This window comes from Equus asinus, chromosome 25 (assembly GCF_041296235.1).
Source record: "Equus asinus isolate D_3611 breed Donkey chromosome 25, EquAss-T2T_v2, whole genome shotgun sequence".
NCBI lineage: Eukaryota > Metazoa > Chordata > Mammalia > Perissodactyla > Equidae > Equus > Equus asinus.
Genome location: NC_091814.1, coordinates 30,099,939 through 30,170,524, shown reverse-complemented (window position 1 = coordinate 30,170,524; position 70,586 = coordinate 30,099,939). Strand labels below are relative to the sequence as shown.

Below are 70,586 nucleotides of genomic sequence, written 5' to 3'. Positions count from 1 at the left end.
TGCCCACCAAATCTGTGGCCTTTTGGCTTCTAAGATGCCCTTAGCAACAGCTTTCACCACATGTGCATATTCCCAGATAACAGGCTTATAGATGCCTGCCTCTTGCCCTATGGTTTTTCCTTTTTTATCAAAAATGACTCAAACGACAGAACAAGGGAAAATAGTGACCATCCCTGGGAGGAAAAGGATCAATAAACCAGTGAGTACTCAAAATTTCCTAGAGTTGCTGAGTCCAAGAAGCTAGCTTCCCCAATATTTTCTCCTGCTAATCTAAACTTATAAAAAGAAACTAAACTCACCACTCTAGCTTCCTTGGACCCTGCAGGCAGAGATCCAGGAGATTGATGAAGTAATAACTGTTACCTACTGCTGGCTCCTGTCAGGGGTCAAGGATCTCTCAGTTGCAGTAGTCCAGGAGTGAGCAGCATCCAGCCAGTGAAGTTTTATCCTGTCCAAGCCACCAAACTGTAGGGAAGGAAACAATTCCTCTATCCTTTAGATCCTTCTGACTGGCCTATGAATTAAGTTGATATGAGACAGAATAACAGGAGAAAATCAAATAAAGCATTATAACATGTATACATGGGAGAAACCCAGGAAAACTGAGCAACTCGCTGGAATGGCCGAGGTGGCCACCTTAAAAACCATTGTCAGCTAAATAGAAAGGAGGAGGATGTGAACAGTTGTGTGGGGCTTGAAAGGGAAGGAAAGCAATTTACATGGAGATAGAAATGCAAATGTTTGTTAAACAAATATTTGCTGCGCCATCTGTAGACAATGTTATCTTCTGGTATTAGCTCCTTCCTGGAACAGGCCTTCTATCTAAACTTCTTTTAGGCGATTAGGGGGTGAGATGAAAGTTTCTTTCCAAGTCTGTTATTCTTAAAAATAATCAAGCCATAGAGACACATTTTAAGGTGGCCAATTCTGATCCCCCACAGAGGTTACTCCTCAATGGTGGAACTAAAAAATAAATGAATAAATAAGTTTTGGTGTACTTTTATGTCATCTAGTTTCCTCCCACATATTCTGTACGAAATTCAACACTGGCTTTAAACTAGTGACTTACAGACTAGTAACGTAAACACATGATATATTAAACCTACAAGGCCCCTTTGAAATTCTTCCAACAAAGAAGTATTTTATCAGTAATTTAGTTAAATAAGGATCCAGACAACAAGTGGCTCCACGAGGCAGAACACAGTGGAAAAAAATAAGGGGAACATGCAGTCTGCATAGTTGTTGTTCTGCTCATGCTCACACAGCGGAACACTGCTGCTCCAAAGGCTTTTCATTCCAACCAAGACACAATGACTACTAGAGCTGCCTTTTAATTGGAACCTAAAGAATAAGGAAACTGGCAGAGAGTTAGCCATTGATGATGTCAAATAAAAATGGCAAGTAATAGGATATTGGAATATATGAGGAAGCCATTTTGGTGTAAACCTAATTCGGCCTGACCTTGTCTTTCCAAAAGGGCCTGACCGAGGCCGTTGAGCATGCATTGTATATCTGCTTTAGAGATTCCCTATGGCAAGAACAAAAGGCCCTTGAGATAAAGGTGCAACTTCCCTCCCCCTCCCAACGTTGGCGTCTCCTTAGGGATTAAGCATCTTTCCTTGGGCTGGAAACTGATTGCTGTGCTCACCTGTGACCGCCCAGCTCAAGACAATAGACTTGCCTCCTGCTACGCCCACGAAGATAGCAGACCCACTACCTGCTGTGTCCATCAAGCGCTGTGCGGACAGGGCAATCTTGTGTCTATTGTGGGAGGGACATTTCAATCATATGTAAAGCGCCCTCTTTGGGGGTATATAACCATTCTGTACACCTCATTTCTTTGGTGCCCTTTCTTCCTTCGGGAAGAAAGGCCCCGGGCCATGGTCCTCAGATTTCAGCTCAGAATAAACTCTCCCAAATTTTCATTTCCAGATTGGTTATAGATTATTTTCGTCGACAATGATTAAGTAGCTAGGAACTAAAGGTTTTTTTCCTTTTTGCAATTACTGATTATAGCTTTTAGCTGTTTAACCCACCCATTGGTAACTGTGCTGTTTAGGCAATATGCTACCTGACTCCCACTAGGTTCCTATAGGTAACATCTCCCTGGAGCCTGGGTCACCATGGTAATGGGTGTTTGAGCTGTTTTTCGGGAATTAGAACCCCTCTGTGCACTCCAGGCCTGTTGAGACCACCAACGCATCAACTGGGCCCATGCAGATGTGGATAGGCAACCTTTTGACGTCAAGAGGCTAAAAACTCCACCCTCAGATCATGCTAATGCTTCCATTTTGTGGACACGGGTCCTATGAAGAGGGATGAAGTCTGACTATGCTTGCACAGATCATCAGTTACCCCACCTCTCCTCACTTCCAATCACCTCTCCTCACATTTCAGACCGCCTTGCCCCCATCCCATAAATATCCCTGAGTCCCTAATTTTGGGAAGTGAATTTGAGACTCATGCTCTTCCTTCCTCACATGGCTGCTTTGTGATTAAATTTTCTCTCTGCTGCAAATCTTGTTGTCTCACTGTTTGGCTTTCTGGGCGGCGGGCAAAAATGAACCTGGTGCAGTAACAATAATAAGCAGTACATAAGGGTGAACAATTCTCATCTCTCCCTTCATCTTGTCACTGATAGATGCTCAGCTTTCTCACTTCAGCCTAATTACCATTTGGTTCTTAGGTTCAGGCCCAGCTAAAAGTCTCAGTTCATTAGGGACCTGAATTCAGTAGCTGGTAGGAACTCAGAAAACAAACTATTCTAAAGAATCACAATATCTTGTGACACACAAGACAATCAGAACTTGTACACTTAATAGTCATTCAGACATCATAGCCCAGTGTCACCTACAGAAGTGACTGAACACAGGCTGCACTCCTTCCTGTGCCCTAGACCCACAGCCGTCTCTCACTGACAGCCCTCTGACATCCCACTCATTAGTGGGTTATGAGGAAGAACAGCTCTCCATCCGGGTGAGCAAAGCAAAGAACATCTGGAAAGAGAAAAGTATTGTTCTTGCCACCACTTTTGTAATGGCCAGAAAGAGAGTCACAGGAGCATATGGGCCAAATGCTCTAGGGAAAAAGAGAGATGAGGGGAGGAGTGTTTGCCACCCTGAAAGGCCCAGCTTATTAGTGGTTCCTGTTGTCCCTCTGAAATCGGCTGATCACTATTGGGTGGTAGGCTTTGTAAATGTCAAAGATTCTGTGTAAATTATTAAAAATAACTGCTGTTTGCCCAATCTTGGTACCTGCTCAGACAGATGGTGCAGACCAGCAAGAGTACTAGATCCACATAAATATCTGAAAATACTACCTGAAACAATAACATCGGTCATTAGATCCCAGTGTCAAAGACATTACTGATGCGAAGACATATGATTGGATTAAAAACACTTATCCATACGCTGTTACCACTTCCTCTATTGATTAACTTTCCTGAAAAAATGCTTGCCTGACTTTTTTCACATTGCCAACAATTTTTGTCTTATACATCAAACTTCTTACTAGCAAATTTTCCATAAAATTACATTTTCTGCCTCCAAACAACTCTTGACCCATTAATTCAAGTTCCAACCGTGAATTCAAAGTCAGTGTCTATATTTTGTTTGTACTCGATTTTGAATTACACGTCCATTTTTTTAATCTCCTAATAGTGATGTCACTGAGTCCTTACCCTTGTTTCAAAACTACCCAGAAGTTAATCTCCCTGGGTAGTTCTTTTCCATAGGTCAACCTCCCTTTTTGGATTAAGAGAGTCACTATTCAGCACTGAGTCCCTGGTCTCTGTTCCAGGTCACAATCATCCCTCATCACAAACGAAGGACAATTTTACCCCAAGCTGGAAATTAAGTGGAAAGAACATGTGGCCATTAGGGTGTTGGTCCAGGAATTCATCACATGATTTCACTAGGACAGAAAAAATCAGAGTAAGACTCCCATGTGAGGGACAAAGAGATTGATTGCAAACCAGACAAGAGTGTAGCCACCTGCACATCTTGGAGCTTCTGGGCTCCAGTCTCCCTGGGGCGTACAGCGCAGGGAAGCAGCCCCTCTGAGATCATAGCCGGGCTCACAGCTGTAGAACACTTCCTGCCCAGGGGAAGAGTCATCCTTGTTGCTTGAGGTGTGCTTACTGCTTACTGTGTGGGATTTCTGGAGCCAGCTGACATGCTGGGGGAAGAACAGCAAAGTGTCTGTCATTTATTTGCAGATATCTTCTGCTGTACCCTCTGCCTGCCAGGGAGCTTAAAAATCCTAATAGCAGAGTATAGATTTTAAGAGAAAAGATCCGGTAGTTCAGTACCCATGTTTCACTGATGAGCAAACTAAGGCCACAGAGCAGAGCTGTGACTAGAACCAAGGTCTCTCCAACATCTTGTGTGGGTTTTTTCCTACTAAAATGTTCCTAAGACTACAAGCAGCATATTCCCTTTGCTCTCCAGTACTGGCCATCCAGGACAGAACCGTGAGTGCTGGTGGCTGGTTCTGCTCTCACACTTCCTAGAAAGGTAGCCTTTCTGGCAACAACAAGGGACACCTTTGCCCAAGTCTCATCTGACAGACCTCCTCACCTCGCTCACTGTACAGTCAGTCACACATCCCCCTTCAGTTTTCCTCCCAGCTCCTCTTTCAGAACTGTAAGCCCCCTTCTGGTCCCTATGTGCCAGCCTGGATTCTTCCCCCTCCACTGCTCAGCCAGCCATTTCAGCACAAGAGGACAAGGGAAGCCATCACGAACACGATCCCCTTAAAAGAAAAAAGCCATAGAACTTCTGAAGAGAGAAGATATTGCTTTGAGTGTGTTTTGACTCAAATTATGGGTGCCTCCATCCATAGCCCAGTTGGTGTGTGCTCAGGGCACCAGAACACATTTGAGCCTCAATCTGAACCATTTATACACTCATGAGTCACTTAATGATGGGATACGTCCTGAGAAATGTGTTGTTAGTGATTTAGTCATTGTACGAACATCACAGAGTGTGCTTACACAAACCTAGATGGTATAGCCCCTATACACCTAGGCTACATGGTACTAATCTTATGGGACCACCATCGTATATGTGGTCCATTGTCTGAAACATCATTATGCAGCATGTGCCTGAATGGAAAAAAAGTGAAAAAAAAAATCTTTGCTGTATTTGAGCCAGTCATTTCCCCTTTCTGAGCCTCAGAGTTTTCAGTAATAACATGAGAGAGTTGGAACAGAATGACTGAAGTCTAAGGCCATTTTGATCTGGTGCTAACATTTAGGTCCCGTGGCTCGTTTGCCTACTGACCCCCCAAGCATAGATCTACGTCACTGTTATCATACGCCATTTTCATCGTACATCTCACTCTACATTATCATGAGGCTCTGCCATCAGAAAGGCTCTTGAATTCCAGGCCTCACTCTGTTATTTACTAGCTCTGTGATCAGGAAAAGTTTATTTAATATTTCTAAGACTCAGATTTCTCAACATAAAATGGAAAAAAGAATAGTTGATGCCTCATATTGTTTAAGTATTAAATTAAACAATGCATATAAAATATGTGTGTTAAGGACGCAGAGTGAGCCAATACTTTTTGACACTGATTATCATCAGAGATGACCTAGTCGAGGTACTATTATGTCTAGAGTGTTTATAACAATTTCATCCTCCTTGTGCATGCACACACACTTATGCACACGCCTTCCTTAATTTCAAAACCATTATCATTGACACTCCCCCACAAAACCCCAGCAGGGTCTCAACAGGTGAAATCCACCCCTGGAGCAGCTTGGCAGCTCAGGCACCCATGTGTTGTTGGCCCAGCATTGCACAACGTTGGATCCCTTCATGACAAAGCCAGGCTGACATCTAAATCTCACAATCTCACTTAAGGAAAACAAACTCCTATTTCCTGATACTCAGTTCCATTTTCAACTTCTGGAGTTGCACATTTACTAGCAGAAACACATTGAGGAGGAGAGCTGCTCCAAACTCCAAGCTGATCGTCTTTGCTGGTACAGAAAATCGACTGTTCTCCCATGAGGTCAAACAGCCTTTCTCCATCTGGCCCAGTGAGACACTGATAAGTGACCACTGTTGCATATTGAAAAGCATTTCTGTTGCTGCTGTAGTAGTCTCCATTGAATATGGCTTGGGGGTGGCTCACAAGATATACCTGGAGTAAGGGAGAGTATGGTGAACAACAGCTTAGCTTTTAATTTTTTTGTTTTGGTGAGGAAGATTAGCCTTGAGCTAACATCTGTTGCCAATCTTCCTCTTTTTGCTTGAGGAAGATTGTCCCTGAGCTAAAATCTGTGGCAATCTTCCTCCATTTTGGATTTATGTTTGGGATCCAAACTCCTGTACCCTGGGCTGCTGAAGTGGAGTGCACAAACTTAGCCACTATGCCACTGGGCCAGTCCAATTTTAAGAGTTTTTTTTTTTTTTTTGCTGAGGAAGATTCACCCTGAGCTAACATCTGTTGCTGATCTTCCTCTTTTTGCTTGAGGATGATTCACCCTGAGCTAACATCTGTGCCAATTTTCCTGTATTTTAAATGTTGGTCACCACCACAGCATGGCTGCAGAAGACTGGTGTAGTTCCACATCCAGGAACTGATACTGGGCCACTGAAGCAGAGTGTGCCAAACTTAACCAGTAGGCCACAGGGCTGGCCCTGACAATTTATTTTTTAGAGCTCTTTTAGGTTCAGAGCAAAATTGAGAAGAAGGAGCAGAGATTTCCCATATTCCCTGGCCCCTACACCTGCATAGCCTCCCCCATTTTCAACATCCCCAACCAGGGTGGTACCTTTGTTACACTGATGAACCTATATTATCATAATCACCCAAGTCCATAGTTTACATTAGGGTTCACTCTTGGTCTCTGCATTGTGTGGGTTTGGACAAATATATAATGACATGTATCCATCCTTATGGTATTGTGCAGAGTATTTTCACTGCCCTACAAATTCTTAGTGTTCTAGCTGTTAACCCCTCTCTCCACCCCAAAACTCTGGCAAGCACTGATAGTTTTACTGTCGTTATAGTTTTGCCTTTTCCAGAATTAATTTTTTTCTTTGTATTATTTTACTATGAATTTAAATAACAAAGAATCAAATGACTTCCTAAACTATACCTAATTACAATACTGTTATTTTCTTCAGACATGTTGTCTACATAGCTGAAATTAAGGTGTGTGTGATATGGGTTCTGTCCATAATAAAAAATACCCATGTATTATTGTGGTTTACATATTTGTGATGGTAAGTGAATAATCTATGTGATTTTATCATAGATTGTTAAGTAATTTACTTACTGCTGGGTAATTTTTTCTTTGATTTTTATTGATCATTTAATAACATCTTTGCAGGTTAATTACACGTCCTCTGGCACTACTCATCAAGAAAAATAGAGAAAAGAAAAATATAAAAGATAAGGCATGAGAAATTAAATAATCATAGATCCAGGGGTAATAAAAATTATAAATTAAAACAGTGTTCTATCATTATATAATAAATTTAAAATATTGGTATAAGTGATTACACACTTGTTCACATAAATGTATATAACGAATATTGACTCAGTTAAATGTTTATTGAACTTATTAAATATAGACAAGTGGGAACTGTTTTTTTTTTTTTTTTTTGAGGAAGATTAGCCCTAAGCTAACTACTGCCAGTCCTCCTCTTTTTTGCTGAGGAAGCCTGGCCCTGAGCTAACATTGTGCCCATCTTCCTTTACTTTATATGTGGGACGCCTGCCACAGCATGGCGTGCCAAGCGGTGCCATATCTGCACCCAGGATCCGAACCGGTAAACCCAGGGCCGCCGAGAAGCGGAACGTGTGAACTTAACCACTGCGCCACCGGGCAGGCCCCTGGGAACATTTTTATTTGAATATGAACCTCTAAAAAAGGTGCCAGACCTAGAAAATTTTTTATAATAAACTGATAATATCTTGCTAATTTGAATTTTTTCAGGAAATTTTAAATGCTTGACAGGGAAAGGAGGCACCTGTAGAGCTTCTCATCATTTCTTTGAATCTGTAAAAGCCAACGTTAGTTTCTTTAGGTGAATACTTAAGAATACAAGGAGCACATTCATGGAAGGAAATTGACAAAATGTGGACAAATAGAAGAAAATGATAGCGGTCACAAAATAACTATTCTTAACAATTTAATGTATATCATTTCAGATATGTATGTGTACTCATGCATGGGTGTCTATGGATATATTTTATTATTTTATTTATTTATTTTTTAGATCGGCACCTGAGCTAACATCTGTTGCCAATCTTCCTTTTTTTTTCCTTTCTTCTTCTTCTCCCCAAAGCCCCCCAGTACATAGTTGTATATTCTAATAATAGGTCCTCTGGTTCTGTTATGTGGGACGCTGCCTCAGCATGGCTTAATGAGCGGTGTCATGTCCATGCCCAGGATCCAAACCAGAAAAACCCTGGGCCACTGAAGCGGAGCACACGAACTTAACCACTTGGCCACAGGGCCGGCCCCTATGAATATATTTTATACAGTACCATATTTGGTGGCTAAATAATATTCAGGCATGTAGATATATAGAACTACTGTCTATTTCCACTTGGATGAGACATCTCAATCTCTAATTCCTCATGGTACACTTTATAACTTTCTTAAATACTCTTCATACCCATTTTTAATAAGTCATTTCTTCCATTAGCTATTTTCTTTTGAGGAAGATTAGCCCTGAGCTAACATCTGCCGCCAATTCTCCTCTTTTTGCTGAGGTAGACTGGCCCTGAGCTAACATCCATTCCCATCTTCCTCTACTTTATATGTGGGACACCTACCACAGCATGACTTATCAAGCAGTGCCACGTCCACAACTGGGATCCAAACCAGTGAACCCTGGGTCGCCGAAGTGGAACGTGTGAACTTAACCACTGCACCACCGGGCCAGCCCCCATTAGCTATTTTCAAACCATGCTGAACATTTCAATTTTTAAAAATTTTACACTGTCATAAATATTGTTGCATTGAGTGTCTTTGGACCAAAATCATGGGGAAATTCCATGTTTATTAGGACAAATTCTGGGAAATGGAATTGCTAGGTCAAAGGGTATTTGTAGTAAGGCTTTTGTATGTATTGCTCATTAGCCTTCCAGAAGTTTCTGTCCACTTTTACTGCCATCAGCTGTGTGTGATACTGATTTCTTCAGAGCCTTAACACTTTACCAATTTACAATCACTCGTTCTTCCATGTTCCTCAAAGTTTTGAGGTTCACTTTACAATACCCAATTGACAAGATGGATAGTCAGTTAATCAAGAACAAATGCAACTAGGGCATGAGCCTGGAAGAATTTGAAGGAAGAATAACCACAATAACCAAGAATAAGCAGAATAACCATTCTGCAGAATGACCAGAGGCTTGAGGAAATTGCTAAGAATGATAAGATCTTTCATTGTTCAGAGTAAGAATAGTAAGGAAGAAAGCAATCTGCTTCCTGAGATTGTTACGTACTATTAAGAGGTGGCAGAGACATATTTAATTTTCTCTAATGTCTTTTAAATTTAGTCACTGGGAGAATGATCTTTATACTGGAAAGAGTTTACTAGCAAAACAGGAGAATAGGAGCCTGCCTGGTGGCATAGTGGTTGAGTGAGCACACTGTGCTACATCAGCCTGGGGTTCATGGCTTCAGATCCTGGGTGTGTACCTATACACCTCTCATCAAGCCATACTGTGGTTCAACCCATATACAAAGTGGAGGAAGAGTGGCACAGATTTTAGCTCAGGGCCAATCTTCCTCACCAAAAAAAAAAAGGGGGGGGAACACCCCAGAAAGATAGGGCACTAGTATCTGAGTTCAAGTCCATGGTTTCAGATAACTTGCCTCCTAAAATAAACACCAGAAGAACCATGTCACATGACTCAAGTTTCAAATATCTGAGAGACAACTCTGTATGAAATGTATTAGATTTCTTCTTTGTAACTCCAGGGGCAACTATGGATCAAACGGAGGGAATTATGGGGAAAAATATTTCAACTCACTCTCACAAATAGGTGCCTCCTTATCCTAAGAAACGTTATTGCCTGTGAGGAGACAAGCAGCAGATGGGGAGCTGATGAGTCGACACCCAGAAGTAAAGAATGAAAAATGATTGCACCCTACACATATTTCCCACTTATGTCACCGTGAGAAAATAAGAGCAGGTAGGTGTTACAAATTAGAGGAAAGATTAAAACGTGGGAGACCTCATGAAAGAAACCCCATTTCTATCTGCAAATTAGTCCTTTATTTCCATGGACAAGCTTAAATTCTTACCTGTTTAATCCATCGTTATTCCTAGTCCCCCACAACTCAATGCAGCAGTTGTCTTATTCATGATGAGACATTTTTGTACTTGTCTTTAGGAAACCCCACAGAGTTGTTTTAGCCATGTGGACTTCCATCCAGGAAACGATAAGCTCCTTGATCAGCAGGGAAGGTGTCTTATTGCAATATCTACTCTCTCTCACACCTTGCCTAGGGACTTTCAAGTGTGGGGTGCTCAAAAAATACTTGTTGATTGAAAGAAAGAATGATCACTTTACCCTGAAGATTCAGCAAATGAGAGCCAGAGGAAATAGCTGATCATCTTTACACTTGAAATGTAAAAAGTACCAGTACTTACTGTGCTGTAAAATCATTCAAAGTAGGCCACAAAATTTGGAACATTTCATCCGCATTTATTTTTTATTTATTAGGTAACTATACAGTTACTGTGAGAAATATCACAAAGGATACTCAGCTAAGCTATTCACATTTTCCAGTGTACAGCAGGGCTAAACTTGATTAAGTAAAAGCTAAGGGGTATAGTGCAATATCATCTAACAGTGGGGCGGGTACTGGAACAGCTAAGAACTTTGCCTCTTGATTTTATCTAAGACATGTGATCAGGGCAGAAACCATTTGTACCTGAGACTACTAGTATCTCCAGTATCTACTTTCCTCTTCTTTGTTACTAACAAAACCCTGTTCTTTTTGGTTTCGTATTTTTTTCACTGAGGAAGATTCACCCATGAGCTAACATCCATTGCCGATCTTCCTCTTTTTTTCTTTTTGCTTGAGGAAGATTAGCCTTGAGCTAACATCTGTGCCAGTCTTCCTCAACTTTATATGTGGGTCACCACCACAGTGTGGCTTGATGAGTGGTGTAGGTCCACACCTGGGGTCCAAACCTGCAAACCTGGGCCGCCAAAGCAGAGTGTGCTGAATTAACCGCTATGCCACTGGGCCGACCCCCCAGGGTATTTACTTAATATAATTGATGTACAAGAGCTATTTTAATATTTTTCCTATTTGATGTTTATCTTTAAATTATTTTTGTATGTACAGAGATCTTTTTTCTTGGTATTCAATTTTGTCAATCTTTTCCATAATAGAATTTTTCCTTAATATACACCTATAGAGTTTTCAAATCAGAAACATATTTGCTTAAATATTTGTCTAGTTCCTTTATGGTTTTATTTTTAACATTTAATCCTTAATCCATATGGACTTTGCTGTGGTGTATGACATGAGGCAGAGATCTAACTTATCTTTCCAGGTATTTGCCTTTTTAACGAGTAATTCCGGTTTTCCATGTCTTGAAATGCCATGTTTATCACCGTGACATTCTTAGAACAGCTCATGCTATTTCCTGGGCTCTGTGCTTTGCTCTGTGGATCTACGTCTCTATTCCTGCATCATATCAATTATTTTATTCCTTTAAATAAATTTTAGCATCACTTCTGTTTTGTAATATGTTCTGGTAGTAAACACCCCTCTTGTTACTATTTCAGGAAATTCTGAATTTCAGGACATTCTGTTCTTCAGTCACATGACAATTACAATCATTTTGTCAAATTAAAAGAAGAATGCCTTTGGAACTCTGATCGGAATTACATTAAATATGCATACTAATTCTGAGATAATTAACATCTCCACAACAGCAAGTCCTCTTTTAAATAAAATTTTTATCCTCCACTTCCTCAAGCATTTTTTTCTTTTTGAGGAAGATTAGCCCTGAGCCAACATCTGCTGCCAATCCTCCTCTTTTTGCTGAGGAAGACTGGCCCTACCCTAACATCTATGCCCATCTTCCTCCACTTTATATGTGGGATGCCTAGCACAGCATGGCTTGCCAAGTGGTGCCCTGTCCGCACCCGGGATCCGAACCGGCAAACTCCAGGCTGCCAAAGCGGAACATGTGCACTTAACTGCTGTGCCACCAGGCCAGCCCAGTCTTCAAGCATTTTATTGTCTTCCAAAAAAGTGTTTACATCTTCCACTTATGATCCATATATACTTCTTGTTAAATTTGTTTCTAGATGATTTTCTTGCTATTGTGAATGATATTTTTCCCCACTCTATTCCACTTGGTTGTTACTTATATAAAGTAATTAATTTATGAATTTTTTTACCAGACATCTTGCTAATATCTCTAATTAGGTCTGATAGTTAGTTAATTCCTTTAGGTTTTTGCGTAAACAGTCATCAGCTAATATAATAACTTTTTCTTCTCTTTCTCAATTTCTGTTTATGGAGATATCTGTCATTTTATTAGTTTCAATTTCAAGAACTTTAAAAAATAGGAAGGAAGTGCTTTTTCCTTCTCTTAACTTTAACATATGCCTCAACCATGCTTCTAGATTTTAGCCATTAATTACAATGGAGTGGTTTTTTTTTTTTTTTTTTTTGGTATCATAGAGTATGTGACATTTAAGGAAAGACATATTTTTTTATAATATTAGAAAATAAATGTATGGATTTCCTAATTTTGAACCATTCCTGGAATAGACCTACTTGCTCACTTTGCATAAGTCTTTCTATATTGTATGGTCATGTGCCACATAATGATGTTTCAGTCAATGACTGATGGCATATAAGTTGGTGGTTCCATAAGATTAGTACCATATAGCCTAGGTGTGTAGTAGGCTATACTATCTAGGTTTGTGTAAGTACACTCTGTGATGTTTGCATAATGATGAAATCGCCTAACAACACATTTCTCAGAACATATCCCCATCGTTAAGCAGTGCATGACTGTATTTAACATTTGATTTAGGATTTTGGCATTTATATTAGGAAATGAGCCAGAGATATATTTAGTTTTCATTTGCAATCTTTGGCAGGCTTTAATATGGGCATAATTGTATTTCTCTGCTCTGTAAGAGTTTAAATAATATTTTTATTATCTATTTCTTGAAGTATAAAAGAAGTTACAAAACTGGTCCATTCTCTTTATTTGAAGGCACTTCTTTGTGATGGTTTTAAATATGCCCACAAATTCTTTGATGTACCTCCCTTCAAGTTATGGAACATAATTCCTCTCCTCTTGAATACAGGCTGGGCTTAGTGACTTGATTCTAGTGAATAAAATAAAATGTAAGGGATAGTGAGCAACTTCAGAGACTGGGTCAAAAGGGACCATGATATGATGTCTTCCTCTGTCTTTCAGGTTCCTCATCTAGGAGAAGCCAGCAGCCCACAGAAGAGGCCCATGAGGTGGGAAACTGAAGTCTCCTCCTAACGGCCATGTGAGTGAGGCTTCTTGGAAGTGGACCCTCGGCCCCAGTCAACATCGAAGACACTATCTGGGGAATGAAAAGACGACCCACAGGATCAGAGAAAATATTTGAAAATCATTTATCTGAGAAGGATTTAATATACAGAATTACAAAGAACTGCTGCAACATATCAACAAAAACAAAAACCCAGTTTAAAAAATGGGCCAAGGTCTCGAATAGACATTATCCAAGGATGATATACAAATGGCCAATAAATACAGGAAAAGATATTAACTTCATTAGTCATTAAGGAAATCCAAATCAAACCCACTTTGCACCTTCTAGGATGGCCAGGATAATATATATATTTTTTAAATGTCAAATACATATAATCCTACAACTTCCCAAAACTGAATCAAGAAGAAATAGAAAATTGGAAGAGACCTATCACAAGTAAATAGGTTGAAACAGTAATCAAAAACCTCCAAAAAAACGAAAGTCCAAGATCAGACATCTCTGGTGAATTCTGTGAAACATTCAAAGATTTAATACCTATCCTTCTCAAACTCTTCCAAAAAATTGAAGAGATGGAATGCTTCCTAACGCATATTATGAAGTAAGCATTACCCTGATAACAAAACCAGACAAGGACAACAAAAAGGGGAAAATTACAGGCCAATATTGCTGATTTATTCAATGCAAAAATCCTCAATAAAATATCAACAAATTGAGTACAGCAATACATTAAAAGGATCATACACCACGATGAAGTAGGATTAATTCCAAGGATGCAGGGATGGTTCAACATCCGCAATTCGGTCAATGTGATACAACACATCATGAAATGAATAAAAATCACGTGGTCATCTCAATAAATGCAGAGAAAACATTCGACAAGATGCAATATCCATTTGTGATAAAAATTCTCAATAAAATGGTTATAGAAGGAAAATACGTCAACATAATAAAGGCCATATATGACAAACCCACAGCCAACATCATGCTCAATGGTGAAAAACTAAAAGTTACTCTTCTAAGACCAGAAACAAGACAAGGATACCTACTCTTCCCACTCTTATTCAACACAGTATTGGAAGTCCTAGCTGAGCAATTAGGCAAGAAAAATAAAGGGATCCAAATTGGAAAAGAAGAAGTAAAACTGTCACTATTGGTGGATGATATGATTCTACGTATAGATAATCCTAAAGAATCCACAAAAAACTATTAGAAATAATCAAGGAATACAGTAAAGTTGCAGGGTACAAAATCAACACACAAAAATCAGTCATATTCTGTACACTAACAGCAAGCTAGCAGAAAGAGAAATCAAGAATACAATCCCATTTACAATTGCAGCAAAAATAATAAAATGCCTTGGAATAAATGGAACCAAGGAGATGAAAGATGTATACACTGAAAACTATAAGACATTATTGAAAGAAATTGAAGAAGACATAAAAAATGGAAAGGTATTGCATGCTCGTGTATTAGAAGAATAAACATAGTTAAAGTGTCTATATGACCTAAAGCAATCTACAGATTAAGTGCAATCCCAATCAGAATCCCAATGACATTTTTCACAGAAATAGAACAAAGAATCCCCAAATTTATGTGCATCAACAAAAGACCCTAAATAGCCAAAGCAACCCTCAAAAAAAAGAACAAAGCTGGAGGTATCATACTCCCTGATTTCAAAATATACTACAAAGCTATAGTGATCAAAACAGCATGGTACTTGGTCAAAAACAGACATACAGATCCATGGGAACAGCATTAAGAGCTTGGAAATAAACCCACACATTGATGGACAGCTAATTTTTGACAAAGGAGCGAAGAACATACAATGGAGAAAGGAAAGTCTCTTCAATAAGTGATGTTGGGAAAACTGGACAGCCACATGCAAAAGAATGAAAGTAGACCATTATCTTACATCGTACTCAAAAATGAACTCAAAATGGATTAAAGACTTGAATGTAAGACCTGAAACCATGAAAATCCTAGAAGAAAACATAAGCAGTATGCTCTTTGACATCAGTCTTAGTATTATCTTTTTGAATATCAGGTCTCCTCAGGCAAGAGAAACAAAAGGAAGAATAAAAAATTGGGACTATATCAAACTAAAAATCTTCTTCATGGCAAAGGAAACAATCAACAAAACTAAAAGACAACCCAACAACTGGGACAAAATATTTGCAAATCATTTATCCGATAAGGAGTTAATACCCAAAATATATAAAGAACTCATACAACTCAACAACAAAAAAATGAACAATCCAATCAAAAAATGGGCAGAGGAAATGAACAAACATTTTTCCAAAGAAGATACACAGACAGCCAACAGGCACATGAGAAGATGTTCAACGTCACTAAGCACTAGGGAAATGCAAATCAAAACTAAAATGAGACATCACCTCACACTCATCAGAGTGGCTATTATTAAAAAGACAAGAAATAAGTGTTGGAGATGATGTGGACAGAAAGGAACCCTCATACACTGCTGGTGGGAGTGCAAACTGGTGTAGCCACTATGGGAAACAGTATGGAGATCCCTCAAAAAATTAAAAATAGAACCACCATGTGATCCAGCTATTCCACTTCTGGGTATTTATCTAAAGAACATGAAAACACTAATTCAAAAAGATACGTGCACCCCTATGTTCATCGCAGCATTATTCAGAATAGACAAGACTTAGAAGTAACCTAAGTGCCCATCAATGGATGAATGGATAAAGAAGTGTGGTATATATACAGTGGAATACTTCTCAGCCATAAAAAAGATGAAATCATGCCATTTTCAACAACATGGATGGGGCTTGAGGACATTATGCTAAGCAAAATAAGTCAGAGAAAGACAATTACCATATGACTTCTCTCATATGTAGAAGACAAACAAACAACACATAGATATGGAGAACAGATTCGTGGTTCCCAAAGGGCAAGGGGGTGGAGGGAAGGTGAAAGGGGTAAGGGGGCATGTATGTGTGGTGAAAGATAGAAACTAGACTTTCAGTGGCGAATACAATGCAGTCGATACAGAAGTCAAAATATAATGACATACACCTGAAATTTATATAATGTTAGAAATTAATGTGACTTTGATAAAATAAATAAATAGATCAATAAAAAGAAAATGTCTTCTGTCTCCCCGTGGGTATAGAATCCTGGGAGAAAAATGCTTTGCCCTCAGAATTTCTAAGGCATGGCTCCATTGTCTTCTAGTTCTAATTGGCTGTTGCAATGTTTGATGCCATTCTGCTTCTTGATTATATGTTATCTGGGTTCCCCCCCAACTCTTTATGGACATTTTTTGAGTCTTATCTTTTTCCTTGATATCCTGAGAATCAACCAGAAAAGTACCACAAGCTATATGATAATTTAGTAAGGTAACAGCAATTAATGAATGATGTAATGGAAAAAAAGATGGAAAACAGAAGAGTTGGTGAGCATGTGGAGAAAGTGGAACCCATGTACGGTGCTGGTGGGATTGTAAAATGGTGCAACCTCTGCAGAAAACAGGTTAGCAATTCCTCAAAAAATGAAACATAGAATCCCATAGGATCCAGTAATTCCAATCCTCCTGTGTATCCAGAAGGATTCAAAACAAAGGCTCAAACAGATATGGGTTTATCAGCTTATCTACCTGTTTTTAAGTATATCCTAATAAATTGTATTTTTCCTACAAAATGGCACATCTTATGGATATTTTCAACTTCATTAGGATAGAGAAGATATAATATTTTTAGAAAGTATTGAATCTCTTCCATATCTATGGTGATATCTCCTTTCTCATTCATGTGTCTTTCTAGAGTTATTTTGTGAAATTACAGTTGGCCAAGTTCTGTTTGTTTTAATGGGCCACTTTGAAGAACCTGCTCTTAGATTTACTTATTTTTTCTATTGTTTCTTTTTCCATTTTCATTAATTTCTTTATTAGTTCCTTAGTCCAGCGTCCTTTATATGTCCATGTTTCTAGTCATCTTAAAATTCTTAAAAAAATATATTGTTCATTTATTTGAAGTTTTTCTCATGAAATAAGAAAGTATTGACTATTTCTATGAGTTTTGACATCAGTACCCCGGAAGTTTTCATGAGTAATATTTGCACCAGCATTTATAATGAAGAAGCTGAAAAATGTAAAGTTTACCATAACAGGCTGTTGAGGCCGACTGGCAATATTCAGTCTAAACTCAACCTCTATCATGTGAATTGAGCAAATTAGCTAATCTCTCTGACTCAGTTTTCTCTTCTGTAAAATTGGGGCTATGCATCGTATTCACTTCAAAGCATCATTTTAGGGATGAAGTAACAATTCACGTAAAGCACTTGGAAGGGTGCTTGGCGCACGTGCGCTCAATGGTCATCCTCATTGTTATTCTGTAGATGATCTGCAATGGCTGCCTTAATTTTCTCTTTGACAAGGGGTGAAAATTTAGAACTTTTAATTTATTCTTTCATTATCAATTACTGGTATTATCGTATTGTAATAAGAGGATATGGCTGTTTTGATTTCTCCTGTGTTCAAATTTATTGAGGTACGCTCTGTGGACTGATATGCTATCAGCTTTTATAAATGGTTTCTAGAGAGCAAGTTTACATTCTCTGTAAGGTACAAAGTTCAACACATATGTACCAAAGCAGTATTATTCCTCAACGTTTTAGCTTTTGTACCTTTATTTGCCCAATCTGAAGTTTTCAACTACTATTATTGTTTTACCTATTTAACTTTTTATTTCTTTTTGAAACTTCTCTGACTTTGAACAATAACAGGAATTAAGGAAGAAGAATGTTCACAATCGCTTCATCTAGAGAGAGGTTGGCAAACTAAGTCCCACAGGCCAATACCTCCTGCAGCCTGTGTTTGTAAAGGAAGCATTGTTGGAACTCGGCCGCACACTCCCTTGTCCATTGTCTGGGGCTACTTCCCCACTGGAATGCACAGTTGAGTTGTTCAGAGATTGTTTGGCCCACAAAGCTGAAAATGTTTACTACTGGGCTCTAGACGGAAAAAGTTTACTATCCTTTGGTCAAAACACTCTGTTTCAATTGTCCGGACTAACATCTACTCCTTGACCACATGCTTATTTAAGTTGATTTGTGTTCAGCAATTTGATAAGATAATTTTACAATATATTTTTGCTTAAGTATTTGCTTTGAATACCACGTACTTTTTGTCACTCCCACCCTGTCTCAGGTAACTCCACTTTTTCCAAGTGCATTCCAACACACATGTGCATAGAGAATATCTCCTTCAAATTTGCTATTATTTTTCCTGATTGAAAACAAACTCTACATGCTTCTCTGCAATTGTTTTCTCAGTTAATATCTCATCATAGTCATCCATCCAGTCACTGAATACAAGATCTAATTAAGCCTTTTTTTGTGTGCAAAATAGTTCACAATGTAGATACTTTACAATTTCCGCAGTGGCTGCACCGTTTTACATTCTCACCAGCAAGGTACAGGGATTCCAATTTCTCCATATTGTCATCAATACTTTTTATTTTCTGTTTTAAAAAATTTATTAAAGCCATCCTAGGAGGTGTGAGACAGGTTTGATTTGCATTTCCCGAATGACTAATGATGTTTAGCACCTTTTCAAGTGTTTCTTGGCCATTTGCCTATCTCCTGTGGAGAAATATCTTTTCAAGTCCTTTGTCCATTTTTTTTTTTTTTGAGGAAGATTAGCCCTGAGATAACTACTGCCAATCTTCCACTTTTTGCTGAGGAAGACTGGCCCTGAGCTAACATCCGTGCCCATCTTCCTCTACTTTATATGTGGGACACCTACCACAGCATGGCTTTTGTCAAGCGATGCCGTGTCCTCACCCAGGATGCGAACCCTGGGCTGCCAAAGCAGAACGTGCGAACTCAACCACTGCGCCACCGGGCCAGCCCCCCTTTGCCCATTTTCAAATTGGGTTGTTTGTCTTCTTATTGTTGAGTTGCAAGAGTTCTTCACATATTCTGGGTATTAAAACCTTATCAGATATTAGATTTGTGAATATTTTTTTCTCGTTGTGTGGGCTGTCTTTTCACCATCTTGATGGTGTCTTCTATGGTCTGAATGTTTATGTCCCCCCCCCCCCATTTATATGTTGAAATCCTAACCTCCAAAGGTAATGGTATTAGAAGGTGGGGCCTTAGGGAGGTCATTAGGTCATGAGGATGGAGCCCTCATGGATGGGATTAGTGCACTTATAAAACAGACCCCACAGAACTCTCTAGTTCCTCTACCATGTGAGGACATAAGGAGAAGTCTGCAACCTGCAACAGGGCCCTCACCAACCATGCTTATACCTTGATCTCAGACTTTGAGCCTCTGGAACAGTGAAAAATAAATTTCTCTTGTTTATAAGCTACTTAGTCTGTGATACATAGAGCAGCCCAAACAGAGTAGACAATGTCTTGATGCTCATAAGTTTTTAATTTTAATGAAGCTTAATCTATCTATTTCTTCTTGTGTTGCCTATGCTTTTGGTGTCATATTTAAGAAGCCATTGTCAAATCCAAGGTCATAAAGATTTGTCCCTATGCTTTCCTTTAAGAGTTTTACAATTTTAGATCATAAATCAGGGGTTTGATCCATTTTGAGTTAATTTTTGCATATGGTGTAAGGTAAGGGGCCAGCTTCATTCTTTTGCCTTAGATATCCAGTTTTCCCAGGACCATTTGTTGATTGATTGTTCTTGCCCTAGTGAATGGTCTTGGCGCCCTTGTTGGAAATCAACTGACCATAAATGTATGGGTTTATTTCTGGGCTATCAATCCATTCCCCTGGTCTAGATCTTTAACCTTATGCCAGTAACACACTATTTTAATTGCTGTAGCTTTGTAGTAAGTTTGAAATCAGGAAGTGTGAGTCCTCTAACTTTGTTCTTTTCAAGATTGTTTGGCTGTTCTGAGTCCCTTAAAATTCCATATGGATTTTAGGATGGTTTTTCCATTTCTGCATAAAATGCTGTTGTGATTTTGACAGGAATTGCATTGAATTCGTATATCACTTTGGGCAGTATTTTCATCTTAACAATATTAAATCTTCCAGTCCATGAATAGGGATGTCTTTCCATTTATTGTCTTTTTAAATTCAGCAATGTTTTATAGTTTTCAAAGTATAAGTCTTGTGTCTCCTTGGTTATATTTATGTCTAAGTATTTTAGTTTTTGATGCCATTATAAATATAAATGGAATTTTTCTGTAATTTTATTTTAGGAATCTTTTACCATGTAGTTAAACGTTTCTATTGACTCTATTTAGAAGGCATTGTCCTTCAAAAGGGGAATTTAAGCCATTCACATGTACTGTCGTAACTGGCAAGTTTGATCTTGCTTACAGTGTTCTCTCTCTTTTATTTATTTAACATCCAAGGGCTGGAACTCAGCACTGTACAAGACCAACTCCATTCTTGCTCTGCTCATGCTGTTTAAAGCAGAAGAGACAGAAAACGCCCTTGTTCTTCTTTCTCTCACCCCGTTTGTTATAGGGACCAAGTGGTTTTGCTCTTTTGATTGTCCTTGCGATTTTGAAGTGACATATTTTGATTTTATACTAGTATGGAATACCATTTTCTCCTTATTTTTTATATTGAGAATATGTATTATCTAATTACTCCCTATGTATTATAAGTTAAGCATAGTTTTTTTCTTTACTTCATCCCCAACTTCCTAGTTGTAGTGAGAAAATGCGTTATTTTATATCAAGTTTATTGTTGTTCTTGTTCTTTTCACATTCCATGAGTTCTCTTTCAAGAATTAGTCCTGCCAGTATATTTAGTTTCCCATCCATATTTAAAATAACAATTTTGGTGGCTTTGTTTAACTAGTTTTGTGCCTCATTACTATTTCTTTGATGTCTTCTTTAAAAAACTTACTCACGGGTTTGTGGCAATGATTATTTTTTCAGGAAGTATATGTAATTGGTATATGTTTTGCGTACTTGCTCATGTAAGACTATATATCTGTGCCTTGTGGATAAATGATAACTTGGATGATACAGAAATTTTGTGGCACAATATTTTCTCTCAAAAGACTAATTTCTGCTATTTATTGTGTGGAAGAGACGTTTGATGCTAATATGAATTTCTTTTGTTTATTTTTATCTCTGGATAGTTGCAGTATTATTATTACTTTTTTGAATATATGAAAGTCATAGCTTTCCTCCATGTAGGGCCTGGGCCTCTTGTCATTAATCTTGTATTTGCTTAGTAAGCTTTTAAGATTCAAACAACCTAGTCTTTGTCCTTCTGTCTGAGAAACGATGCTCCATAATGTGCTCATTAATGCTTCACCTCTTTCTGTCTTGTTTTATTTCTCTCAAATCTAGACGTTTGTGTGAGTGCATGTGTGTATATGAGGGCATAATTTGCAGTTTTGCCCTTGGTTAATTCTGGGGAATTTAATTCTGTTTTCTCATGATCTCTTTGGTTTTTCTTCAGGATTTAGTCTCTTGATTATTGCTGCTTTTTAGACTCCAATGTGTTTTATCAGCATGTAAATTTTCCTGATATCAGATCATGAAATCTTACAAATGCTTCTTATTATTTTGTAGATTCTGTGTTACAAACACATATGAGAAATTTCTACTACCCTGTTTTGAGTTTATTTCCTTGTTTATTGGAGTACACCAGCTCGTGAAGGAGTCTGTTCTCAGGTGGGTCTCTTTTATTTTCACTTGCTGTATCTTCCCTTATATCTGGTGATGTTTTAGTTTGCTCATCACAGAGAACACTCTAGGTCTATTCACAATGGGAGGTAAGAAGGGACTGGTGAAGAGATTTTGTAGAAAGCTGTTAGAATCTCCCAGGCTCAGACCAAGTGAGAAGAGGGAAATTTTGATTTATCCTTGTTTAAACTTGCTGGATCATAGGTACAAGGGCTTAGTAGCATAGGATGGGGCCAATGACCAACGGCAGTTTTTGCAGGAAGATTTAATACGGATATCTTTTTTTCCCCTGAATTACTGTGGCAACTGAAAATTAGGACACATTCTTTAGTTGCTCCCTTTAAGTTGAGGCAGTGGCTTCCCACATGGTCACCTGTCCCAAGGAAAAGTCCAGAGCAAGAACTCCATTCACATCCCCACTCTGTGCACTTTCATAATTACATTTCCCTGAGCTGCTGTTACATTTAAGATCTACCCTCCAACCCCTGCTTTGGGGTCTTCGCTGATCTCAGTTAAGGATGTTTGCATGGTACAACCAGCAATTTCCTTCGACTTGTTTGGCAGGCTGGTCCTTTTTATCCAGTGAATATCTTACCAGGTTTCACATGTACGGCCTTCAGCAGGAGCACGGTGCCGTCCTCTGTTTATAACACAGATACAGGCTGTTCCTTCTTTTTTGCAATCCTTTGGTCACATGACGTGTTCAACCTTTTATCTCTCTCCAGAAGTCCTATTGCTTACTTTTGAAGTACAGGTGGCAGTAGTCCAGTAGTCTGCCTACCTAAGACTGGGACAGAGGTTGCTCTTGCTGTTCTGGGACTCATATTCCAGAGATAGTGCTCCCAACTCACCCTTCATTACAGGAATAATTAACTGTCCATCAAAACTGGGTATCTGTGTTTACATGCACCTTGCCATTGAAGGGTTCTGGAGGAGTTCCACATGATTTTCCTATGGGAAAGAAGCAGAATTTGGGACCAGGTGTAGAGTTCAGTTTGTTTTTAAGATTCAGACTGGGGTGTAGCATACAGAACAGCATGTACACTTCAGATTGTTCCCCAGAATTGACCACACTGAGGACACTTACCATAGAACCTCAGAATCAAGCAGATACAGAGCATGGCTTTAAAAAAAGAGTTCCATGCAACTCCCAGGAGAGGTTATTTATGCTAAAGTATTGTTTTCCCATGCCCTGAGCTGCTGTGCCTGGGGCGGGTGTCAGAATCACTGAGGAGTCCAGCACAGGCCTTGCGGGGCGGTTCATCTCAGCATCTTCCCCACTCCCACAGCCACGCTATGGAGACCGCAAGCCACCAGAGGTGCAGGACAACAAAACAAGTCACCCCAAACCACCTGGCCCCTTGCAATTGCAGTCGTGCTCTCGTCTCCGCCCCAGTTTAACGTGTGTGCAGTGAGTAACATCCCACGTCCACGCAGAAATATTGCCTAGGATCCCCCTGCCCCCAGCAGCCTTGCTCACAGTGAAGTTCAAGAACAGAATGAGATGAGAGTCCAGCTGTGGAGCAGGTGGCAGTGGGCAGAGGGGCAGGAACACAGCCTTTGGAGTCAGACCTGGGATCTACACCATTCATTCGTCCTGAGACTCTGGACAAGGTTTTGAACCATGTTAAGGATCAGTTTCTCCTCAAAAATTGGGAATAATACCCGCCTCACAGGACTATTGTGAGAATTAAAGAGCACAGCTTGGTGTTCAGAGTTTATTTCCTTCTCTTCCCTAGACAGCACATGCTGTCACTTCCAGGAGCCATGAAAAATATAAGCCTGTATCTGGAGGCCTAAGGAATTGGTAGGAAACGTGAGAGATACAGACTCTACTGTGTGGCTCTTGTTTGTCTTGGTTGTGGTATCAGAGGACAGACAGCCATGTTTCCTTAGCTTCAAACAACCAAAAAAGATGATGCAATTGTGAAATGAGGAGTCAAATTTGTACAGAGTTTGCAAATCTTATTTTTAGGAAATTTTGAAAACAAAAACCAAAACTCAGTTCTTGCGTTAGAGGATGATCTACTTAGTACAATTTTAGGACACCGGATTTTTGCGTCACACCAGAGGTGAAATAAGATTGCCAGTGTTCTGACACTCATATGGCTGGAAGGAGGAGCCCATGCTCTTCCTGAATTGGGCACGTGGAAGAGTTGCCCTGGCCAGGTGAAACTCGCCTTTGAGGAGTGGCTGGAGCCCCACAGGCAGACAGGGTGCTGGTTTCTCATGAAGGGAGTAAAATTGGAAAACGCTTTGCATTTGTGAACTATTTTACAAAGCAGGGCAACACTATGTAAATATTCACATATTTTAATAATCACCTTGTGTCTACCTGCCCGTAGATGCCCTGAACATTGAGCTGCCGTTGCAGCCCAGCTGAGATCAGACTTGCCAGCTGCACTGTCAAGTGCGGCCCCCCAGGAGCACCACTGGACCCATCTCTTACACAGGCTGACCGATTTCTCCTGGTGTTCAGAGTCTGTTTTTGTCTAGCACCATTTGAAATCGGTTATGATGTAGGGGGAAAAGCAGCAGCCTCGAAGCCTCGTGCCAAGTCTGGTCAGCAACCCCCTGTGGGTTTCCTGGAAGATGGATGGGCAGAGAGGGCGAAGGAAGATCACACATTTTCCTACTAGCTTCTTTAACTGCGTTTATGATACTTTATTGCAGAGGTAAGACAGAATTTAATGGATTTTAAAAAACAAATCACTAGAATTTGTCTGATGTCCTCAGTTGCATTTTGCTGAAATGTGGTGGTGCTGTTAATTCTATAAATTCATTGCTGTTGAGTTATCTTTCTGTGAAGAAGAGTCTCTTCATGCATCCTGACCTTAATAAATGTTTTGCTGTATTCAACTTATTGTGTCTGTTTTTCATCTGTTATTTTCCATTCATAATTCTATGCTGATGAGAAGTGGGGTCCTGAAAAGTTAATTTGCTATGCAGATCTTACCTACTTCATAACAAATTTGAGGTAGTTTACAGCAGACAGACATTAAAAATGAAGCCCGTTAAGACAAGAACAAATTTATAGGAGCCAAGAAACGAAAGGAGAGAACAGATTACAGGAGAGAGAAACGTGTAAGACCTGGGCCGAGGGATGCTCCTTACTGAATGGGAAAACTGACGTTGGTCCAGACGGTCCGCAGCCCTGGCCCCTCTGCAGTCAGGGTTCCCTCGAGAAACTTGCTTAACTGAACCTACAGTCACGGGGCCCTTGAACAGGAGCAGCCTGAGGATTCCAGTTGTGTTATGAGACGCAGTTCTACTTTCGGCTGTTCGTTTCTATCGCCCCTTGAAGACAGGGCGGACCCGTTCTGTAGGGGTGTTCAGAGATGAGCCAGATTTGACGTCACGGGATTGAACTTGGGGAATCTTCAGAGAGGAAGGCCGTGGCCCTTGACTGAGATTTTGGCACAGAAGCTGCATGGCCAGCTGTGAACTACCTGCAGTACTTTTATTTCACTCACACGGTTCTCAACAAGTGGTGGCAACTCAACCACTGGGGAAGCTTTTCTAAGTCCACATCCTGCCAGTCTCCCTCTAGATGCTGCCCTGCCCTGTGGGGTCGGGGGTGGGGGCTCAGGGGGGGACGGGTGAGGTATCTGCTGGGAAAACTTCCTGGTGAATGAGATGTACCCCATCTCTGTGGCTGCAGTGCTATTCCAGGCTCTTGACTGGAGAATCCATGTTCTCGTCCCCGGGATGTGGTGGTGGGAATAGTTAAGACTAAACTGTTTTGTTTTCTTCTCTGCTGAGGTCGGCCACGATAGGACCTATGGGTTGTAGCCAACTGAACAATGATTGATTCATCTACTGTGTCCCAATCTTCAGCCTGGGTATTGCAAATAAAACAAGTCAGATATGGATTCTGCCAGCAGATAGAGCTGATTCCAGTCCCCAAATGAGTAGGTGCTAGAAGATCAAGTTTAGCACTAAAGCACAAAAACAAGGATATGAGACATTGGAGGGGCATTATCTGGTGTGCCCCTCTAAAAATCACGTGTCCTCGAGGCTCCTTGTCTGGGCTACACGCCAGCGCTCACGATGATAATAGTCCTGGGCGTGGCCAACTCAGCTGTTTTCTCATGGGAGAGTTAGCACAAAGACCCTGGTGGTCTGAGGGAACACAGAAGCCCTCCGGGGTGCGAGGGGGCTTGGAATGCAGGTCATACAGGGATGATCCCCCTTGGCAAGCATGCAGGCTTTGTTCCCCTACCTCCTTAAGCAAGCCTCTCTCAGGGGCTGGCAGCGGATGCACACTTCCTGTCCAGCCTGCGCCACTGGACCTTCCCTGTATGTGACCTCCCACTGAATCCATGTCTCATTCGCTGTTTCCAGGTCTTTCCCTCGCTCTCTCGGCAACCTATCCCATGCTGCTTGCCCAGCTGGGTGTGTGGCAGAAGACTTGGTGAGCCAGCCAGGAAACCAAAGAAAACCACGTGAGTGAAGAGACTACGGGAGTTGGGAAGGGGAAATCTGTGCAGGTAATCCCGGGTTGGCTGGTGTCCTCCCTGTGGTGACCGGTCGTCACTATCTTTTATGGACGGGGCCCAATGCATGAGTACGGGGATGCCTTGAAAATGCCAAAGGGCCTAGGGGAAAGTCCTGGGCATGAGATGAAGCCCAAGCCATTGCTACAGCCATAGGATAACCCCTCCCCACTGTAGGATGGCTTGCAAGGAAGGCAGGGGAAGTCCTGGGCATGTTAAACGATGAGAGAAAGAAATCAGAAGCGCGGGCGGTAGCTGCTGGGGTGGAACGGCCCCTCCTTGCCACTATTTGCTTAACAACAGAAGCCAAAATGGAAGCTAAGGCGAAGGTCAGGCAGCTACAAGAGAAAATTAGAAAGGGAAGCATGGCTGGTTCAAGCTGAAACTACTGAGGCGCTGTTAGCACGCCTATGGGAGTCTGATGAGAGGACAGAGGTCTCACCAGCCCCAGCCCACAGGGGTAGATCCCACGGACCCGCCTCCACCCGTTCAGCATATGCATTTCACTATGAGGGATTACACTGCCGCAGAACTGGCGGAACTGGGGAGCAAGTAAACTAAATAGATGTGAAAAGGACGAAAATTTGGAGAGGGAACTTTTACAGTAATTATGTGTTACGGTGTATGTACTTAAAACAACCCAAGAAGATGGCTAACTGCTTTAATGTCATGTGAAGTTTTTGTGAGTAGTCTAAACATAATTGTTGGAACAAATGATTTAAATAAAAATGGATAAGAGTTTTTGGGTACAATAATTATGGTTTATGGTATGAGTGCTTGAAAAACAGCTTCTCAAAATCTTTTTGGTGACTTGAAAATTTAGAGTTTTGCTAAATGAAGTTAAATGATAAAAATTCATTGAGGATCTAGGTCATTTTCCAAACAAGAAAAAATGTTAGAAATTGATTACTAAGCATAGATTTGTCTGCCTTTTTCTCATCACAAAGAAACTAAAAGAGGCTCGAGTTTATTGATAAATATGTTTTGTGCATGCTGAGGAATTTTCTATGAGAAAGCACATATTTCTAAAAAGTCTGTATACCAGGAAAGTAAAATGTCTGTTTTCAGTAAAAGAGATATAAACAATAGACATATTTTTGCTTGTTTTTTAAAAAAATATAAATTTCTCCTAAAGTACGAGGGAACAAGAAGAGAGGAAGGTATGGAACAAATTCTGAATTTTAAAAACAAATAACAAAAGGTTTGTCAAAGTAAAACCCTGAAAAGTTTTATGTATGGTCAAGTTGGCAGAGATTAAAATAAATGTCTCCATATCAAAAGTAAGGCAGTCACAAGAAGAGCTGCTGGTTCCAGTGCCTGCACAGGAGCCAGGGCAGGCCAGGAGCGCATCTGGCCTGCTAGGGGCAGAAAATGCCTTCGGAGGCAGGGAGGATGCAGGAAATGCGCTGTGGCACCAGCACCAGCAGCAGGTGGCCAGGACTCCTCGCCCCTCCCTCCTCTCTGGCAGCAGCTTGACTGAGGTTGAGCAAAGTGCAGTCTGTGCAGTGACTGCCACAGCCCCGGGGGAGCAACAAGCATCTCTGGGGGAAAAAAGCAATAAACAACCAAACACTGTTCTGCTGGCTTTAACAGCAGCCCCCCAGGAGCCCCCTCGACTAGGGGGAGGGCCAAAGGACCTTGACTCATCTCTGTAGCGCCCTGCAGATGCCTTGGGTATTGGGGGACTGGAGGCCACATATGGAAATAATGTATTAGTCGACAGGAGCAAAAGGCATTTTGCTATCTGGGGTGGAAATAAGCAAAATGACATCCGTCACTTCTCACCCTGCCCTGCGGCAATGCTTCTACAACACCGACCAGTGCACAAAACCCCCCTGATGTTGCCTTGTTTCGTTATATTGATGATGTCATATTAACCTCTGAGTCTTTTCCAGACCTTCAAAAAGCCTCCCACTCCTGTGTCACCCACCTATGCCAACGAGGATGGGTGGTAAAGAACAACAAAGTACAAGGGTCTGGGTTGTCTGTCAAATACTTGAGTGTTGTCTGGTCAGGTAAGACAAAAGCAGTTCCTGCTACTGTCATAGATAAGATACAGGCTGTCTATCTTCCTTAAAAGTTGGTACAAAAGAGTATTGTCTGGAACTGGGGGACCACAAAGCAGGAGGCTTTACCTAAGCCAAAATAACAGTGAAACAAATCCAGTCCTTGGGTGTTTTAACACAAGGACAACCATGTAAACTGAATGTTTCCAGTTACCCAGAAGGATTCAGATGGGGTTTCCAGCAGAGGCAAGGAGTGCCCCTTGGTATCTGGTCCCAGTTGTAAAAAGGGGCTGCAAACCGATATAGCACACTGGAACAATTGTGTGCTGCTTACCTGGCCCTCCAGCAGGTGGAGCCCATAACCCGTTTCCTGCAAGTCACAGTCCGTAGTCATCTGCTCATTGTGGGGTGGCCATGGGATGCTTTCCAAAAGCCCCACTCGGGAACAAACCAAATACAGACATTGGCAAAATGACATACATACTTACCACAATGAGGGACCCTGACCCATAGCCCCTCAGTGCAAAACTACATGCCATTCTAGGATCAGTAACATACACCACAGAACAAATAACCCCCTTAAATGACGTGCCCATGCCTGAAACCCTGCAAAATGTATGGGAAGGAGAAAGATCAATCCTGGCAGAGGCCTGGTATACGGATGGCTCTGCAAGGGGCAACCCCTGCAGTGGACAGCAGTGGCCATCCAGCTTTTGACCAACAGCATGTGGTTGGACTCTGGCTCTAAATACAGTAGTCAGTGGGCCAAATTGTGGGCTGCCTGGATGGTGTTGACTTGTGAGCGCAATCAAATATGTCTGTGTGTGGACAGTTGGGCAGCCTATAAGGGGCTCACCCTGTGGATGGTACAATGAACACGAAAAAAATGGACTATTAATGATCGCCTGTTGTAGGGGGCAGAACTCTGGGATAACATCTGGCAGTGGGTCTGAGGAATGATGATAACAGTGTACCATGTGTCTGCTCATCGGGTGACAATGCCACCAGGGAACAAACAAGCAGACAAGTTAGCTCAGATTCGTCTCCTGGAAAAAGTGCCAGCTGAAAGAATGGTAGAGTGGCTACACAAGAAGACCGGACACAAAGGAAAAAGGACCCTATGGCTACTGCCAAGGCCTGAGGCCTCCCCCTACATTACACTGATGTGGGCAAAGTCTGTCAGGTGTGCCCTTCTTGTTTCTTACAGAGACCCTGGGCCATTCTCTGGGACACAGGCCAAATTGCCAAAAACATCCAGCCTGCTCAACACTGGCAGGTGGACTACACTGGGCCTTTGCCTCTTTCTAATGGCTGTCAGTATGCCCCTACTTGTGTGAACATGTCTACAGGAATGCTCCAGGCATATCCCAGCAAGAGGGCCACACAAAGACCACCATAAGGGACCTGGGACACCTCTGTGCTGCGTATGGTGTTCCCATGGACATTGACAGTGACGATGGTACACGTTTTACTGGCCGCCAGGTACGGATGTAGACTGATCAGATGGACATACGTTGACATTTTCACTTGCCATACAACCCCACAGCTGTGGGGCTGATGGAACAAATCAACAGCTTGCTGAAACAACAACTAAGAACAGAAGGCAAGACCTTCTTGCCCACTGGACAAGGCACCTGGCAACTGCAATATGTCAACTAAATAAACATGAGATGCACTCAACCAGGTGCATATCAGATGTTGACACAAAGACCTGATATGACGATACCTCTATAGACAAGGGCTAATCAAAGAGAGAAACTACAACCACAGATGGGCACTTAGAACAACTTGCTTTTTCTTCTGCCACAGAACTCCCTACTGGGACCCACCTGGTCACTTGGCCCTGGGACTGACAGGTGGGGCCCCACTGGTACAGTCTCTTTACCCCTTGGGGGACAGGCTTAGAAGAGGATATCACAGTAACACCTCTAATTCCACAAGGCCCTTTCATCCTTTCCCTCTGGTGTGTCTTGTTGGATGGTCGTGACCTCCCTGTTCTATTCCCCTCTAAACATCTTACTTTTTGTCCGTAGGACAACATCTGCCAACCTTTTCACTGCTTGGACACACACGGTTGCTGGCATACAAAATCACTCCAACTGCTGGGTATGCTTCGAGCTGCCTCTCTCTTCAACTATGGCGTTACCACGGTGTCTCCAAGCTGCCAATGCCTCTGACTGGAGAGCCCTGTGAGAGTGGAGGATTGTTGCGGACTTTCCCATTTCTACGCCCCTCCACCTGATGATGTGTTTTCTTTGGTGTCCTTGCCTTTTCACTACTCTTTTATTTTCATGTTGTGCTCTGTATTATGGTGTTGTGGTCTCAAGCTACAGTGCTCCTCTCTGTTTCTGGCTCAAGGGAAACCACGGAAGACTGGCATGATGAGATTGTAAGGGCCATTCGGACAATAGCGGGGTAGATAATGTCAGTGTGCCCCTTTAAAATCACGTCTCCTTGAGGCTCCTTGTCTGGGCTATGTGCCAGCACTCACAATGATAACAGTCCTGGGCTTGCCCAACCCAGCTGTTATCTCACGGGAGAGTTAGCACCAAGACCCTGGTGGTCTGAGGGAATGTGGAGGGCCTTGTGTGTGAGGGTCTGGTCCTTGTAATGCAGGTCATACAGGGATGACCCCCTTGGCAAGCATGCAGCCTTTGTTCCTCTGCCTACTTAAGCAAGCCTCTCTCAGGGGGCGGCAGCAGATGCACATTTCCTGTCCAGCTGGCCACCACTGGACCTTCTCTGTAAGTGACTTCCTAATAAACCTTTATGTCTAGTTCACTGTCTCTGGGTCTTTCCTTTGGTCACTCAGCAACCTATCCCACACTGCTTGCCCAGCCGGGCGTGTGTTGGAACAGACATCTACTCCATAAAAGTAGTTTCTGGTGCTCCCACTGAATGCTTAATTTTAAATAGTCCACATGTCTAGGTCACGAGAAGCAAAGCCCAGGCCCCGAGTAACTGACTGCCTCTCACGCAGGAGCACGTGCTTTATTCGTGGAGGCTGACAGCCCTTGCCCTCAGTTGCCATCCGGAGCTTCTTCGTAATAAATGGTAAGCAGGATGTTTCTTCTGGAGACACCTTGAGTCTGCTTTCAAGGCCATACTTTCAACCTGGACATAAAATGTGTCAGGTGTGCGTCCCGCTTACCTCCGTTGACCACAGATGTGACTGTAAACGTGGGTGGAGAGGGAGTGTCAGACTGAAGCCACCCTCTAGCCTCACGCGAGTTGTTCTGGAAAGAATTCCCGTGTGTGGACAGAAAGGCCGATGAGTTCTTGATAAACGTGAGGCAAGTCACATCTTTGACCATTTAGGTGGAACAGAATGTGTTGTGTCTCGACCTGGTAATTCTTCAGGAAGATGTTGGCCCAGGCCTGCATTTTGAGAAGCTGGTGTAGAGTTTCAGGGGGCTTCCTGGCAGACCAGTGCGTCCCTATTTTGGGGCAGCTGTAGAGTCTTCCTCGACACAAGAAAAGATATATTTGGGGTTTGTTCTACTGCACTCATGTCCTCCCCACCTTCCAACTAGATTCTCCCAAGGAGCCTTTCAATAGTAATAATTCTTAGGAATCCCAGCCCTACAGGCTCTGGCTTAACTGTTCTAGGACGGGGCCTGGACATTCCTTTTTTGTTTGAAAGTCTCCCCGTGATTCTAATCTGCAGCCAGGGTTGAGAGCTGCTCCTCTATGGACTTGTTTCTACAAGGCGTTACTGCTCAATGTGTGGTCTGAGGACCCCTGGCATCGGTGTATTAGCTTCCTGTGGCCGCTGTACCAAATACAACAGACTTGGAGTCTCTCTGAGTCTCTTCAGGTGCTATACCAAATACTGCAGGCTGGTCAGCTTATAAACAACTGCTATTTCTCCCAGTTCTGGAGACTGGGAAGTCCAGGTCAAGGTGCTGGCACTCGGTGTCTGTGAGAACCAGCTTTCTGGTTCACAGACAGTGCCTTCCAGCTGTAACTTCATACGGCAGAAGGGGACTTTCCTGGGTCTCTTTTATAAGGACACTGATCCCATTCATGAAGGCTCTGTGCTCAAGACCTAATCAATTCCCAGCGGCCCCACCCCCTAATACTATTGTCTCAGGGGTTACGATTTCAACATAGGAATTTGAGGGCACACAGACATTCACACCATAACAGTGTCTCACAACAACACACACTTATTCTCACAGTTCTGGAGGTCAGAAGTCCAAAAATCAATTCCACTGGGCTGAAATCAAGGTATAGGGGCTCCCTCCAGTGGTCACCCGGAGAGAATTAGTTTCTTTGCCTTTTCTAGCTTTGAGCAGCATTCTTGGGCTTGTGGTCCCTTCCTCCAACCTCAAAGACAGCAGGGTAGCATTTTGCTTTAGCGGTTACGTTGCCTTCAGCTGTAGTCAGCTCTCCCTCTACCTTCCTCTTACAAGGACACTCGTGATTGCATTAGAGCCCCATCTGGATAATGCAGGATCATCTCCCCATCTAAGATCTCTTCTGCAAAAGACCTTCTGCCATATACAGGTCCCAGGTATCAGGACTCAGATTTCTCTGGAAGCCATTAGCCTACCACCACCAGCAGGATGTGGAACTAGAAATGCAGAACCTCGGTCCCCACCTGAGACCTGCTGGATCAGAATCTGCATTTTAGCAAGATCACCATGTGATTCACTTGCACACTATGGGATCCATCCCAAGGAATTCTCTAATAATTGACTCCCAGGTCAAATACAAATTAAAGGAGTATTTTCTCTAGGAGCCTTTTTAGGTCACAGTGGATGATCAGATGACTGATTCTTTTCCCAAACATTATAAATAAGTGCTCATCTCAATGACAGTGGTCTCCAGAATTCTCAGTGAAGCCCCAAGCCCTAAGCACCAGGATGTCAGAGCTCCTCTTTGCTTCTGATAGCTCAGCACAAGGCTTGCCACTGGGGCTTACAACAGTTCAGTTCTTTAAAAGCGGCATAAGGAAGGTAAATTCTACAAACCTGGGTGGCTTCTCCTGTTAACATCAGTTTTACCGCCCCCATACAGGTTTTCTTTGGCTGGCAAGTCAGGAATCGGGGTGGGTAACTCTTAATGTTATATATACTCTGGCAATATGTTCACCTTCTGCTCGTATGTAAGGGCGAGGGGAGGAAAAATAGCTTGTTGACCACAGTCCCCAATGTTACACTTCTCTCATATTTAAGCAAAAAGAGACAGAGTTCAGCCCTTTTAAGATGTTAATTTCACAGACGGAAAGCAGAAAAGTGCTAGTTAATGCTAGATCCAAAATGAAATTAAGAACGGCTTCTCAGAAGCAGAGCAACGACCTGACGCCTCTGGATGACGAAGGAGGGACTGTGAAACACCCGAACAGTCCACAGGAGGGCAGCAGAGCTATGATTATACAGACTGACCATTTTGGTGTAACCTATCCTGAACGAGCCCGGAAATGACAAAAGCAGTCCACTGTTGAATCCCCAGTTCATATCCTTCTCAGGGCAACATTTCTTCGGCCCAATTTGTGCTACTAAATATAACAGCGTAAAACATAACCTGTAGAAATGTAAGCTGAATCAGCGTGGCGTCCCTCCTCTTCTCCCACTGACTTACTTGCGAGAGCCTGCCAGTGAGGGCTCAGAAGAGGCGGGATCTACTCCACCTGAGCATAATGTGCTGCCTGACTGTTTCCTTTTTCAGTCCTTTCCTACGACAGACAGCAAATACATAATTAAGTTTCCTTTCCTGAAATACACGGCTTCATTTTTACTCTGACTTTTGGCAGATGAGGTGAGATGCACAGAAAGACTAAGATTCTGATACGACTGAAGGTTATCTGATGAATTTATTCCCAAAGAAACTGCCTACTTTTAGATGACATATTACAGTAAGACATCTCCTTATCCAAGGAGGGACAGAAAACCCCCTATAGCCAGAATTTAGAGCGGATTCTAATTCTCTTAAAGATGGAATTCTCTTTAAGAAAACTACAAGACCACAGTGTTCACTCTGTACCACGAGCTGGTATCCTTGTTACGGGTGTTAGAGCTCCCTAACTTTTTACAGAAGTAGCAACTGATTCTGAATCCTTATTGATTCCCTAGACTGGTTTATTGGCATGAAAAAAGGCAAGAGACAAATGCCATCTATAAACTTTATAGCTTCTTTAAATCACCAAGAGGTTAAAATAATTTTTTAAAAAGTAGAATTTTACCCTATTAAGAGTATTTTACAATAATATTCTTAGTTAAGGAAGTCAAACTTGTTCAAAATCCCATTTTCATTGTTCTTGTTTTTAATTTTTAAGGTCTGAATGAGTATACTTATATTTGTAAAGACTTTTTACAATAAACATATATAAAACCCATTTTAAACTTGTTGAAAGAATGAATCTTTATTTGGCATTAATCTTTGACCAAAAAAGATTTCAGAATCACTGTCTTTATGAATGAAATGTAATTTCATTTTGAACCATATTTCTCTAAATTTGGAGTTTTTTTAAAAAAAATCATTTCCTCATCTTATTACTACCAGGGATTATGTGAAGTCCATCCATGTCGTCACAAATAACAGGATTTCCTCCTTTTTAATGGCTGAATAGTATTCCATTGCATATACAGATATACACACCACACTGTCTTTATCTACTCATCTGTCAATGGACACATGCTGTTTCCATGTCTGGTTCTTGTAAATAGTGCTGCAATAAACAGGGAGCTGCAGAAATCTCGTCCACACAGTGGTTTAGTTTCCTTTGGATAATACCCAAGTGGAATTGGAATACCCAAGTGGATGTGGAATTGCTGGATCATATGGTAGTTCTATTTTTAATTTTTTGAGGAACCCCCATACTTTTTACCATAGTACTTACATGAATTTACCATAGATCAAGAGAATTCAAGAGAACCAAAAGATAAACTGAGGCACTGGTTTGTCAAGACTGTTTAATGTGTCTGCTTTACTGGTGTGGTTGACTTATTCTGGTAAGTGCTGTATGCGGCACTCTCCTCTGTTTCCCTATAAGGCAAGGTAAAAAGATAGCATCAGAGATAACTAGAATTTAGTACAGAAATTCAATTCCAGAAGCCCATTTAGAAAATGGATAATTAAAAAACCCCTGTATTTATAGCATTAAGAGCCCCTGAACTATGAAAAATGATTCTTTTAATTTAAAAATGGTCAACTAGTCTCACTGTGGAAACATTTCTTCTATCCCTGTATTTTTTATTCTCTCCAAAATAAGCAATAGAGCCGTAATGTATAAAGTACTATTAAATATTTCCTCATTTTAATTTAGGGCCAATGGGAAAGACTGTTTTCCTAATATCACAATTTTAAATCTGGCTCTAAGATGGAACTTTTAAAAATGTAACCATTCCCACAGTGTTCAAGTTCAATGACGCCTCATTTACCCCTGACTGTCAAGGAAATCCTGTGCTCCAGTAAGAGATTCTCCTAAATAACTGAAGTTTCTGTCACTCTTTTACTGTAACAACAGTTATCTTTCTAAAATCTGTTATTCTGGTCCAGTGCTGTCCAGAGAAATATAATGCCAATCACATAGGTAATTTTAAGTTTTCTAGAAGCCACATTTAAAAAAGTATTTAAAAAAACAGGAAAAATTAATTTTAATATACTTCACTTAGCCCAATACAGTCAAAATATTAAGATTTGGCATTTATTTTTACATTTTTTTGTACTAAGTCTTTGAAATCTGGAGTGTATTTTGCACCTCCAGCACACCTTCCTCGGAACCGGCTACTTCTGAAGTCCTCAGTAGCCCCACGTGGCTATTGACTGTTGCACTGGAAAATGTGATTCTGGTCCCTGCCTTAGTAAATTGACTCTAATAGACTAAAACTAAATTTGGACCAGTCAGTTATGCTTGCCACAGCAGACACTTCAGGGATGCCTACCAATGTAAGAGCCAACCAGGTTACTTTCGGGTACTTTGTTTCTCTTTGTGGGGGACCCATCATTATGAACCACCACTGTCACAGCACTATTCTTGCAATATGGCGATTTTTAAGGAATACTGTGGTGAGTGACATAATAATTAGGCGTATCAGTATTTCTCCAAGACCATATTTTTCTAGTTTTCAAAGTCAATATATTTTTTTTTCTGTAGTAGTGGAATCCTTTTCTTTAAAACAGAAGTCTATTGGACTATCTTTCTATGAGAAAGATAATTAAGCATTAATATAAACTTAGAGAAATATTTGATGAAACAAAGCTATTTGAAAATGGTAAAAATCTGAAACTGAATTACTAATTACAGTTATTTTATATTAACGTCAGCATTCATTTAATTAACTTCAAATCTTTACAGACACCTTGAAGCTCACGACAGTGTGAAAACAACTTTCCCGTTTGGCTTTAGCCTCAAAGGAAATGCAAAGAGCCCAGGCAGACACACAGGGCTGGTGGGCCCAGACTGTCACTCTAGTTGGTATGTTCTGTCTTTCCCTTTGCCCCTGCGATCAAAGACACTGCTTGGCTTTTACCAAGAAGTTGCCCTTCCTGTTGGCCTTTGCAGAATCTGTTCCGTAATTCTTTTTTTATTTTTTAAGATTTATTTTCAATTATTTTATTGAGATCATAATGGTTTATAACATTGTGTAATTTCAGGTGTACATTATTGTTTATCAGTTTCTGTATAGACTGCATCGTGCTCACCACCAGGAGTCTAATTTTTATCTGTCAGCATACCTATGTGTCCCTTACCCCTTTCACCGCCCCCCAGCCCCCTTCCCCTCTGGTAACCACTAATCTGTTCTCTTTATCCATGTGATTGTTTATCTTCCACACATGTGTGAAATCATGCAGTATTTATCTCTGTGTGGCTTATTTCACTTAACGTCATACCCTCAAGGCCCATCCATGTTGTTGCAAATGGGATGATTCTGTCTTTTTTCATGGCTGAATAGTATTTCATTGTGTATATATACCACACCTTCTTTATCCATTCATCTGTAGAAGGGCACTTGGGTTGCTTCCATGTCTTGGCTATTGTGAATAATACTGCAATGAACCTAGGGGTGCATATATATCTTTGGATTGTTGATTTCAGTTCTTTGGATAAATATCCAGTAGTGGGATAGCTGGATTGTATGGGATTTCTATTTTTAATCTTTTGAGAACTCTCCATCCTGTTTTCCATAGTGGCTGCACCAGTTTGCATTCCCACCAGCAGTGGATGAGGGTTTCCTTTTCTTCACAACCTCTCCAACATTTGTAAATTTTGTCTTGGTAGTTATAGCCATTCTGATACACATAAGGTGATATCTCATTGTAGTTTTGATTTGCATTTCCCTAATAATTAGAGATGTTGAACATCTTTCCATGTGCCTGTTGGCCATCTGTATATATTCTTGGGGAAAACATCTGTTCATATCCTCTGCCTATTTTTTGTTCGAATTGTTTGGTTTTTTGTTGTTGAGTTGTGTGAGTTCTTTATATATTTTGGAAATTAATCCCTTGTTGGATATATGATTTCTCCCAGTTGGTGGTCTATCTTTTCATTTTTTCATGGGTTCCTTTGCCTTGCAGAAGCTTTTCAGTCTGAGGCAGTCCTATTTCTTAATTTTTTCTTTTGTTTCCTTTGCCTGAGTAGACATGGTATTTGAAAAAATGCTGCTAAGACCAATGTCAACGAGTGTATTGCCTATATTGTCTTCTAGGAGTTTTACAGTTTCAGGTCTTACATTCAAGTCTTTAATCTATTTTGAGTTAATTTTTATGTATGGTACAAGACAATCGTCTACTTTCATTCTTTTGCATGTGACTGTCCAGTTTTCGCAACACCGTTTATTGAAGAAACTTTCCTTTCTCTTGGTATGTTCTTGGCTATTTGTGTGGTTTTATTTCTGGGCTTTCAATTCTGTTCCATTGATCTGTGTCCTTTTTTGTGCCACTGTCATGCTATTTTGATTATTGATGCATTGTAGCATATTTTGAAGCCAGGGATAGTGATGCTCCAGCTTTGTTCTTTTTTCTCAGGATTGCTTTGGCTAATTGAGGTCTTTTATTGTTCCATATAAATTTTAGGATTCTTTGTTCTATTTCCATGAAGAATGTCATTGGGATTCTGATTGGGTTTGCACTGAATCTGTAGATTGATTTAGGCAATATGGACATTTTAACGATGTTTATTCTTCCAATTCATGAGCATGGAATATCTTTCCATTTCTTTATATCTCCTTCAGTTTCTTTCAATAATGTCTTATTGTTTTCAGTGTATAGGTCTTTCACCTCTTTGGTTAAATTTATTCCTAGATATTTTTTTCTTTTTGTTGTGATTGTAAATGGGATTGTATTCTTGATGTCTCTTTCAGCTAGTTTGTTATTACTATATGGAAATGGAACTGATTTTTGTAAGTTGATTTTGTACCCTGCAACTTTGCTGTAGTTGATTATTTCTAAAAGTTTTCTGGTGGATTCTTTAGGGTTTTCTCTGTATAGAATCATGTCATCTGCAAACAGCAAGAGTTTCATTTCTTCCTTTCCAATTTGGATTCCTTTTATTTCTTTTTCTTGCCTAATTGCTCTGGCCAAAACCTTCAGGACTATATTGTATAGCAGTGGCAAGAGTGGGCACCCTTGTTTTGTTCCTGTTCTCAGAGGGATGGCTTTCAGTTTTTCACTGTTAAGTATTATGCTGGCTGTGGGTTTGTCATATATGGCCTTTATTATGTTGAGGTACTTTCTTTCTATACCCATTTTATTCAGAGTTTTTTTTTATTATAAATGGATGTTGGATCTGTCAAATGTTTTCTCTGCATCTATTGAGATGAATGATGATCATGTGGCTTTTATTCCTCATTTTGTTAATGTGGTGTATCACATTGCTTGATTTGTGGATGCTGAACCACCCCCACACCCCTAGTATAAATCCCACTTGATCATGGTGTCTGGTTTTAATGTATTACTATATTCAGTTTGCCAGTATTTTGTTGAGGATTTTTGCTTCTGTGTTCATCAGCAATATTGGCTTATAATTTTCCTTCTTTGTGCTGTCCTTGCCTGGTTTTGGTATCAGGGTAATGCTGGCCTCATAGAATTGTTTAACAAGTGTTCCATCTTCTTCAATGTTTTGGAATAGTTTGAGAAAGATAGGTATTAAATCTTTGTCAAATGTTTGGTAGAATTCTCCAGAAAAGCCATCTGGTCCTGGACTTTTATTTTTTGGGAGGTTTTTGATCCCTGTTTTAATCTCTTTACTTGTGATTGGTCTATTCAGATTCTCTATTTCTTCTTGATTCAGTTTTGGGAGGTTGTATGAGTCTAAGAATTTATCCATTTCTTCTAAATTTTCCAATTTATTGACATATAGTTTTTCATAGATTTCTTTTATAATCCTCTGTATTTCTGTGGTGTCCATTATAATTTCTCCTCTTTCATTTCTAATTTTATTTATTTGAGGCTTCTCTCTTTTTTTCTTTGAATCTCACTAAGGGTCTGTCAATTTTGTTTATCTTCTCAAAGAACCAACTCTTAGTTTCCTTGATCATATCTACTGTTTTTGTAGCCTCTATTTCATTTACTTATGCTCTGATCTTTATTATTTCCATCCTTCTGCTGACTTTGAGCTTTGTTTGTTCTTTTTCTAGTTCTGTTAGGTGTAGTTTAAGATTACTTATTTGAGATTTTTTTGTTTGTTGAGGTGGGCCTGTATTGCTATAAATTTCCCTCTTTTAGCTGCTTTTAATGCATCCCATAAGAGGTGGTATGTTGTCTTCTTATTTTCATTTGTCTCCAGGTGCTTTTTAATTTCTCCTTTGATTTCTTCATTGATCCAATGGTTGTTCAGTAGCATGTTGTTTAGTCTCCACATATTTGTTGCTTTCCCAGCTTTTTTCTTGTAGTTTTCTAGTTTCATAGCATCGTGGTCAGAAAAAAGGAGGTTGATATGATTTCAATCTTCTTAAATTTATTGAGGCTTGCCTCTTTCCCAGTATATGGTCTATCTTTGAGAATGTTCCATGGGCACTTGAGAAGAATGTGTATTCTGCTGTTTTATGATGGAATGCTCTCTAAACATCTATTAAGTCCATCTGATCAAGTGTTTCACTTAAATCCACTATTTCCTTGTTGACTTTCTGTCTGATCTACCCATTGATGTAAGTGGGGTGTTAAGGTGCCCTACTATTATTGTGTTGCTGTTACTTTCTCCCTTAGGTGTGTTAACAATTGCTTTACATACTTTGGTGCTCCTGTATTAGGTGCATATATATTCCTAAGTGTTATGTCCTCTTGGTGGAAAGTCCCTTTTATCATTATATACTGTCCCTCTTTGTCTGTCATTGGCTTTTTCATCTTGAAGTCTGCTTTGTCTAATATAAGTATGGCAACACCTGCCTTCTTTTGTTTGCCATTTGCTTGGAGTATCATATTCCATCCCTTCACTCTGAGCCTATGTTTGTATTTAGAGCTGTGTTTCCTGGAGGGAGCATATTGTTGGGTTTTGTTTTTTAATCCATCCAGCTACTCTATGTCTTTTGAAAGGAGAATTCATTCCATTTACATTTAGAGTAATTATTGATATATGAAGGCTTAAGACTGCCATTTTAGCTCTTGTTTTCCGGTTGTTCTATATTTCCATTGTTTCTCTTCCTTTATATTTCTGACTGCCATTTCATTTTGGTGGTTTTCTGTGGTGGTTTTGTCATTTTTTACATATTGTGGCTCTGCTCTGATTTTTTTCTTTACTGGTTACTGTGAGGTTTGTATAAAAGATCTCATAGATGAAATAGACCGTTTTCTGATACTCTTTTACCTCCATTAGCCTAAGCAGGTTCCAGCCCTTTTCTCTTCCCCTTCTGAGTTATTGTTGTCACAAATTATTCTGTTTTGTGTTGTGAGTTTGTGACTACGTTGAAGTGTTTTTAGTTACTTTTGATGCTTTCTTTCCCTTTATCCTTTAAGTTATAATTAAGTATTTGCTACTCTGTTCTGAAAGAGAGCCACAGTTTTCTGATTTGTCTGTCTATTTATCCCTTTGCTCAAAGCTTTGTATACCTTTGCCTTTTTGTGTCAGGAATGAGGGCATCCTTGATCATTTCTTATAGGGGAGGTCTAGTGGTGATGGACTCCCTCAACTTTTGTCTATGTGGGAAAGCTTTTACTCCTCTTTTGTATCTGAAGGATAGTTTCACTGGATAGAGTATTCTTGGCTGAAAGTTTTTGTCTTTCAGTATTTTGAATATATCTTTCCATTCTCTCCTAGCCTGTGAGATTTCTGCTGAGAAATCTGCTGAAAGCCTGATAGGGGATCCTTTTTAGGTTATGTTCTTCTGCCTTGCTGCCCTTAATATATATTTTTTTTGTCATTCACTTTTGCCAGTTTTACTATTATATGCCTTGAAGGTCTTTTATCATTGACGTATTTAGGAGTTCTATCGTCTTCATGTACTTGTAAGTCCAGTTCCTTCCCCAGGTTTAGGAAGTTCTCAGCTTTTATTTCTTTGAACAACTCTCTGCTCCTTTTCCCCCTTCTTCTCCCTCTGGAATACCTATAATCCTTATATTGCTTGTCCTAATTAAGTCAGATATTTCTCAAAGAATTGCTTTATTTATTTGAAATCTTAGCTCTCTCTCCTCCTCCACCTGAAGCATTTCTATATTTCTATCCTCTAAATCACTAATTCTTTCCTTCACAATGTCAGCTCTATATTTTAAGGATTCTAGATTATTTTTATCTCTTTGTGTTCCTCATATCCAGAATTTATATTTAATAGTTTTTAAATAGTTTTAACTTTTTTTTTAATAGTTTCAATCTCTTGGTGAAGTATTCCTTCTTCTCATTAATTTTATTCCTGAGCTCATTGAACTGTCTTTCTGAGTTTTCTTGTAACTTGTTGAGTTTCATTATGACAGCTATTTTGAATTCACTACAATTTAGATTATGAATTCCTGTGACTTCAGGGTTGGATTCTGGGGACTTGTCATTTTCTTTCTGCTCTGAATTGTTGCTGTAGTTTCTTATGGTGTTTGATGAACTAATGCTTTGCTGGTGCATTTGTGATAGTATCAGTTCACAGCTCCATCTGCTACCACTGAGGGGAGGCAGGAGCTGAATTTCTGATCCCACCCTGTCTGCTGGAAGTTGTGGGATATGGTGGGTGGTCCTACTAGCTGGGAAAGCATTCATGCACAGGCTCAGGGCTGGGGCCACTTCTTACATTTGCACTGAGGTGTGTTCCCACTTCTGGGGCTGCAGCAGTACTATGGGTGCTCCTGCCCACCAAGAAAGCACTCACACATGCATGTAGATCTGCCACTGCTTCTTCTTAAGGTCACACCAGCTGCAGTGCTTGGTGGGTGGGACTTCTTCATGGGGTCCAAGCCTGGGCCATTCATTGAGATTTCAGTGGCATGGTGGGCTCTCCTGCCAGCTGGGAAAATGTTGGTGTGAGTGCTCAGGGCTGCCTCTGCCTCTTCTTACAGTAATGCCAAGGTGAGTTCCCACTCGCAGGATGACAGTGGCACTATGTGTGCTCCCAGCTGGGAAAGCATTCATGTGTGCACACAGGGCTGCCATGGAAGGGCTGAGGAGTGCTCACCTATCTCCACTACATCCCAGAGGTCTAGTCCATCCACTTTCAGATATATAGCTGCGTGGGTCTCTCAGGCACTCTGTTGTGCTGTGTGGGTATCCTCTATTGGTCAATGAATGTCCACTTAATTGTAGTTCAAAGGAAGAGAGATGAAGGGAATAGCTAACTCCACCATGTTGCTGACATCACTCCAAACTCTTGATTGTAACCTAGGGTAGCACCTCATATTGTAAGTGGTGGGATACACATCTCCCTCTCTTCCCAGCTATGTAGACACATATTTTAGCACAAGTAGAAGAACACTTCCAATTCATTTCATTCAAAGACAGAAGGTGGATGGGGTCAAAGCGTTTAAGGCAGTATGAGGAATAATTTTTCAAAATCTGAGGATTTTTTTGTTGGTTTCTCTTTCATATGCTAATAATATTCTGGTTAAGGGAAATATATAAATACTTTTACAGAGTTATTTACAAGTTGACATTGAATACATTTACAAAACTAAGTAAAATGTATTTTGGTTTCTGTAAAAGGACATTTTTTTCTCCCTGTACTTAAAATGAAAACATTATGCATAATTATTATGCAATTATTTCCTCACTTTTGATTCTCAGCTGCTAGAAGGTAGAGAAAGCTATGTAGTTTGATGAAAGGATGAGGGGACATTACTCTACTGGAGTATATGTCCAAACAAAAGCCATCAGGAATATTATGTTTAGAACAGGAATGGTAGAAAAAACCACCAATAATTGAACAAAGGAAATTGAAAAAATATGTGATTATTTACGGTTTGTTACTAAGTGGACATATAGAATATAAAAGAATATATAGTCATCTATACGAGGTAGTATATCACATAAAAGCTCAGGTTTCTAGACTGGTTTACTTATTGGAAGGAATAAAAACTATGGAAACTGAAAAGTCATTAAGAAAATAGTGCACTTCTTCACAGTAATATTTTGATTCAAGTACTATCAAAGTTTGGGAGCATCAGAGCAATGTTTAGTCCATCTGAGAAAAAACGAAGACAGTTTAAAGATAATTGAGCACATCTGGGCCTCCAGATAGCAGCTGCATTTTCATTCTGGTCCCATCACCTAAAAACTACAGCAAAGAAAAAGTCTATCCATCTAGTTTTAGGGTGACTGCTGGAGCATCCCGGTCATTTTGATCACAGAACCCTTCTAATCAGATTCCAGGTTCAGGTCCAACTTGTGAGACTCGTCACAGGACCCTCACTTTTCGTTGTTTTGTGCTGTAGCCACCACACCAGGTTATTTAGTAAAGGTTACCAGAACAATCAGAATTCACTAGATTAGAGGAAAATTGTTTTAAAACTAGTCAGTTTAGTTCAGTACTCATTCTATAATTTCTTATGATATTGTTAGGAAGTTAATTTATACTTTTTTCCCCAAAAGTGAGTCTGTGGAATAAGTCATTAATAAAAAGTTCCATTAATAGATCACACAGATGCTATTGGCAGAGTCTTCACAAATAATACTTTATCTTATCATCGACCCCTCCTATTCTCCACCCTGACAAAAAGGTTAAGACATAGTGCAAATTAGCCAGGAAATTCTGAGAATGTAAATGAAACATCAGGCACAAGGATAAAAACTGTGCATAGAAACAGACATGCACTTAAGTGACCATGTCCTAACTATGCAGAGAGCAATAAATACTACCACAAAACCTTACTTCACAGCAATGTTTGTCAGTAGTACCACTGCTTCTAAACTGCCATTACTTCTATTAAATTTCCATAAGTCAAAGCATAAAATGTCCTGTTTAACTCTGCGCTTTCCATTTCAGAAAAAATGGTCAAGTGTTTCACATCTTAAGATGGCACTGGAGTTACTGGCACAATGACAGTTTGACCACAGTGTTCAGAGGGCAAATGTAAGACGCCTACAGTGCATTTTATAAAAAGATTAACCTTACTAACCTCGTCTAATGTAAATAACTGTAATAAATATTTTTCTTCATGTACTTATCAAGACATCTTTGTATTTCATTTAACTGTCACAACTATATTTCATTATTTTCTTTAAAACAAATTGTGTGAACTATGTGAGCCTACATTAAAGTGTGCTACACTAGCCTGTTAGAGAAAAAAACTAACCCAACTTGTAGTATTTTAAGGCTTGTGTATACAAGGTATGGATAGAAAGAAAATTTCCCTGAAAGTTGCCATCACAAAATAACACTATCACATGGAAAGCAAGTTGTGTTTTATATATTTTAACTAACATATAACCATAGCATTTGAGAAAATTACCTGGCCTATCTAGGAATGCTAATTTGGGGCACCTCTTAAGAAATGTATGATTTGCATGTGTTTACACATATGAGTGATTTCATTTGTCATGGTTTCCTCACTATTAACATAACTACAAATGCCAATTATCACTGATTTGTGACACATTGTTACTTTTCTAACTGCAGAATATTGAAGTATGATATTTCCATGTAGAAGTCTAGGGTCTCACAATGCAGGGTTATTAGTAACCAAAATAATACCTGAAGTTTACATGTCTTTAGGTGGTTGTGATTCATCGGGAGGACCAAGATGTCCTAGAAAAAAAAAAGGAAATAGAAATAAGTAAAAAAAAAAAAAAAAAAAGAATAAAAAGAGGTTTAAAGACAAATTCATAGGTTTGATTTTCTGGTCTTGTATAAAAACCCTAATAACTTCATTTTCCTTATATAAACTATATTAATGCTTCTCATTAAAAGTAGTATCACAAAATATTGTAAGATTATGCTTAATGTCATCAGTAGTCTTCTTCCTGTCCAGTAACATTTGCTGTGACAATTCTGTGGTACATTTATGTGTAAGGCCATGCTACATTTTGTTCTCATCATAAGAGAAGCTGACAATTTAATGAGAAAATATACTTGTGATCAAAAATAAAACTCAGTGCTACTTGATACAGACTTTCTAATTTATAAACAGATACATTTGCTAAATCGGTAGTTTACAATACCAAGATACTATAGTCTTTTTTCACTTTCATCCTTATGAGTGTATGGTGAACTTTTCCAGAGGGTACAAATTGCGTGTGATAACACAACAGACAGAATCTAGATGTCATTTTTTTTTTTTTAAAGATTTTATTTTTTTCCTTTTTCTCCCCAAAGCCCCCCGGTACATAGTTGTATATTCTTCGTTGTGGGTCCTTCTAGTTGTGGCATGTGGGACGCTGCCTCAGCGTGGTCTGATGAGCAGTGCCACGTCCGCGCCCAGGATTCGAACCAACGAAACACTGGGCCGCCTGCAGCGGAGCGCGCGAACTTAACCACTCGGCCACGGGGCCAGCCCCTAGATGTCATTTTTTAAGAAATATATGGAAGACATTTGCGATAACGTAAAACAATGCCACTATTCTCACTATTTCTTTTGGAAAATTGATTTTTCACAAAAACATGGTGAATATGTTACCATGTATTGACCTTGCTGTTCTTAAAATAAACAATTATTTAAAAAGTCTCAGTTTTAATTCCAATATAATGAATGTCAGGATATAAGTCACATAAAGCTAAGCTCATTGGGGTCTTTGTTAATTTAAAAAAGTAAGGGGTTCTCGGGGCAAAAAGTGTGAGAACTGCTGGTCAAAATTCTACAGAGAGAACACAGTTAAGTTACCTTGACATAGTGGGGGATTGTCACTCCAATTCACATTTTCTCCATCAAGTTCACAATACAGAATTTTAGTTCCAATTAAGTTATAACTAAAAGAAAAAAGAAAAAGTTACAGTGTTCTTTACCAGTCAACAAGATGCAAATAATAATGAAGAAAATGTTTATATGGTTGTTTTTCTGCACTACTGCAGTTTGAGAAAAAGTTTCTAATATAACAAACTGCTAATAAAATCTGCAATTTGACTAAAGCGTTTCTGCATTTGAACACGCATTGGCCAAGAGCAAAAATGTCTAAATAAATATGTCATACCCGTCGGTCTGGCCTCTTTTCTCTCTCTGGCAATCACATCACACGCACATTTCTACGTCCTCACTCATGCCATTCTGCTCAGGAAGGACAGTGACTGAGGAGAGAGAACAGGCCCTGGAGCTTGCTGCCTGGATGCCAGTCCCAGCTCCATGAGGGACTTGTATTGGAGCTTGGGCGAGTCCCTTAATGTTTCTCTGGCTCAGCTTCCTCATCGATGAAGAGCGGATATAGCACCTACCTCATGGGGCTGTTCTGAGGCTGAGATGAGTTAGCATCTGGCACACAGTGAGGGCCATGTAGGTTTTGGCTCCTCTTCACCTGCTTTAGATCAGAATGTCTTTCTAGGAACAGGTCAGGAATTCTCCTGGATGAAATCTTCTCTGGTGACTTAAATTCACAGCTCCCTCTCCTCCTTCCGGACTCTCATTGTAGTAATCATGAGCAATTCTGTCTATTTGGTACTTCTCATTTACTATTTGGCTTTGACACCTCTCTAGATATATTGTGTTTTTCCAGAAGGCTACAACTTCTTTGAGAAGAGTCTCTGTCTTAAACTTTTGGTATTCCTCAAAGTGCCTAGCAGAGCCTCTCTCTATAAGTATTAACTCGATATTCCAAGATTTTTTTTTATAGGAAGATTAGCCCTGAACTAACATCTGCCAATCTTCTTTCTTCTGAGCAAGAGTGGCCCTGAGCTAACATCCATGCCCATCTTCCTCTACTTGTTATGTGGGACGTCTACCACAGCATGGGTTGCCACGCGGTGCCATGTCTGCAACCGGGATGTGAACCAGCAAGCGCCAGGCTGCTGAAGCGCAACGTGCGTACTTACCGCTGGGCCATCGGGACGGCCCCAAAGGACGTTCCAAGATTTTTTACTTGATAAAGTTCAAAAATAGGAAGTGAAGCTGCCTGAAAATGCTTCTAGCTGACATTTCCCCCATGGCTCCCGCAGTGCTTCCATATTTGAATATATTAGTAGATTCTGGGATGATGGCTGAGAAGGAAGCACCAGGAATCTCTCTCCCACCTAGACAACAATTGTACTGGTAGAATCTGCCTGATGTAACTATTTGGCAACACTGGAGTATTTGATGGCTTGCCATTTCCAGAGGAAGACTTAGAGAGTGAATTAGGCTTACTTTAGGTCAATTTCAGCTCCCAGCACTGTGGCAGCTACCCAGTCCCTACCCCAGCCCGTAACTGTGCATGTGTTCTGATAGCAGCTTACAACCAGCCTGCAGGATCCAGGTTGGGCAAAAAGAACTCTGTCCTGCAGTTATCGGGGATCTGTGGTCTTATCACTGCTTACTGCTTCTGATCACAGAGAAGCAGACAAAGTGGTGGGAAGCGAATGCTCTCACATCTACCCACACTTTTGGAAGCTCCTTCCATGCTAGCTGAAGTGACTTACAAGGGATTTAAAGATCCAGTGCCCTTTGCTGTACCCTTCATTTTTCACTTTTTCCCCCTTCAGAAGCCAAGCATTAAAAACGAGAACATTCAGAAACAACTGCATATGCGGGGAAAATTAGAAAGTGACTACGCACACCCATGGAAAGGAGCAAAAAAGACCTGAGAAGAGCATTACACATCAGGTTGATCCTCAGCACAGAGACACCGGACAACAATAAAAAAATAACTCAAAAAGCAATAACATAAATCATCAAGCTTCAGGAAAAGGGGATAATCTGATTCCCAGAGTGACCACATTATTAGATTCAAATGTCCAGTTCAACAGAAACTTCACAAGGCATACAAAGGAACAGGAAGTATGGCACATTCACAAGAAAAAATAAATCAGCAGAAACTGTCCCTGAAAAGGCCTCATGGTGGATTTACTAAAGAAAGACTTTAAAGGAACTGTCTTGTTCTTGTGCTCTTGGTATCAAAATGGTGCTTTCCATTACCACACATTCTCTTTCTTCAATGAGTGTGTGAGCAGCAGATGCAGAGAGGCACATCTTTATGAAGAGCTCACAGGCAAGACCATTCCTCTTGAGGTCGAGCCCGGTGACATCATTGAGAATGACAAAACCAAAATCCAAGACGAGAAGGGCATCCTAAGTCAACAACAGTGTCTGATTTTCATCGGCAAACAGCCAAAGGACAGGCATGGTCTCGAAGACCACAATATTCAGAGTCCACAGTGTACCTGGTGCTTCACCTGTGGGGTGGCATCATCAAGCCTTCCCTCTGCCAGCTCACTCAGAAATACAACTGCCACAGGATGATCCGCAAGTATTATGCTCGCCTATACCCCTGTGCTGTCCACTGTCACAACATACGGCCACAAGAACCACCTGTGCCCCAGAATGAAGGTCAAATAAGGCCTTTCCAAAGGCTCCTGCTTTGCATGCAGGATGGTCTCCTGATTGAGACCCAAGGCCTTGGGGTCTCAGTAAAACCTGAGAGAAAAAAGAAAAACTGTCTTAAAGATGCTCAAAGAACCAACAGAAGAAATGGAGAGAGTCAAGAAAACAATGTGTGAACAAAATGGAAATATCCTTTAGGAGACAGAAAAACTAAGGGAAGCCAAAAGTAAATTCTGGAGTTGAAAAGTACAGTTACTGCAATCAAAAGTTCACTACAGGAATTAAAGCCAGATTTGGGGAAGCAGAAGAAAGAAATGTTGAACTTGCAAATAGGCGAATGGAAATTACTGCGTTTGAGGAACAGAAAGGACTGAAGAAAAGCAGAGAGCACAAGGGACATGGACAACAACAAGCAGACCAAAATAAACACCGTGGGATTCTGAGGAGGAGAAAATAGAAAGAAAGGGGCAGAGAGAACAGTTGACGAAATAATGGCTGACAACTCCGAAACTTTGCTGAAAGACACGGAGACAAATATCCAAAAAGCTCAGCAAACTCCAAGTAAGATGAACTCAAGGAGACCCAAACTAGGCCCTAGAACAAGCAAACTTTTCCAATTCAAAGACAAAGAGACAATCTTGAAAGCTGCAACCAAAAAGTGAATCATCACATCCAAGGGATTTTCAATAACATCATCTGAAGGCTTCTCCTCAGAAACTCAGAACCCCTAAGACAGTTGACCAATATACCTAAAGAGCTAAAAGAAAGAAAGTGTCACCCAAAGTCCTCTATCGAGCAAAAGTGTCCTTCCAAAGGGAAGGAGAAATGAAGTTATTCCCAGATATGCAAAAGCTGAGGGCGTTCATGACCGCTAGCCCTCACCTGCAATACATGTTCAAGGGAGTCCTGCACGGTGAAACGAACGGACTCAACAGTAGCTCTAAGCCATTTGGATAAATAAAGATGTCACCGATGGTAAATATATGGGTAATTATGAAAGCTAGTATTATTGTGAGCATGATGTATAACTGCAATTTTTGTACTCTATCTGATTTAAGAGACTAATATTTGTAAAGAAAATAAAGAGATTACTAGTGTAGAAGCCACTATTAAAATTTTTAGGTGTAGAGGCTAGCATCACATCAAAATCCAAAACGGGTGGGGACGGATCTGTAGAGGAGCAGTTCTTAGAATTTATTGAAGTTAAGTTGGTATAAACTCAAATTGGAGGGTTATAACTACAAGATGTGAAATGCAACCCGTATGGTAACCACCAAGAAGACAGACACAGAATACACACCAAAGAAGATGAGAAAAGAATTTAAACAGTTCACTAGAAAAATCAACTAAACACAAAAGAAAGCAGTGTGACAGGAAATGAGGGACAAAAAAAGCCATGAGGCACATAAAAAAGAAATAGCACAATGACAGAAGTCAGTCCCTCTTTGTCAGTCATGACATTGAATGTAAATGGACTGAACTCTCCAATCAAAAGACAGAGCTTGGCAGAACGGGTAAAAACACATGACTCAGCTATACGCAGTCTAGAAGAGACTCACCTGGGCTCCAAAGACAAAAACAAGTTGTAAAGGAAAGGATGGAAACAGCTATTCCGTGAAGAGAGTAACCAGAGAAAGCAGAGGTGGCTATACTGAAATCAGACAAAATGGACTCTAAATCAAAAAAGGTTACAAGAGACAAAGAAGGCCCTTATATATTAAGAAGGGCTCAAAACTGCAAGAAGATATAACAATTATAAACATTTATGCACCTAAGGACAGCCTGTCAAAATATATGAAGCAAAAACTGACAGAATCGAAGGGACAAATACACATTACTATTTAATAGAGGCATTTCTACAAGAGTAGTTGGTGATTTCAATACCCCATTCACAACAAGGAATAGAACAAGGAGACAGAAGCCATGTAAGGAAACGGAGGACTTGAACAACATGATAAACCAGCTAGATGTCACGCACATATAGAGAGCAGTTGACCCAACAAGAAAATATACAGTCTTCTCAAGTGTACATGGGAGATTTTCCGAGATAGACCATATGTTAGGCCACAAATTAATAAAAGAAAGTAATATTATTAATAGTACAATTAATCACATGATAAATAATACATGATAACGTAATTATGTAGTCTACAAATTAATATCGTTAACCAATAGATTTAAAAAGATAGATGTTGTACAAAGCAGCTTCTCTAACCACAGTCAAATGAAGTCAGGAATTAATATCAAAAAGAAAACTGTAAAAGTGACAAAATTTTGAAAATTAAACAACACACTTTTAAACGACCACTGGATCCAAGAAGAAGTCACAAGGAAAAGTACAAAATACTTTGAGATAAACGAAAATGAAAACCTAACATAGAAGAACTTACGGGAGGCAGCAAAAGCAGTGCCAAGGCGGAAATGTATAGCTATAAACGGTGACATTAAAAAAATGGAGAGATCGGAAATCAGCAACTTAACTTTCCAACTTACGGAACTAGAAAAAGAAGAACCAAACCCAAAGCTAGAAAAACAAGCACATAATAAAGAGTAGAGCTGAGATAAACAAAACAGAGAATAAAAAATATTAGAGAAAATCAAGGAAACCAAAAGTTGGTTCCTCGAAAAGTTCAACCAAACTGACAAGCTTGTAGGTAGATGGACTAAGAAAATAGAGAAAAAGGACGGATATCAGAATTTCAGTGGGGACATTACTATCGATTCTACAGAAATAAAAAATATTATGAGAGTACTATGGAAAAGCTTATGACAACAAATTGGATAACCTAGATATATGGACAATTTCTTAGAAACACAAAACCTACCAAGACTAAATCACAAAGAAATAGATAAGCTGAACAGACCTGTAACTACCAAGGGGATTGAATCAGTAATCAAAAATCTCCCAATAAAGAAAAGCCCTGGACTTCACAGTTACACTGCTGAATTCTCCCATACACTTAAGAAAAACTAATACCAATCCTTACCAAATTGTTCCAAAAATTCCAAGGAGGAAATTCTTCAAAACTCATTCTATCAGACCAGTATTACCTTGATACCAAAGCTCGACAAAGACACTACAAGAAAAGAAAGCTACGGACCAATATCCCTGATGAACGTTAAGGTAAAAATCCTCAACGAAATACTAGCAAACAGTTTTGCAGCATATTAAAAGGATTATACACCATGAGCGCTGGGAGTTATTCCTGGAATGGAAACATCCTCAACGTATGAAAATCATTCAATTAACGCCACATCAACAGAATAGAGGGGGAAAAAACCCCATATGATTATCTCAATTGCTGCAAACAAAGCATTTGACAAGATTCAATATCCTTTCACGATAAAAATACTCAACAGATGAGGAACAGAAGGAACCTACTTCAAGATAATAAGTGCCATCCATGAAAAACCCACAACAAACATCCTATTCAATGGTGAAAAGCTGAAATCTTTTCCTCTAAGATGAGGAACAACGCAAGGATGCCTGCTTTGACCATTTCTAGTCAACATAGTACTGCAAGTTCTAGACAGAGCTATCCGGAAAGACAAAATAAATAAATAAAAGGCAACCAAATGGGAAAGGAAGCAGTAAAATTATCATTGTTTGCAGATGATAGGTTCTCAGATGTAGAAAACTCTAAAGATTACATGCACCCACTAACACAAAAAATTAGAATAACCAGTTCAGCAAAGTAGCGTGATACAAAGTTGGTATTAAAAAATCAGTTGCATTTCTACAGTGTATTACATTTACCCTGTAAATGCACATCTTTCAGAGATGCCCAGTATTCCCAATACATACTATTAAAAGAGCCCCATCGAACAAAGGCTATTATTAAGTGCTCAGGACCTCTGTTTGAGATGCTTCATTCCTTCGCAGCAGTCTCAAAGATAAGGTTTTCCAACTAAGACACCTTGATCAACATTATGGTCCAGGCTGACCGGGTCAATGTTGGTCTGCTGGCCCCTTCCAGCGTTACCTCAGTCAGCGTAAGAGTCTCTTTGGATGGCAATTCTACCTCCCATTTCCAGAAGACTACTTCAACTCTGAGAGCTGGCCGTTTTAAATAGGGTGCACTCTGTTGGGATAGGCTTCTTAGTATAACAGCAGCATTCAGTTTTGCTTCCCTTCAATTTAAATTTCTTCCTATATATTACACATCTTTGCAGCCTCCATTAAAGCCCAAGAGTTGTCTGGCTACAAGTGCAACTTGTCACACAGAAAGCAAAATGGAATCAACTTCATGGGAACTCTTAAGAAGAGAAGCACGACAAAAATGAACGTCATAAGTTTCACCTTATTTCCTCTCAGGAGTAACTTACCCCTCATTACAAACATAGTGAACCTGTGAACCAAGCTCCACAGTCCCATTTACATACTGTACTGCGCCATCTACCGGCTCTACTGGATGTGGACATGATTTTCCTGAAAGACAATTTTCAAATTCGTTGTTTTATACAACTTTCAAAACAGAGTTGAATCAAAATCAAAACTCTACATTGTTCTTTGGAATTTGTGGGAATATTGTTTACTTTCTTTAAGTATGATAGGGCCAAACTTAAGATTCACATTTACCTAGGCAACCAGCTGCCGAGCAAAAGACGCCCTGGAGATTTTCAAAGCCCTAAAAAATACCTTGCTATCTAAAACCTACATTCACATGAGAAAACCAGCAGTAGTGGAACATGTGCCATAAAATGTGTGAATATCTCCAGAGTAATTAAGAAAAACCCAAAAATGTTTTGTTGACTTACTTCTACAAGCCTCCTGGAGAGGTGTCCATGTGTTATCAGCCTGACAGCGGGCAGAGGTGGGAAGAGGAGGTCTCTTGAGCTTGTAGCCTAGACGACACTCGTATTCTATTATGGCCCCAGGCCTATAACGGGGTTGAGCGACACCCTTCAGCTTCATGGATTGGTATCTTGGTGGATCACCACAGGCGTCTAGAAAAAAGAGAGTAAGAACATGAAAATAAAGCATGTTACCTCGTTTGTCAGACAGGGCCTGTGGCCTGGCAGCAGGTAAGCAGTACAGAAGAAATGCAAAAGTTCTTGGCGAGATGTTAAATGACTGTCCGTGCTTTTACCCAACTCGTCGTAGCGGTGGACAATGTGTCTTGGTCATTTTTAATAACATCCTTTTAGCTTTTGTTTGTTGGGGAATGAGGTGAACTTTCACTCAACAGTAAATTGAAGAGGCAACATCAATGCTTTTGGTTTTAAAATATATTTATAGGTATGCATCCTTCCCCAGTTTTTTCTAAATTCAGTCCAAAACTCACCTGTCCTCGAAGAAGTCTCTATAGTATATACCACGCTGCTGAGATTACCCTCCACAGTCTGAAACACAAACTCATGAGCACTTGGCACTGCAGGCTCTGCCTCCTCTCAGAGGGCGAGTTCCTAGAGCTCAGGGATCACATGCCTTCTTTTTCTACTACACTCTCTACCCAGGGGGGCTCAAGAAATGCTATGGGTAGAGGCGATGGTTAAATAAGCGTTGGTGATTTCACACATCAAAATAAATACGGACTGAAGACCTTCAAAATATAAGACATCCTTCCACAGTTTTCGTGTCAATGAACTGGTCATTTTCTAAGTGAACAGACGCCACCTCAATATCAAAATGAACTACTTTGATAGCCTTATATGAAAACAAATTTGATTTTTTGGACATTAGATAATTTAATCTTCCTTGGCTGATCAATGGATCATGCATTCCCCCAGAAGTTCCCTGAGGTAGCTGTTTGAGCTCTTCATCCAATAGATCCCTCAGTAAAGCTGCTATATTGCTATGCTTTTAGACAAAGTTTTTACTTCTTGGTAGTTTTTTGGGGGGGATTTTTTTCTGCCTAGAATAACATCATTTCTACTTCAGCAATTCCTCACAGTGCAACTAGAACAATATTGATATGAGAGAGTGACCAATGCTCTTCCACATCAGATGCCTGTCAATGGCACCCGTTGCCCTCAAGATGTGTCTAAGCCCCTTCACATGGCTAACAGACTTTTAAAATCTGTCTCTATCAAGACGCTGCTCACTCTTGCACACTATTCTCAAGCCGTGTTCAATTCCACGCGGCGCCCATTACATTGTTAAATTACATGAGCACTGTAGGCTCCATGCATCACTTTACTTCAGCTCTGACCAGAGACCCTGCCATTCCTCCCACCCACTCATCCTCCAGTTTCATCTTAGATGCCGCTTCTTCCTTGAAGCTCTTGGCATCTCTCAATCAAAAAACCGGGTTAAGTGTCCTCCTGCTGCCCCAACTAACTCCTTCCATAGCTCTTTTCATATTGTAATTCTTTATTGTTCATACGCCCCATGAGACTGTCGTCATGAGGACCACGTCTCATTCATCACTGCTCTACTAGGACCCAGCACGAGAGCTGAATGAGCACTGGTATCAATCACTTCTACACACTCTTACATCCAAATTCAAATCTTTACTGTTCAGCCAACCTGTTTCAGAGTTGTCTGCAAATCATCATTTTTCTTTGCTGTTTTTATGCCTGTCTTCAATTTTATGTCAGTGGTTCAGGTATAGACAAATCCCTTTATCAGAATTTTTTATTCCTTTCATGTCAAAATAATTATGCTTAGTTTATTTTTTCATTAGGAACTCATTCTTCATTACTGTCATTATTAGAAATAGTATTTTAACATTATCAAAGGTGAGGTCCAAATTTTGTGGATTAATGTTTTTCCCTAAAATATCATAATGAAGGATTCCAGTACTTGGTTCTTACAACAATGATAGTCATGACAGCAATAATTGTAGATATACGACCTTCCTTGTGTTGACCATTATTTTAAGTACTTTTAAACTCACTTAATCTTCATAATCATCGTCTGAGTTGGGTACCACTTCCCCTCCTTAAGATGAACATACTGAGGCACGGTAACGTGAAGTATCTCACCCAAGAACACATTCTCAGTAGGCAGCAGACCCAGGAGTCTAGCCAGGCATCCTGGTTCCACTACCACCACTGCTTCCCATCACGGTCTCTCATGTGGAACCCTCACTTGCTGCCCCAACTAGCTCCTTCCATAGCTCTCTTCATATTGTAATTCTTTATTTTTATACTCCCTAGGAGACTATCACCTTCTTGAGGACCACTGCTCTGTCAGTGGCCATGCTGTGCTGATGGCCCACATACTAAAATAACAGAGCAAGCTTGACATGGATGTGAGCTCAGGGTGAATCTTCCTCAGCAAAAAAGAAAAACAACAAAAGACCTAAACCATGGGAACTTTTAGAACGTGTTCAAACGTAAGGAAATTTCAACCTAAAATCAGCTTATACACATATGCATTGTTATATGTGAACTTCATGTAACCAGAGATACATCATAGACCCTCATCCAAAGAATTCATGGCCCCTGGACAGCAGTAGATCTTTAATTATAAAGCCCTTTTACCTTATTTTCAGAAGACCCTACCAAATTTAGAGAGGCCATCCCCTAAACCTCCCCTATTCATCTCAAAATGCTTAGAGATATTAAAGAAATCAGCACACTGGAACAGAATTATTCTAAAATGAAGGAAAATTTAAATAGTAATTACACTAGATTTCTGATAACAGAGAAATAAAAAAGTCTGCAGAAAATTTGGATATTTTCTCTGCTTTTGTAATATTAATTTTCTACTACACGCTTTTTTCTAAGACCTAAGAGCCATTCTTTGAAATGTAAACTTTAGGGAGAAGTTTCTCATTAGAAGGAAAAAAAAAAAGAGGAACTATGTGGAAATTGAGGAAATGAAAAATGAGGGACACAAGAGTTACCTGAGACAAAGCACACTAGGACTGACGTGACTCCTGAGGCTCCCCTCCATCCTTCGCTACCTGAGGGTGCCTGTGTCACTAGTTCTGTTTCTGAACTGCTTTTCCACTCTGGAGAGACTATTACACACTTGCCCTTTAAAATAAAACTGCCTCAGGTTGCCAGCGATCCTCCTCAGAGCCCTTTCACTCCTTGGTCAAAGACCAAACTATGGGCCACACGTAAAGAACTCCTTAAACCCAGGGAGGATTCTCAAAAGCTTCTATAATCAAGTCACCTCCTGAGATTAGCAGACAGATCAAAAAGGCACAAAATATGGGAGGCCACAAGTTTGAGTGAACTAGGAAAACAGCTGATATTCAGATCCTGAAAGAATTTTTTTTCTGGCCTCCTCCTTTGAGCTAAAATAAAAACAAACAAAAATCCAAAGGGAAAAGAGGTCTTTTAAAAACACAAACTGCTATAAAGACTCCCTTGCCCAAATGCTAGATTACTTAAAGGGCAAATACAAATCTTAAAACTCTTCTCCACAAATAGCAAAAAGTTTTTAGCCAACTAGCTTAGTCTTCATAGTCATCCTATGAGCTGGGTACCACTTCCCCATCTTTAAGATGAGCAAACTGAGCCGCAGGAAGGTGAATTAACTTTCCCAAGAAACTTTCTCAGTAGGCAGCAGACCCAGGAGTCTAGCCAGGGAGCCTGGTTCCACTATGACCACTGCTTCCCCTCACTGTCTCTCATCTGGAACCCTCGCACACTTACAGCAACACACTCTGTCTACAAGTTGGTCCTCAAGAAATGGTCTGCATTGTGCTAAGTCAAACAGAAGGGCTCAAGGTGCCCTAAAAGGACAGGTAATAACATGATGTCTGAATTTTACGATGGTGACTGTTCATTCCCGACTATCCTGTTGGTTTCACAATTATTCACTCTGTCATCTAGTCCTCCCTTGCTCTCGCCTCCTTTGCCCTAGTGCTGCCTCACTGGGTAGCCTGGCAGTCCCTGAGTCCCTGAGCCATGTCCTATCTCTGAGCCATTGCTCACACTGCTCCCTCTGCTCAGAACACCCTTCCTTCCTGCTCAGCAGCAACTCCTGCTCAATGCTTGTCCTCTTAGACTTAATCCCTCAACATCAGCTCTAGAAAGCACTTTCTGCTTCCCCAAAGACGCAGTGAGCAGTCCCTCTCCTGGACGCTCCTCTGCATGGATCTCTCAGGTCACTGTCACATGTTTTTGGGTTGAATAGTTAACAGGCTGACTCCATTCATCCATGTGGCCATAACATCTAGCACAGTATGTCCTTCATAGCGGCTATTCAAAAACATTTGGTGCTCAAAGTACCACTGCTGTCAAACAGAGAACAATGGAGAAGAACATACTGTAATGAATCTAATATTGAAAATCATCATCTTAAAGCTTTACTCACTGGAGAAAGGTTTGGCCGTGTAGTTTCTTTTGTTGCCTATCTCCCAGGATCCTGGTAACCTAGCAACTGACCAGACAAGGGCTGCTCTCTTTGCGTTGTAATATGCAGAGTAAGTAAACTAAGAAACTACTGTGTAAGCACTTATTGATCTTGGCTTCTTTACCGGATAGAAAGAAAAGACCTAAAATAGGCATAAGAGACCATCCATAACAGGAGATTGTGGATTTTGTCCAAAAAACCAGACGACTTCTGGAGGAACGAGACTGGTCCCAAATTTTGACAAATGTTCCCTTCTGCGACCTCATACCATTTGGCAACCACCTCTGAGATGACAAGCCTCCCAGGCACAAGTGTCTGCCCACAAAACCTTCTCCTCAGGAGCTGATTCAGAAGTGAAACGTGTATTTTATCCACATTTTCCCTGCCCGGCACAGTGAGTTCTCATTTCTACTTTCTCTCTGTTTCATACCTTTCCTGATTTCACCTTTCTACCTTTTCTTCATTTGTAGTTTTGTTAACTTCCATGTTGCATTGTATTCCTTGTATTAATCTGTTTTCCTCTCTTCCAAATAGTATTCATAGTTCCCATCAACTTCCAGCTTTAAGCCTAATTTAAAACTTATTCTTTTTTCAAAAAGTTCCTTTTGTTTCTCCCTTACCACCAGTGTTCTGCTCCTGCCCTCCCACCACAAAATGAACTTTTTAAAGATCAGTAACAAGCGAGACTGGAGCATTGTGAGCCCCGCAGACTCTACATAAAATGGGAAGACAGAGCCTCCCGGGCCCTCAGCGGTCCCTGCCTCAGCCTTTCAGGCACCACAGAAAGGCCATCCTACCCATGCTGCTTTGAAGACCGTTCCCCTGGAGGCAGGAGGCATTTTCTCCTGGGCTCTGGCCCCAGCCGAATACTATGTTTAACTTTCTCATATTTACTAGTTACACAGGAGTGTATAACTCCTTCATCGTGAGGCAAAGAAAACGGGCATTTGGAACCACAAGTGTGACAAGACAGACAAGACCTCTGCATTCTAGTGGGGAGCAAACAGAAAAGAGAGTTTGGGAAGGGCGACTACACATCAGGGGGGATTTAAGCTGGAGAGTGTGTGTGTCTACCTGAGACAGGGTGGGCAGAGGAGGTCCCTGGCGGGTGGGGGTAGGGTAACATCTCAGCTGAGTCTGAAGAATAAGAAGAAGACAAGCACGCAAGAGGCAGGAGGACGATGCTGCAAGGCTGAGGGAATAGCAAGTGCAGAAGCTCCAAAGTGGCAGAGCTGGCCTGTTTGATAAGCAGGAAAATCTTCCCCGCCTCCACTCATTTGCTAAATGCTGTCAGAGTCTCAGGCTCCTTTCCTCCAGAGCGCTTCTCTTGGGTTATAATGTGTTCATTAGTATTATGTTTTCATTACTGTCTGCCACTCCCAATAAATTTTAGCAAATATTTCTTGATTATCTACTGTGTGCTTGGCACTGGGGATCCAACAGTGAGAAAAAACAGTCTCTGCTTATATTTGGGTGTGTGTGCAGACAGACAATAAAGATCATGAAAACAGGAATGGTTTGTTATTGCTGAGCAGGGTACCCTCAGGACCAGCACAGGACCCGGCACAGGGAAGGCAAATCTTTGTGGAATGAACGTTGCTAAGGAAAGAATGCAGCATACAAATTGTATATTTAACAGAATCCTGAAAATAACTTGGGCAAAGGAACACACGTGCATATGAAGACAGAGGAAATACACCAAACTATTAAAAACGGCTGTCCTTTGATTGTGTAATTTTTAGACAATAAGCATGTCTTTTTCAGCACATATATTTTTAAAATACTTTTTTCGGTTCAATGAAACACCGAAGAAACTTAATCGATGTGACTTCAGCCATAGTTTTTGAGCTGTAGAGGAAAGCCAGATTCACATTATTTATCGTTCATTTCTTAGGATAACCGTTTCTCACTAAGTTTGGCTACCAATGTGTTTTAGGTTACTTCGGATGTCCCCTCAAACATGATCCGACCCAATGAACAGAAGGAAACAATGCCAAAAAGCCATTCGGTAACAGAACTGGATACTGTCTGTACTGGATGGGATCGCGAAGATAACCATATGGCAGAAAAAAAGCAACAGCCTGCAAACCGATACCAATATGATCTTGGGCAAGAAGGAGCCTCTGAACGTCAGGTACAAAAGCCTGGCGCGCCCCTCCCAAACTCTCTGAACCGCAGGCACCCAGAGCCTGCTCTCACCCCAGCAGTACAGGCACACCACGGGCTTCCCAGCCCCCTGACGAAGCGAGCAGCGGGCCTCCTCGCTCCACACTCGGCACCGCTGGGCTGGCCACTTCCGTGGAGCACACACCCGACAACACCGCCCGCGGCTTCCCCAGCCCAGCCAGGCGGGGCACAAATACCCTTCTCAACACGGCACCATCCGGCCCAGGGAAGTAGGGCAAACCCTCCCCACCGGCACAGCACGAGTCCCAGCAACTCCCCCACGCTCCTGGGCACTCAAGAGCAAGCCCTCACCGCAAGCACCGCGTCCGCGTTCCCATCCCGACTTGGCTCAGTGCCGGTAACAGCCTGCAAGCTTTCGCTAGGGACACAGCCTGGCCCGGTCAACACCGGCTCACCCACCCCGCCGCACCGCTCGGTGCCGACCACCAAGCCTTCACCTCCTGTGCTTCGTGGTCCTCACCGCCGGGATCCCTGCACAGCGCCACCCGGGGAGAAGGCTGGCCACGCACTACCCACTCCGCACGACCCGGGTCGACTCAGCCCCGCGCCACCTGCCCGACCCACCGAGCGAAGTTCCCCCGCCCTCGGCTCCGGTCGGCCTGCCCCCGACCCGCTCCCGTTCGCGCTGGAGCGCACGCCCTCTCCAGGCTCCTACCGGAGGACATGGGTAGCAGGAGCACTAGGGCCCCTAAAAGGATCCCAAAGGAGCACCAAGAAGAGAAGTGGCTCTCGGGGCGACAGAGAGGTGCCCAGCGCCGCGGGCAAGACGCCGTCATTTTCCGGGAGATCCGCGGGATTCCCGAGACCCGGGCGAGCGGCCTTTTAGAGTTTGGTCACCAGAGGCAGCAATCTCTGGACTCGCCAAGTGACAGGGCGCAGAACAGCAGACTGTGTTGGGCGGAGCCTTTCGGCGGGCTGCAAGGCGTGACCTCGACGCAGGGAGGCAAGCGAGTTAGGCCTGGATCTATAAAGACGTGGAATGCAAGCCCGCTTATTTAGAAAGTGTCAACATATGTTTATTAATTTTATAAACTCCCAAAAGTCATGCTTTCTTAGTTAATTTAGTGTATTCTTAATCCATACGAAAGTAAGCTAGTTACTTTTATTATAAAAATTACTTTCATTAAAATTTTGGTGTTTTTATGCAGAACAGAGTACAAATTGCTTTTGAAATAGAGCTTAAGAAATATACCGGGGCCCGCCCTGGGGCGAGTGGTTAAGTTCGGGCGCTCAGCTGCAGGAGGCCCAGTGCTTCTTGGTTCGAATCCTGAGCACGGACATGGCACCGCTCATCAAGCCATGCTGAGGTGGCGCCCCACATGCCACAACCAGAAGGACTTACAACTAAAAATACACAACTATGTACCGGGGGGCTTTGGGAGAAAAAAAGGAAAAATAAAATCTTAAAAAAAAAAAAAAAGAAATACACAAAGCTTATTCTTTTCCAGATATTTCTCTTGACTCCTCTGCCCTATAATCATTTAGTGCCTTTTTTAATAAACAGAAATTACTTTTTTTCCGAGGAAAACTGAAAACTGATATAGCATATATTTTACTCCAGAATGTCTAAAAAGAGTGGGTTCTGCTCCATAAAAGAAGCAGCTGTTTAAGAAAGAAAGCCATGCCCGTGTATAAAGAAACATGTATGAAGAAAGATTAGCAGAAAATGAATTAAAATATTAGCACTGGTTACCATTGGGTAGTATAGTTATATGCAACTTATTTGTTTTTCATATCTTCCTCTTGCATTTTCCAAATTCTCCTTAATGAGCACATTGCATATCTTAAACATTTGAAAATAAGAACGAAAAAAGACACAGAAATCCTAGGCAACACCTTCTTCCTTCAAGTAGTGGAGACTATTTATGTATCCTAAGTGCAGTCTTTTCCCCTGACTAGATAGTGTACACTTTCAGCACAAGGAAAGAGGGCAAAGGAGTGACAATAATCCAAACTAGGAGGAGGGAGCTTCACCAGATACTGGGAGCGCTTCAGCATCTTCATGTGCACATATTTGCGTCTGTGTGAAGTCGCGTCAAAGATTTTATGAGTCTCAGATCTTCTTTTGTTGAAATGAATTGGCTCCTTTCCAACCAACATTTTAATTCGAGGCGTTCTCCAGCTTTATAGTACACTGTCAAGGAAGGACACTGAAATAAGAGGATATTTTAATTTAGACAGCACGATTGACAACTAAAATACCCAGAATTTGTATGCTGATAATCATGCTAGCATTACACATAAACTACAAGTTCAAAAGAAGTATTTATTGCTCTCTGTTGTGGTTGCTTTCTTGGGCACAAGAAATTATGGCGTAAATTGAGACATTGATGGGAGAGATTTAGGAGTAACTTGACCTTTCCTCATTGCTTCCTTTGCCAAAGGAAACGTGTTCTCAGAATTGAGCAACTAAGTAAAAGAGCCTCCTTCCAGAAAACCTACAAGTCCCTCGTAACACACAAAATATTTCCTTGAGTCTCTTTTCTGAACCATGGTTGTGACAGGGAAGGGAAACAGGAGCTGGTGGTTTGGAGGAGGGTCAGCTTCAGAGAGCATGTCCTCCTCTCCTAAGCACTGTCAGGACGGAAAGAAGGATTGTACAGTCCAAGATATCCCAGTGCTTCCTGGGCCATGCTGAAGCCTCTCTTCTTCCTTAAGGCCAGGGACTCTGTCCTTCCACCAATGGACAGACCCTGATGAGGCCATCAGCTCACCTGGCACCCCCAGTAGTTACTGCTAACTGATCCCTGACCATTGTTCTCTTTGTCCCTCACAGAACTTCCCAACATCATCTGTAACCTGCGTCATGTTTGAACCTTCCCATGTCTTTCAGCACACGGCTGTTTCTTTGGGGTCCGCCTTTTATCTGTATCACCCTCTCTGCCCCTGCCCCTGGCCCGGGCACACAGGGCTTAAGCTTGGTACAGATTCTAACTCATTCCTTGTCTACCATAGGTTTCCACAAATGATTAACCTTGCTCCTGTGGTACAGTGTGGTCAAAATTCCAATCTCAAAAAGGAAATTTGAGGAGGCCGGCCCTGTGGTAGGGTGGTTAAGTTCGTGAGCTCCACTTCAGTGGCTCGGGGTTTCCTGGTTTGGATCCTGGGCATAGACTTACACACCACACATCAAGCCATGCTGTGGCAGCATGCCACATAGAAGAACTAGAATGACCTACAACTATGATACACAACTATGTACTGTGACTTTGGGGAGAAAAAAAAACCCAGAGGACGATTGGCAACCGATGTTAGCTCAGGGCTAATAATTTTTTAAAAACAAGGAAATTTGAGACAAAATTTTAAGGCCTTCCTACTTTTTATAAGAAGGTGGTCAACAGACAATGTATACATTTTGAGATGAACCTTGATGTTTCCGAAAAGTTGAGGATAAATGAAATTTTGATAAATTCATTCTCAAATAGTTACTGTACACTTCTCATTTGATTAAGTCTGTACTCAGAAATTTTGGCAAATTTAAAAATGGGTCCTTCTTCATAAGTTAATTTAGCATAGGAAAGAAATCGCGTAAGCACAACGTCTGGTACATTGTAAGTGACTAATCAGTGTTTGAAGAATGAATGAATGAGCAAGTGAATGAATGCAATAAAGTTAATAGGCAAAGAACAACACACGAAAAGTTGAATATTATGGGATGTGTTCAGATGCAGCTTTTAATGATAGGGGAAATGGTTGTCATTTGTTGAACTAAAAACAGGATTTAATATTATACAGACTATATAATCTGAAGGTACAACCCTGCAAGTGTAAAGTGATACACAAAGAAGCTTAAGAATACTAAACACTGGGTGCTTAGTAAAATTACAGGTAATTTTAATATTCTTTATATTTTTCTGTATTTTCTATGTTTTCAATAATGAGCACATATTACTCCTAAAAGAAAATAGTTTGTTTAAAAAATGGTATAGACAGGAAGTGCTTTGAGTTCCCAAGAGACATCACTTTGGACTGGAGTTATTGGGAGAGCTTCTTGGGTGAGTGAATTCTGAGTTGGGTTAATGCAACTAGGATTGGAAGAAAGGTGGCAAAGTGTTTTAGGCAGGTAACCTGGCAGGAATGAGGTGAAATCCAGTGATATTTAAACACTCTTATGGAATATTTTTAGATGAACTTTTGTAAAGACAAGCATTACCCTCACAGCCTGCTGTCATTTTGTCTGTTTATATTTGGTGGCGGCACGGCTGACTGAATCAGTTTTGCACAGCTCTTCCATCATGGTACCCCACTAGTAAAGAGAAACAAATGTATCACCCCAAGAGACTTGGAGGCAGAACTTAAAGCATCCCTGAAAGCACAATATTCTGTCTCATTTTATCTTGAAATCTCGGGCATTATTTGCATTTTGCACTCTTATATATGTATTTGTGTTAATATAAAAATAATGCCTTTTCGCTTTGAACTATTGGAATAGTATTCGAAAAAGTGTTCTCCTAGGAGGCCATGCCATTTGCACTCATGACTTCTATATCCCCTTGGTAAACTAGCTACACATCCCCAGGCATATGCAAACGCCCATTTGAGAAGGATCAGGCTAGATGATCATTAAACCTTCAAAACATAAATTACTAATTTTGAATTTTTAAAAAGCAATGCACATTTTATTTGCTTCCATAAACAGTCATGAAAACCTGTTCGACAGAAGCAAAGTGAGTAGAAGCCAGATAATCAACATGCGGCTTGGCGAATTCATTTCTTTTTAGAAGAAAACAGGACATAATAGGTATTTTTGTTTGTTGGGAAAAATTTGAATTGCCTACATCTTGATTATCTACACAATGCCTCTCCCATCCCCTTACCTTTTTCTGTGGCCCCTTCCATTGTACTCTGTTGAATTTAGGATTTCTGACATGTGTGTAGTCATAAAATGCCAGGTTTTGATTAATGCACAATGATATTGGAAAGAGGTAGGATGGAACAAAATGAAATTTACTAAAAAATGTGGTTTTAAAAATGCTGCTTTCTACAGGAGTGACCTAATGTCTTTTCAGGGCTTTCAGTGCAGTTGTTTCCGATAATGCTCTGAGGATCTTCTGGATGGGAAATTTTAGGACTCCTGTGTGTAGCCAGAGTAGGGAAGGACCAGCAGAATTGCTCTATTTGATAAGGAAAAATGAAGTTACCCTGAGAACGCATTAAAGATTTGAACAAAAGGGACAAGTGTCTAATGTGAGAGAGACCTGGGAAAAGAGTGGCCCACCAGGCTTAAAGAGGAACCAGCAGTGAGAAGCTCCTCATAGTATGACAGAATTCAGGGGTCAGCAAACTTTTCCCCTTAAGGGCCAGATAGTAAGTACTTTGGTTTTGTGCACCATGCAGTCTGTGAGTCTCTGTGGCATCTACTCAACTCTGCTGTTGTATGGAAGCAGCCATAGACAATAGGTAAACGAATGAGTGTGGCCGTGTCCAGTAAATCTTTATTTTCAAGAACAGTGCCTTTTAATGCAGTGATTTCTAATATTGAGTTCTATGTTGTGTGCCACTTAGGGTTGAAGTATAACTTCCCTTTTCACCCCAAACATTTAGCAAATGGCTAAACATTTACTACACAACAACTTACAGTAAGGCTGCTGTGAATAGGTGGAATGAAGGGGTAAGGAATTGGAACAAGTCCAAGTGGAGGAGGACAGAGAGGAGAAGCAGTCACAGGAGGCCAGGTGAGGTCGAGAATTCAGAGAAAGTCAGAAAGCAGGGGACGAGGTAAAGCGAAGGTCTCCACAGGATCCCTAGAGATGCCGCACATCTAAGGGAAGCCGGAGGACTTGGAGGCTCACCCCAGTGGCAAAAGCTTGGCTTCCACCAGAAAAAGAAAAGCTCACTACTTCTCAAAGGTTTATAGCATAAATGCACAAAAACCTAGGAATGCTTTGAAAAAACCGTGCCTGTGCACAGCACTGACAGAGTCATCACCCCAAATCACTGGAAACAACATAATCTAAGAAAAAAAGACAACAGTAAAGGCGTTTCCAGCTCCTGAAGTACTTCCTAACTTCTTAGGTATCAGTGATCCAGCTAGTGCAATATCATAGTCAAATCCTGTTTTCATTTTCTCTATTCCAGTTGTTGAGAACACTGTGAATTCAGTGTGTGCTTGTTACCTGCCATTCTCCCGATTTGTTTGCAGACTTTGAGGATGAACACAGCTGCTTTGTTGGGGATGTAAATGGATAATCACTTCTTTAGATTTTCCATCGGTATTATTGCTAATTGGTAGAGGAGAAAAAATAGGAAAAATATCGTAATTATTTAAGTTTTGAAAGAAATTAGTAGCTTTCATTTTGAAATTTAGGGCATACTTTGCCTCAATTTTCAAAATCTTTGCAAGATATCTAAAAGGAAAGACATAACCAAATTCCACCTTTCACGACTAAGTAAAAGCCTGGATTCGGAAATAATACTAAATACTACTATCCTCTACATTATGTCAGAAGACTCTAAATTGCTTGTAGACAAGTATCTGTGCCTTAAAACGACACATTTTACTATTTCCAAAGTAATTTTGATTAGTAAATATTGTTTACCACAAGATTGTGCCATTTAAGCTTCACAGTGTAAATAGCTTTGCACTGCAGTCTTATGCAAGGCTTCCTTTCCCCCTTGTAGTGCAGATACAAATTCTGTTTTCTGTGCAGTTAAAACCTATGATTAGGGGAACAGCACTAGTTATCATGAAAGTATATGAAAACTGACAATAAAAGGAAGTATCTAGTTACTTTTGAATGTCAGTAATAACAATCATGTGTAAATCACAGTAGCCCACATTTTCTGACATTCATCTTAAGCAAGGCACTGTGTAGTGAGGTAGGAACTATTATCCCTATTTTACAGGCAAGGAAAAGGAAGTTTAGAGAGGATCAGAATCTTGCTCAGGGTCTCAGAACTAGTGAGTGTGAACACAGGTCTTACTGATTGCAAAGCCTGTGGTCTTACCTGGTCTGCTCCTCTGCCTCTGTGGGTGTTATTTGATAAGCACTTCATTTTACATAAGTGAAATGATAAATAATAGAATACAACACCTTTAGATTTCAAGTTTGCATTGGTTTTAGGGATTTATGAATGGAAACACAAAGAATTAACTCACTCCACCACTTAGCAGTACTTCCTCATTGCTCACTCACTCTTTACCCTCACGGAAATTAGAATGACAGCACCCCTGGAGACAAAGAGGACGACTGTGAGTCAGGAGCCAGTGTTCACAGGATGAGGAAGTGCAAACCTGAGAACCATGCATGCGGCAGAGTAGAGGGTTGTACAGTCAGGAGGCATGGGCTTCCAAGGAGCAGTGGTTAGAGGAAGAACGGCCTGAAAGAGGTCTTGGGTGATGAGTGGTACAGGGATGTGAGAGAATACCACCCTGGAGAGTGTGTGCTGAAGACGTGGCTCTCCAGTTGGTTGATGGGGTTAATGTGGACACAGGGTAATGCAGGGAGGCTTTAGAGAGAGGGGACGTGATAGTTTTATCCCTCCAAGCATCATACCAGTGACGTCTTTAAAGTTTTATCTATGAACAAGAAGCATGTTTTGTATAGAAATGGGGCTGGATGAGAGGGAGAAACAAGAGGCAAGGATAAATGGGCTCTGAATGGAGGAGTCCAATGGTATTATTCCTCAGCGATCAGTGCAGATTTATCTTGTTTAACATTTGTCATGAATTATTGATGTAGTAAATACACAGTGAAATATCAAATGTGCAGGTAACAGCATTTTTTCCACCAGTGAAATGTCAAGCCAGTGAGGTTAAATTGCGGAAAGAAGTTGCAAGTCTGTGTAAATGGACAGGAAAGTTTTCACTAAGGCCTAATATGGACAGAGGCCCTTACAGAAATATTGTAATTTTCTTACAGGCTAATAACACATAATAAAGTAAAAAAAGAAGAGATTACATACTGTTCTCTAGAAGGATACTGGCTTAATATACCAGAGTAGCTAAAACAAACCCAATAAAATAGAGGGAGGAAAAAAGGACAACTAAAAGACAAAAGGAAAGATTGCAGTTTTGTACTATACGCAACTCAGGATACTGAATTTCACTGAAATATAAACAGATTCATAATTGGGAACTAAAATTGTCGATGGAGTAGCCAAATGGGTTCAAGATTTTGAGTCAGATAATTAGGACTAAAGCCCTAACTCTCAACAACTTGCTACTGGTATGACTTTAAGCAAGTCACTGAATTTCTCTGCACCTTAGAGTCCTCTCTGCTTTGTGATAACCACATTATTGAGCCTACCTTCCTCACAGTGCTGCTCTGAGGACCAAAGAAGTCAATAAATGACAAAGCATTTTGTAAATGAACTTCTTAGCAGTTGCTATTCTTTTTTATTTTAAAGATTTTATTTTTCCTTTTTCTCCCAAAGCCCCCCGGTACATAGTTGTGTATTTTTAGCTGTGGGTCCTTCTAGTTAGGGCATGTGGGATGCCGCCTCAGCATGGCCTGATGAGTGGTGCCATGTCTACGCCCAGGATTCGAACCAGTGAAACCCTGGGCCGCTGCAGCAGAGTATGCGAACTTAACCACTCGGCCATGGGGCCGTCCCCAAGAGGTTGCTATTCTTATTATCAATCCTGACTACTGAACAAGTGGAGATCAAAAATCGTTAAATAAAAATTATTTTGAGTGCCTATAGTGGTCCCTGCTCACAGGGAGCTCATGGTTTGGGGAGGAGGATGGTGAGGAGTGTAGTGGAGACCAAGAGGACAAGAGATCATTTAACAGAGTGTGGGAAAGTCCGCCGGGGTGCGGAGGGAGGAAATGCACAGAGTAATTAGACATCCTGAATCTGGGAAAGCTGAGACTTGAGGAGGCACATGAAATCATCAGTAATGTGATATAAGTCTAAAACAGATTGCTCACCAGGTTCAGTGTTAGTATCCTAAAACAATGAGCATCCTTGAAACTTGGGGTAAGTTTAGGACAAGTCAGAAATGCACTATTTGAATTGGTAGAGTATCGCAGAATTCCCTGAGAAGAGTGGCAATTATATCCATAAAAATCCTTACATCTTGGGACACAAGACAACCCCTGGAGGATATCGCTAATTGATCATGACGCTGCTTTCTGCAGGATACTCAACACCACCTCAGCTGGGTGACTAGTATTTGTAGCTGGTTTTTCCCCTGCTAACATCATGTTCTGGCCACTTCATTTCTGCTCCCCTGTCTAAATAGGGCATAAAATATTAATCTCCTTTTTTAAAAAAACCTAAGCAGTTTGTGGATTTACTAGAACTAAAATGAGAAAGAGAAAGAATACACACACACACAGAAATGATCTCACTTTAAAACCCTCCTCACTGAGGCCCACTCTAGCCATCATATTAAAAATTGCATGTCTCCCACACCCACATTCCCAGTCTATCTTACTTTTCATGGCTTTTTATCCCCTTTAATGTAATGAATGAGTAAATGAATGAATAAAGTGTCTTGATTCTAGTCTCTCTCCCTCCACTAGAATGCAGACCCCAGAAAGGCAGGCGTCTTTGTCTGTCTTCACTGCTGGATACATAACAACCCTGAGAACTGTCCCTGGCACGGAGAGATGCTCAGGAAGTATTTACTACATGAAGTGAGTGCTGAACACCACTCAAAAGTGTTAGCACAGATGAAACATCGGTAGTTTCTGAATTGTCTCCTGCATCAGAGGTGGACTTCAGCCTGCACCTTTCCAGGCCTGGTTTGATCCTGCGTCT

General features: G+C 40.8%; 1 protein-coding gene and 1 pseudogene across 1 annotated transcript; one reads left to right on the top strand and one right to left on the bottom strand.

The window, feature by feature from the left end:
- Positions 1-35,545: 35,545 nt before the first annotated feature.
- Positions 35,546-61,810, bottom strand: LOC106842724 (membrane cofactor protein-like). Its single transcript, XM_014859419.3, has 6 exons — positions 61,534-61,810; positions 54,194-54,382; positions 53,762-53,864; positions 46,814-46,899; positions 45,688-45,741; positions 35,546-35,632 (listed from the first exon to the last, which is right to left on the bottom strand). The coding sequence occupies exons 1-5, from the start codon at positions 61,652-61,654 to the stop codon at positions 45,695-45,697; spliced, it is 546 nt and encodes a 181-aa protein (XP_014714905.1). The 5' UTR covers positions 61,655-61,810; the 3' UTR covers positions 35,546-35,632; positions 45,688-45,694.
- LOC139042084 (ubiquitin-ribosomal protein eL40 fusion protein-like) lies at positions 46,906-53,755 on the top strand (annotated as a pseudogene).
- Positions 61,811-70,586: the final 8,776 nt, after the last annotated feature.

What these genes read in the sequence shown, in the direction of transcription:
- LOC106842724 (XM_014859419.3), bottom strand. Translation starts at nt 61,654, where the DNA reads ATGACGGCGTCTTGCCCGCGGCGCTGGGCACCTCTCTGTCGCCCCGAG. An exon ending in CCTGCTACCCATGTCCTCCG is followed by an intron (nt 54,383 to 61,533) that starts GTAGGAGCCTGG and finishes TCTTTTTTCTAG; the next exon opens with ACGCCTGTGGTGATCCACCA. An exon ending in TCTCCAGGAGGCTTGTAGAA is followed by an intron (nt 53,865 to 54,193) that starts GTAAGTCAACAA and finishes ATTGTCTTTCAG; the next exon opens with GAAAATCATGTCCACATCCA.